A 72089-nucleotide genomic window follows, 5' to 3' on the forward strand; every position below is an offset into this window, starting at 1 on the left:
AACAGTCCATAGTAGACATGCACAGCCAGATTTTGGCTTTGTGATTGGACCAATGAGCTTGTCTTCTTGCTTATTGAAGTACAAAGAGGCTACAAATTGCAGCTCAACAATCTGTTTGAATTATTCTTCGTATAGAACTTCGTGTATATACCTCTTTGGCAATGATGTGCATAGCTGTGGTGCAGGCATCATACATACCCCATTAGAGATTTAAGAAATCCATTTGAATCGTGAGAATCTTTCTTATCCCAGCACAAAATTGAGTTTGACAAAATTTCTTTGGGAAAAAACAGATGGGCACATTTCAAATCCATCTACTCCATTGGTTTGCCTCAATTGGACCCCTGTTACTCTATTATTTTTCAATTCAGCTCAATTACAGAGATCGACATGGTTTCTTTGGGAAGCTGACATTCCCCACCTTGATCACCAAAGATCAATCTCTGATGTTCATCATCGTAGACCGCTGGCAATTGCTTGCAATCAAGGGAGAAAAATGAGTTTGGAGAGACCCACTAACGCTGCTAGGGGGAAAGGATGTTCTCCAGTGCTCGAGTTAAGAGTTAGGGCGGATATTAATAATTAGAAATTGTAATTAAATTTCCTTAAGGGTCCCCTTTGGAGTATGGGGTGACTTTTTACATACTTCGCAATGCATTTTTATTTTTTTTATTCATTCGAAATTCACTCTAGGTTTAAACTACGTAATAAGAGACATCATATCTCTTGCCTCGTACAATTTTTAATCTTGATAATTCAAAGCCTCCCCCCAGTGCTGTGTTTATTTTCAATGTCATGGTTCTTTTGCTGTTTTTTATTAAAAAAATATAGTTGCCCAACTATTATTGAGATTAAGAAAACTTTAAATCAAAATATTTGGAAATATGTCGAGGCACAAAATGATTATATTCAATAATGGTGTTCAGGCTTAGAGGAAAGAAGATAAAAATAAAAATACCCTTCTTAAAGTACCATCAAGTACACATGATTATGTCCCGAACAAAAGCTCAAGTGAAAAGGAGCATCATCAGACGGCATTGGACAAAGGTAAAATCTAGGATTCAAACCCTGCCGGCTGCAGAGCACATCCACGATTTACCTCTTATGTACTGGCTGAGGATGTAAGCGTGGGATTAGTCTAGCGCACAAGTCCAGAAAACCCAGCATATCCAAAAATAAGTACACATGATTATGTTTAAAAAAAACAAAAAACAGTTCACTTGATTTTTTTTTTATATAATTAATAATTTAAATATCTTCCTCACAATTACTAAAATTTTATTACCATGCTCTGCTGTATTACGCAATTTTTGTATTATAATATATATATTTGTTACAATGCTCTTCAAAATATGAGCATAACCAGAGTTTTACCACAAATGGGATAGGTAAATTTATCAATCGAGAAATTAATAGGTGAGGCTGCACAATTACATCACATTTTAAACTAACCACATTCTTATTTTTTCAAATGGTTCTCAACTAATAATTCAGTTCGAGCTAAATTTTCCTCCACGCATGCCTAATAATTATAATATGTTTTCTTTAAAAAAAAAAAATGGATGTGCAGATGGATCACAGTGATGAAACCTTTTCATCAAGAGATTCTCGAACTGCCTTCAAAAGTGGCGGCATCAACTTCTGATTAGTGACAACAATTCCCGTGTCTACATCAAGGTACCTTCCCTTGGAAAAATCCAAGGAGTTCCCTGCAGCATCCCTCACCACCCCTCCTGCCTCTGCACAAATCCAATAATGAAATTTGTCATAAAAAGGGCTAATGGAAATAAAAATAAACTGTGGTTTGCTGAATGCCAACAATCTGATCTCACCTCTCTTTCAGTCTTTTTTAACTTTTCTTTACGGGGGAGGATGAATCCCGACGTACTACTTTGAATAACAGTTTGCAAGCTTGAGTTCAAACTTCAAACCATAAATTTGGATTCGTGTAAATTAGGACATTGCACCACAAAAAATTGATTCAAAGCCCACACCTAACAGAGCTTAGGGCATTGCACCAACACCACAAAAAATGATTCTCTTAACATAAAAAGGTAAAATATATTTTATTTTGGGACGGAAAAGAAATTCTTGAATACTAATTATCTTGGAAAGCTTCCTTACCCACTTTACCTTTTGTACATCAGCCAAATGTACAAATAATTCTGAAGAAAATCATTGAAGAGTGTAATATTTCTGAAGAGGAATGCTTGCAGCAGTTTCTCTTGCACTCATACACTCTTCCTATGATTAAATCACTTGAAATTAAAAAAATAAATAAATAAACAAAAGGCTATATGTTTAACCATTATCGACGGTAAAAAATACAGGTAGCATTGAGAATCTAAAACCATCCAAGGCAACTAGCTTACAAGTTACAACTCATTATATTTCAAGAAAATGGCCGTTGCAATCAAGGAACAGAACCTGGCTAATGAACAACAAAAAAGACAAATCAAGATTTTCTTTTCCTTTCTTACCTGTCACTACAATACAGCCAGCTGCATGATCCCATATTTTCTCACGGTAACCTTCACGAGGCAAGCGCAGATAAATGGCACCATCTCCTCTGGACAAAGCTCCATATTTTGCTTGACTATCGATTCTAACAGGAGGAACTTTGACGCCAAGTTTCTGCACGGAAACTGAAATTAGGAGCTTGCAACTATAGAAATTTAGAGAGAGAGAGAGATGAAATACCTTTGCTATGGAGCTAGACAAGTCATGCATTGAGTGTGCTGCCTCAAACGATTCAAAGAATGACGCCTCTTCAGGATTTTCAATAGTGCTCACATGCACCTGAAAAAGCAATTAAAATCATTGTATTCACTGCCAAGTTAAATGAATTATCTATTAAAATAACTGCATATTAGAATCCACCTTTATGGGTGAAGAACCATCTATTGACTGCAGAAAAGTCCCTGCACCAACTTCCGCATAGAAAAGACAACCAACTTGGTTGTCCAAAGAATGTGAATCATGGCTTCCAATGGATGCTAAAGGAAGATTTGGACAAGCCAAGACACCCAACACTACTTTTCCTTCATCTAGTAGTCCTAAAGCAACCGCATATTGATCGCCTCTTAGAAAGCTACAGTGCAATCTCCCAAGCATAAGTTATTTCATCAAGGTGGGCTCTTAAGCATGTAATACCAATATAAAGCACACTTAGTAATAATAAATAAAAATATGGAAAAAAAATTAAAAAACAAAGAAATAAGAATACAAGAAAATTCTAACATTTTTCATTTCAGCAAGCTATAATCAATCATAGAAGAAAAGGTCTAGCTTACCCCCATTCATGGTAAAATTAATTTCCCAAATCCAAAAGATTACACAATTCAAAAGGGAATAAGATACATGACTACAGAACTTACTAGATGAATACTGATTATGAACTCAGAACAAACTGCCATTTGACACTATGTAACAAAGAATTGGTTAATATCTTTTGCAGGAGACAGGATCAGTGTCAGGCAGTCCACTACTCTTTTAGAGAGTTTAGGTTCCAAGAATTGCAAGATAAGGTGGGATTGCAGCAGTAATAGGTTGCTTTCTTGCAAATTAACTAAATAACATATTAAAATGTCATAAAATTAGTATTTGCAGCTTATATTTTCATTGATTCATTCCAATCCTATTATGGTCAGGTGTTACACTAGAACCAAAGGGTCATAGGAGGCTCTCCAAGTGTGGAGGTTGGTCTGCATATGACACGGCAGGGGAACCTTTTGCATTGAGTGTTGCATTTTCCTTTGAAAATATAAAATTCCAATCCTACTGCCATGGCACAGCGTTGATTAAAAAAAACAGCAGCTCAAGCCTCAAAATCATGCAATTAAGCATCACAAAAAAATAATTTAAAGGCAATTCCCTTGACCCAGCCTCACAAAGTGGAGAATGCGGGCTTGCATCCCTCCATGCAAGAATGCTGAAAGTTGCTACATGCCAAAAGCCCCAGCCAATTCATCTCAACCTCTAACAGGCTAGAAGTAGCAAAATTACAATTCAAATTCTAGAAGGTTTCCAAAAATTTTATGTTTTCATTTAAATCAAATTTTTTAAATTTTAACAACTATCTATGGATAGTATTTTTTTTTTTTTTTTATTGCACACAAAGCCAAAGTATCCAAGAGAAATGATTCGATTTGGTTTAGATGTTAGTATTAAAGAAAAAGGACCATTCACCAAGACATCTTACTACAGATGGCCCGCAGATAATAATTATTTCAATGCAAGCCATAAAAGTACTATTAATTCTTGCTCTCTATACCATACCTCCTCCCTAGTTGGACTCCAATAGTCCAATCATGTCCAGTGTCGACAACATTTTTCTTCCAAAACATCATAATTTCATGGTTGATTTATCTCATGTAATCTTTCAAGCACAGAAAAAATTAATTCCAACTAGTGATGGCAAAATCTATTGCAACTGTCATTCTAGTAATTTATCAATTCAGTTATGGATGTTTAGTGCCAAAATCAAATATCCGAAACCTAATTTTTGTTGATTAACTCTAGGTACAAGATAATTTGTCTGAATATAGAAGCAAATTAAAAAAGTAGATTCATTCAATCGAATTTAACTGTAGCTATCTATTGGATATTTTAAAAACCAAAGACTAAAAATAATGAGAGAAGCTGATTTAGAGACTGCAGAAGACTGAATTTTATTGAGCAACAAACTATCTATTTATACAGCATAATGAAAACCGAATTGCAGAAAAATCTGCTACATGTTGAGCATAACAGCTAAGTGCCTAAAAATTAGCATGAAGAAATGGTTATAATCCTAAAGAATAGCAACAAATAAAACTTATTCAGCTCCTAAAGAATGGCAACAAATAAAACTTATTCAACTCCTAAAAAAAAGCAACAAATAAAACTGATTCAGCTTCATGAGTCATGCTAGTCAACACTCCTCCTTGACTCTGGAGCTGCATAGCTTCTGCCTCAAGAATTCATATCTAATCTTCGGAAGTGCCTTTGTTAGGATATAAGCACTTTGATTTTCTGTTTTGCAGTAGATCAGCTGCACTTCTCCTTCCATTTGTACCTCTCTTAGAAGATAAAATCTTATTTTGAAGTGTTTCGTTTTGCCATGGAACACTGGATTATTAGCAATTGAAATTGCAGCTTGGTTGTCCACAAATATTTGTGTGCTTTCTTGTTGTTCCATATGCAAATCTGTCATAAGTTTCCTGAGCCAAAGGGCTTGATTCACAGCAGCAGCAGCAGCAGCAGCAGCTACATATTCTGCTTCTGCTGTGGATTGAGTTATGGCTTCTTGCTTCTTAGAAGACCATGAAAAAATTCCAAAACCAATGCTAAAACAGTAACCTGAGGTGCTTCTCATATCATCATCACATCCAGCCCACTCACAATCATAATAACCATGGAGATTGAAATTTTTAACTTGACTGAATCTTATTCCATAATCAATTGTGCCCTTAACATATCTAAGAATTATTTTTTCTGCTTGAAAATGAATTTCACCAGCACAGTGCAGATACCTTGATAGCAAACTCATTGCATGCATGATATCTGGCCTGGTTGCAGTTAAATATAGGGGTGAGCATATGGTCAGTTCGGCCAAATTCGGTTAATTAACCGAAATTTTCGGTTAATGATTTTCGTTAACCGAACCAACCGAATGCAGGGGGATCACCGAACCACACCTGACCGAATTACCTTCTCGGTTAATTCGGCTAACCAAATTTAACCAAAATAATTTGAAATTAATTATTAAAAACAGAATATAATTGTAAATTGTTTACCAATTCCAGGGATGAGGGTGAGCAAATCGGGATGGGAATTGGGAAGAGGGGCTTAGGTGTAGCTGCAAAGAGGGAACTCAGGGAAGAGGGTGAGCAGATCGAGACAGGAATTGGGAAGAGGGGCTCTGCCGCTCAGCCGAAGCTGCGAAGATCAGGTGATTCACGAACGCAATTGCACGAACACGAATCACCTACTCACTGCTTAGCTGCTCTCTCTGATGAACACGATTCCACAAAACCCTCGGCCTTGCTCTCTGTAACGAACATGATTACTCGAACACAACTAGAACAAGAATCACATGCATCACTTCATGAATCACACCTGAGTAGTGAGTTTTGACGCCAGAATCTGAAGTTGAAACTTGAATTTTCTAAGTTTCTAACCCTAAGAAACTGAGAACCAGAAGAGAAATGGGATTTGACATTTGGGGATCGAATTGGGGAAGTTGGGATTTTGAATTTGGGACTTGGAAATGGCCGAACGTCGTCTTCATCGCCAGAGAGGTTTTTCGACATGCCCAGCCACCTAGGTACAAACTCCCCAAGGGGGTAGACCACAGATCCGCACGCCTTTCCCCAATTCTGCCAACTCCTTTAACATATAATATATATATATATATATATATATATTACTAATTTATATTTAAGTTTAAATTAATTATTAATTCAGGTAATTCGGTTAATCGAATTAAAATTCATCATAACCGAACTGATAACCAAATACCCAAAATTTGGTAAATCTGAAACCAAACCAAACCAAACCCAACCAAACATGTTTCTTAACCGAACCGAACTGAACCGACCGACCAAAATTGGTTGATTAATTCGGTTAATTCGGGTTTCCCCAAATTATGCTCCCCCCCTAGTTAAATACATTAGGTAGTCTATTAGGTTCCTATACAGCCTTTCATCCACCTTTTCAGCTCCATCTTTTCTGGAAAACTTCTCATTTTGATTCATTGGAGTTGCAATTGGCTTGCACTCTTTCATGTTGATTTTTTTGAGGACTTCCTTTGCATATTTATGCTGACATAGAAATATTTCATTTTGCTTTTGTCGTACCTGCATACCAAGGAAGAATATCATCCTCCCAAGGTCTGTCATTTCAAAGACATCTTTCATTTCTTCTTTAAACTTGTCAATCAACTCCTTGCTACTTCTCGTAACAAGTAGATCATCAACATACAAAAATACCACAAGTATTTCATCATCAGTCTTCTTGATATATAAAGTAGATTCACTCGACTTTTTTCAAAGCCTAAGTTTACTAAGTGTGCATCAATTATGCTATACTAGGACCTTGGTGCTTGTTTTAAACCATACAAGGCTTTTTTCAATCAATATACCTTCTCCTCATGTCCTTGAAAAACAAACCCTTCAGGTTGCTCCACAAAGATTTCTTCCTCCAAGTATCCATTCAAAAAGGCTGACTTAACATCCATTTGGTGTATAACCCAGCCTTTTTGTGCAGCACGAGCCAGCAACATCCTTATGGTATCCAACTTGGCAACTGTGGCAAAAGTTTCAAAAAAATGTACCCCAAACATCCAGGCATATCCCTAAACAACAAGTTCCTTGTACTTGTTTACAGAACCATCATGATTGAGCTTGGTCTTGTAAACCCACTTGACTCCTATAGTTTTTTTTTGTGTTTAGGTCTGTCTACCAACTCCCATGTCTAGTTCTTTTCAATCATCTTTAGCTCCTCCTTCATTGCAGCTATCCACTTCTGATCAATTGCAACTTCTTCATACTTTGCAGGCTCCATTACAACAACATTACACATGTGATAAATGTTAGGGAGTGATCTAGTTCCTTTAACAGGTTCATCATCCATAACATCATTCTCCTCCTAAACCTCAAGCTTTCTATCATTCTCCCAACTCCAGTTATCTAACCCAAGGAATTGAACATCCCTGCTGACAATTACTTTGTTGCTTTGTGGTATGTAGATCCTTTAGGCCTTTGAAATTGAGCTATAGCCAAAATCCCAAATTCTGCTTTTTTGTCCAATTTGTCTCTCTTAACTCAGGGAATGTAAGAGAAATATAGGCAACCAAATGTCTTCAAATTAAGCAACTTCAGTTTATAGCCATACCATGCTTCAAATGGAGTCTTTTTCAGCAAAGCTTTTGTTGGCAATCTGTTTAGCAGAAAAACTATTGTATTTATAGCCTTAGCTCAAAATTTCTTTGGCAGCCCTTTGTCATGAAGCAAGCACCTTGTCATCTCCATAATTCTCCGGTTTTTCCTCTCCACAACACCATTATGTTCAGTAGTGTAAGGTGATGTCAACTAATGTTTGATGCCCACATCTATGTGTATTAATCGCAGCCTTTGTGTAGCCCTCCAAGCCTTGTTTTATTGAAAAGGAAGTCTAGTTTGCTTCCTATACTGATAGGCAGCACATTTAGGAGGCTTCTCTAATTCAGGCAAGTCTTTCACCAGATTGTTCTTCTTCATGAAAAGTAGAGCAGCATGATGAAAATGCCCCAATCTCTTGTGCCAAAGCACTGTATTGCTATCTACTTTGTGTACAACAACTTGATCCTCTTTCATCATATCCAAGGCAAAGTTTTTGTCTTTCATTTGAACTTTGAACACCTCTATGCCTTTTGTACCTTTAATCACACAATTTTTGCCTTCAAACAGCACCTTATAACCTTTCTCCAACAACTGAGTAACACTCAAAAGGTTTTGATCAATTTCAGGAGCATATAAAACATCATAAATTAATTTTAGACCTGTGTGGCCTTCAATCGCTAGTGTTCCTTTGCCTTTTATTGCAATATGTGCTCCATTTCCAATTCTGACTTTAGAAATAGCAGTCTTGTCAAGCTCTCTGAAGAGCTCTCGATTATAAGTCATGTGGTTTGTACAACCGCTATCTATAAGCCAGCTTTCTGTGGAGTTGTTGGTGGCAAAGCATGATACCACAAACAACTGCTCCTCTTGAGGTTGGTCTTCAGTAGCCTTGGCTTCTCCTTGTTGCTGTTGAGTCTTGCATATCCTTTCCATGTGCCTTAACTAACCACACTTGTGACATCTTGCATCTGGCCTCCACCAACACTTATTCTGTGGATGATTGCAGTAGGAACAAGGTGGAAAGACTTGGGTGTTGCTGCTTTGGCTATTTTTGTTGTTGCTTGCATAGCCTCCAAGCTACTTGTTTTTGTTCTGTGTTTTTTCTTTTTTTTTTTGGCCACCATTGTTGTTCTGTGATTTGGCTTGAAAAACACCCTCCACAAATCCTTCTTGCCTCATAAGTCTCATTTGTTCTTGTGCCTGCAGTGCGTTCAACAATTCTGCTAAGGTAATGCTTGACAGATCTTTTGAGTTTTCCAAAGATGAAATTACAGCCTTAAACTTTTCAAGAATTGTGACTAGGACCTTTTGAACAATTCTAGAATCAAAAAATCAGTACCAAGGAGTCTTACTTTGTTGACAATGCCAAGTAGTCTGTCAGAATATTCCTTGATTGTTTTTTATTCCTTCATCTTTTGCATCTCAAATTCTCGGATCAAATTCAGCACTTGCATCCCTTCGACCCTTTCATTTCCTTCATATTCTTGCTTCAAAAAATCCCAAATTTCCTTGGCTGTTTTTAGTGTCATTATTCTGGTAAAAATGGTGGATGAGACTACTGCAAACAAAGTTGCTATTGCTTCTGATTTTCTTTGCTTCATCTCCTTTTGATTTTTGATATGTGCAAGAGTTGGATTGTTTGGTAGGGGTGGAACTTCATATACTTGTTCAGCAGCTTCCCATAGATCATTAGCATCAAGATAGGCTTCCATTCTAACAGCCTACATCTGATAATTTGTTCCATCAAACACTGGAGGTGCAATTGCAGTCACTCAAGATTATGGTTCTGATACCAATCTGTTGGATATTTTAAAAACCAAAGACTAAAGATAATTAGAGAAGCTGAATTAGAGACTGCAGAAGACTGAATTTTATTGAGCAACAAACTATCTATTTATACAGCATAATGAAAACCGAATTACAGAAAAATCTGCTATATGTTAAGCATAACAGCTAAGTTCCTAAAAATTAGCATGAAGAAATGGTTATAATCCTAAAAATAGCAACAAATAAAACTGATTCAGCTCCGATTCAGCTCCTAAAGAATAGCAATAAATAAAACTGATTCAGCTTCATGTGTCATGCCAGTCAACACTATCAAAGAAAGGTCCATTCAACCTTCATGCAGTTTGCAGGTTTTAACTTTTCCAGCACGAGCTACAAAGATATCCTCATATTGTGTTCTCCATAACCCTTTTAACAGTTAGACCCCAGTCAAGTCCACAATTTTCTCCCCCAGGCATGACAATATCATGGTTAGAATTGTCTGAAAAAAAGTCAAATCTTTCAAATGTTGTCATTAATCAAGTCTACTTTGTTATTGCAAAGCCAATCAAAACTGAATTTGATGGTCATGGCTTCAGATCATGAATTAATAAAAAAAATTAATATATCCTAAAATCAAATATTCAACAGCTAATTTAAATTTCTGCAACTGGCACAAAAACACAGGTGATTTCACTCCAGTTGATCCAGTTGATCCAGTTGATGATGCTAAAGGATGGAGGGCTCAATTGAAAAAGAATCTGGGCTACAGAAAGGGCATACTCTCTTTTAGCAAAAAAAGCAAATAAAAAAAGAAAAGGACCTAGGGACTCTAGTTGTGGGGATTAAGGCTTTACTAAGTTCAATTTTAAATGTACAACCAATATCTGGCTACCATAGTTCATGGACCAATATAATAATAGCACCACAATAACAGCAGCATACATTTGATCAACAAAAAACCATTTATTCTATGTACAGTACTGTAAATCATATTTCAAGTTTTTATTTTTAATTATTTCAATCTTCCACGTGGAATTATATTTATCATTTCATGTCTTGGTGCATCTAAAATCCAATGACAAATTTTCTGTGTCCAATAAAATAGATCAAACAGAACACAGAAACACATGCTTACGAAGACGGAATCATCAAATTTATAAGCACCCTATCCATCAAGTTCATTTTAGAAACTGAAATATAAACAAAATTTTCCATGATCTTAATAATAAAATTTTAATGTTCATGTCTCTAAACCACTATTAATATAACAAAAATAAGCACCCCAGCCTCTCTACTCATCTAGTGAGGATGTTTTCATGACCGAAACCTGACCTTAATGATTAACTAAAAATTGAAAATATTATGTATATAGCTGAATGTATATGAGATGACACAGCAAGTAAAACAGATTCATGCAATCAAGACATTTTAAGCACCAACTTCTTAGAGAGCAACACTCAAGGTAAGCAACAGTATAAAATTTAAATACAAGTACTCATGCAACTATACCACGCTTACCCTTTAGTACCATCTATAGGATCCAAAACCCAGTGTTGGCCATGAGAACCACCTTCAGATTTACCACGGTCGATAGCAGCAAGCACGCCTTCAGCAGATAAAGGAGAAACACCATATGTTCCATCACTGGCCAGAGTATCATTCACAATTTTTGTAATGCGCCCCAACATTTCATTGGCACCATCTTTACGAAGATCTCCAGAATCCTATAGATATTCAAAACAATGAAAGCTTCAACAATTTAACAAAGAAAAATATTTTCTATATATATGGAAGCCAGTACAACTAATTACCAACTGATATGCAGGAAAAAAAAAAATTCAGAAAGTTAACATGGTTACCTCCTCAGCCACTAATGAGAGTGGTGCAGAAGTAAGTTCCTTCTCCAGCACAAAACTGACAACTGCCTGGGAACCTAAGAATGATATAAGCAATAGGAAAATGTCAACTATCAATTTGCAGTTCAATTATTATTGTCCCTGTGGGATTAAAGGAGTTCAACAACAGCTAAGACCACACATTATGAATGGAACAGAATCATTAACTTCCTAAAACTCAAGCACACTCGCCAAAATAAAAATAAAAATAAAAAGAGAGCATTTTAAGACTACCACAAGTTTTATGTCTCAGAAAATGAGTAGACAAAACTAGTTTGCAAAATCCAGGTTTTGCTTACTTATACTATATAAGTATGTACAGAGGAAATCATTTTGCAGGAAAAAAAAAATGCCCTTATCTATTAGAAGTAAGCCAAAGCATTCATAAAAATGATTAATTTCAGCCAAATTTGGATAAAATTATACTGACTTTCATATAAATTATAAACTTGACTTTTGAAAGATAAATCTTAAGAATAAAATCATAGTTTTAGAAGTACTTATTCGATAACAAAAGTCAATTTGATTTAGAATTAGAATAAACTCACTGATTAACCATTAACCAAAAAAATAGTAGCCAGCTATAAATATGTTATATAATCAATACTGATTACATAAATGTTTAGCTACTAATACATAATTGTCTATCAAAATTATTAAAGTCTACTCAAAGGTCCCATTATACCATGTTAAACCATGTCAGTATACAAATTAAACAATATATCAATATTCTATAAATCAAATGCATAACTTACACATATGCAATACAAATAGTTAATATTGTTTCTATATAAAAAAAATAAAATAGTTAATATTGTTTCTATATAAAAATATAAATATTATATGTAAAATTGGAGGGCAGGTTTGGATTAGCAGTAAGGTTGCTGCTTTGTAACTAGTTGGTCACTCCAAGGAAACAGCCTCTCTGCATAAAAGCAGGGGCAAGGCTGTCTACACTGTGATGACCCTCCCCCCTACCCTCGCAAAGCAGGGAGCCTTGTGGCCAGGGGATGCCCTTTATTCAAAATTGAATTTTATCTTACTCATACAAAATATCAACCGTTAATTGTCCACAGTTTATAAAAATTCAATAAATTAAAATTATTTATTAAAGTACAAACATGAAATGTTTTGTTAAATAAACATTCTTTAAGAATACTTTTAAGATTTTTAAAACACTCTACATATGCCTATTATGGCTACACATATCTTTCAAAATATTTTATTTACATATTTTTAAGGAAAAAAAATTCCAATATATAGCATAGATATTTACACATATTCTTATTTCTTACATAACAAGTAGTACTAAATTTACTCAGCCATTTCCACATCTATAAGAATTCTCTTCTATGATATATTTATCAATACTAAACTCTTCCCTCTCAAAATTTTAATTTGTAGAACAATATAATCTATTAGTAAATATATTATGACTATCATACCAAAATAAATACAATTATGACAAAGTATTATCAATTTGTTTAAAATATAAACACACTCGCAATATATAACTATATTGCAAGCTTATAAAAAATAAGAACATAAAATTTTCTAAAAGGTATTATGGCTATGCCCTTTCCCATATCCATAGTACTGAGACTCTTTGGATACTATCGTAACATGAATGTTTGTCATTTCTTGACATTTCTTCAAAACTTCTCAGAGCATTCACTGGAAACCCCTCCAAAGCTTAGTTTTTAATATTTTTAGAAATATAATGATGTATTTATAATATGATTATTGTATTTTATTCATGAAATGTGATAATTACAAAAGTAAGCACAACCCACTTTGAGACTTTCATTTAGAAAAATGAAAAATTATCGATATTATAAATGAAAAAGTCATATATTGAGAATTTTTACTAAATTAAAAAGAATAAAGAAGATAGATTTGTAATTATTAGATTTCTTACATGGGGACATATAAACATTAGAATTTAATATTAATCATTTGTAATGTATTTAAATATAATATAACACAATTTTAATTAGCATATCCTTATCATGTCATGCCCAGTATTTGAATATACATTATATTCTTGTATGTGTTGCTTTGTAGCAGTGTCTCACATCCATGCCCATGCATGTGTTTTACAGTTGCAAAGAAAATTTAAATTCTTATAAATAACTGAGTATACAAAATTTAATTTATAAACTCAATTATAATAGCATATTATCAATTTATCTTAAAGAACATCTAAACCATATAAATTATTTAAATATGCAGCAACAACAACAAAATTAAGTACTAAGTCCCACTAGGTAGGGTCAGCTACATAAATCATTTTCCGCCAATTTATGAAATCATGAACCATTTCTTTTGAAAAATTCAAGGCTATTAAATTCTTACTTACTATCTCATTCCAAGTTATTTTAAGTCCACCCCTACCCCTTATACTACCCCCGACAGTAACTAACTCACTCTTCCTCACTAGCGCACTATATGGCTTACGTTGCAAGTGTCCAAACCATCTGAATCACTCTTCCCTTATCTTATATTCTATAAGAGCTACACCTAACTTACCGTGAATATGTTCATTCCTTAATTTATCTTTCAGTGTTATACCACTCATCCATCTAAGCATTCTCATCTGGGCAACTTTTACTTTTTGGATATTTTGTTTCTTCGTCGCCCAACATTTTGATCCTATAACATAGCGGGTCTTATAATCATCCTATAAAACTTCCTTTTTAATTTTACGGGTATTCTACAATTACAGAGCATACTTGAAACACTTCTCCATTTTAGCCAACCTGCTTTAACTCTATGCATTACATCATCTTCAAATTCTCCTTCAATTTGCATAATAAATCCAAGGTATCAAAATATACAAGTGCTATTTATTTTTTCATCATAAAGTTTAATTTTGTCTCCAATATTCCTCCTATCATTACTGAAATTACATTTCATATATTTTGTCTTATTTCTACTCATCCTAAAGCTTCTAGGTTCCAAAACTTCTCTCCATAATTCCAACTCAGCCTCTACCCTGCCCTTAGTTTCATTAATCAATAAAATATCATGGAACCTCATTTTGAATGCTCTTAGTCAGTTGGTCCATCACTAAAGCAAAAAGATATGGGCTCAAAGCAAATCCTTGATGTACACATGGTGATTGGAAATTCTCTAGTTTCTCCATCTATAGTCCTTACACTAGTCATTACTCCATCGTACATATCCTCAATGACATCAGTATACCTACTACTTACATCCTTTTTTTCTAAAACCCACCATAGAACTTCCATAGGTACCTTATCATATGCAAGTCCCTCTTCTTTTCCCTAAACTTTTCCATTAATCTTCCTAAAATATATATAGCTTCTATGGTAGATCTCCTACGCATAAAAACAAATTAATTTTTAGATACCTTTGTTTCTAACCTAAATCTTTGTTCAACTACCTTTTCCCACAGTTTCATCATATGACTCATAAGTTTAATTCCACAATAGTTATTACGATTTTGAATCTCTCTTTTATTTTTGTATATAGGCATTAAAGTGTTTTCCTCCATTCATCTGGCATTTTCTTAATTTTTATAATTGTATTAAATAAATTAGTTAACCATATAACTCCGTTATCACCTAAGCATTTCCAAACTTCAATTGGGATGTTATCTAGTCCTATAACTTTTCCATTTTTCATTTTTTTTAGTGCAAATTTAACATCGTTGACTCTAATTTTGCGAATAAATCTCATACTTTTAGTCTTTTCCTCGTTTGTCAATTCTAATTTTAAGCCTTCTATTTGGTTTTCATTAAACTTACCAAAGTAAATTCACCATCTTTCTTTTATGTCTTCATCCTTAATGAGGCAATATCATCCTCACTTTTTATACATTTTACATTTCCCAAGTCCTTACTCTTCCTTTCTCTAACTTCGGTAATTTTAAATATATCTTTTTTCTCTTCTTTTGTATCTAATCTATCATACAAACTATTAAATGATCTGTGTTTAGCTCCACTAATGGCCTTTTTTGCATCTTTTCTCGCCTTTTTATACATTTCAAAGTTATCCATACTTCTACATTTTTACCACATTTTATACCAAATTCTCTGTCTTCTTTTTGGATATCTTTATCCTCCCACAAACTTTCTTTGCTATTCGAGAATCTTCCTTTTGATTCACCTAAAATTTCTTTTTCTATCTTTTTAATAGAGCTAGCTAATATAATCCAAAGAGTATTTGCATCTGTCACATCCTCTATAGTCCAATCCCCATCTTTGATTATTTTATCTTTAAATTTTATTATATTTTTTCCCTTTAGGTTCCACCACTTAGTTCTCTTACACTAGTTTATTTTATCATTTTTCTTTCATTTTTTAATACATATATCTAACACTAAGACTCTATGTTGTGTGGTTAGGCTTTCACCTTGAATAACTTTACAATCCTTGCATGATAAACAATCTAGCCACCTAATTTAAAAAGAAAAAGAAAAAAAAAATTCTATTTGACTTCTATTTTGTCTACTTTTAAAGGTTCTTAAGTGTTCCTCTCTTCTTAAAGCAAGTATTCATTATAAAAAAATCCTGTGACATAGCGAAATCTAAGATCATCTCCCCAGGCTCATTTTTGTCTCTATATCCATATCCTTTAGTATCCTCTCACAACCTTTATTATCCCTTCCCATGTGTCCATTTAGATCTCCTATGAATATTTTCTCAATCCTTGGTATGCCTTGTATAATACTATCCATATCTTCCCAAAATTGTCTCTCAAGATTTTTTGCTAATCCTACTTAAGGAGCATAAGCACTAATGATATTTATTATCCCTTGACCTAATACCATCTTGATATTTAGAATTCTATCCCCTACTATGTTTACATCAACAAAGCTATCTTTTAAGTTTTTGTCTACAATAATTCCTACTCCATTCTTATGTTTTTTTTTCCCAGTGTACCAAAGTTTAAATCTTGATTTATCAATTTCTCTAGCTTTCTCCCCCACACACTTAGTTTTTTGAAGGCAAATTATATTATTTTTTTCTTATAATCATTGTCCACAATTTCATGTTTTTACCTGTAAGTGTCCCTATATTCCAAGTTGCTAATCTAATCCTAGTCCTGAACTAACTTCTTTACATGCCCACGTCCAGAATAATGCAGGAACCCTCATATATTTGACACCATATCCGGGCGCCGACACAGCACGTCGCTTCGAGGCGACGACCTAGCCCACCGTCGTCCACTTTTCGCTACACCCAGGTGGTACAAGTGCGACGCGTCACTTGTAGAGGACGCCCCAGCAAATATTCGATAAGGATTCATACGGCACATCCAAAAAATTCATTAAATGTATGGATTTAGGATCCAGCATAAAAAAAAATTGGAAATGTGGGGTAAATGATTGATTTGGAAGAGCATAAAAAATATCAACAAAACAAAGGAAATGAACAAGAAACATTCTTTTGAGGGTAAATAATATGCCAAAAAATACTCCAAAACTAGAAATAGAAGAATTAATGGAGAGGTAATGCAGAGAGTTTGGAACTGCCAACATCTTTTCTAGCTAGATTGCATACCCAAAGTACCCAAAAAAAAAAAAAAAATGCTACTCTCAAACATAATACTTAGCATATGCAACAAAGCATATTACTTCAATAGTGTGTCAGAAGTATTAAAGTATAAAATAAAATAAAATAAATTTCAAAAAAACCTCCTAGGTATGCGGGGTCCAAGGAAGGGGTGAACCACGATGGGTCCAAAGAAGTATTAAAGTATAGCTAACAAAATAAAGCTCATGTTTAGGACATCACGAGCGCATTGCACAAGAGTACAAAGCCACACTAGGTTGAGACTAGCAAGTATTAAAAATTGGCTAGCAAGACAACTTAAGAGGAAACGTCAACAAACATGCTCTAGTCTTGTTTCTACATTGGGCTGCTCTAACTTACGTATGCACAAGCCTTTCTATTTATGCATACACATATATATGTTGCTTTATTGTTAATAACTATATAATTCAATTGCAAATCATCTAGTGCCTATCTATGAACCAATATGTGCAATTTTTTGGATATTGCTAAATGCTTCAACATGGAACACATGTTTACAGAAATGCTTTTGCAAGAAGACTAGTTTGCAGGTCAAATTTTCTTGAATCAGTTAGGGTGCAACCTGGCGCGACTAGCACTCAGCTGGTGCGACCTAGTTGAAGCTGTTGAAAGTCATGCTTAAAACCCTCTTCCCGCAAAGCTCGAAACCACTTTCTCTTGATTCCTTCGCACCTCCTTTGTCGCACCCTTCTCCGACCTAGTCACCCAAGCTCCCCTCACTCTTCTCCAACGCCCTACGGCAACTTTCCCTAGCTACGGTGAGCCCCACCGTGCACAACCCTACATCCCAGAGCATTAGAGTTTCAACCATTTCTCTTCATTTTCTCCCTATCCATCTCCATTTCATCTTTCCTCGCCAATGCCTCCATGAACGGAGCTTCAAGCTACCTCAGAGCACAGTCACTCACCACGAAGCGCCACTAAGTAGCAGAGGATTTTGAACTCGCCAAGAGGAGAGTCTTCTTCCAGGGGTCGGGCGACCCAGAGCGAGCACGACCGGATTTCGAAAGAGACAAGGGAACCAAGGGTGACCCTTGAGGATGTGCAGTTGACCCCAGCGTGTTCTGCTACGCCACCCACTACTGAGCAGCCCCCAAATGTTACCCCAGGGCTTCTGGAGGCCATTTTCCCTAGTCGGTGCCACTCTGAATCCTTAGGCCGCGCAGACCACCCTCCCCTCTTTCTCCTAACCCACGCTGCATATTAGAGGCAATGGCACGGGCCCACAACGCCACTAGAGCAGCAGAACTCTCATCTTACTCTGTCTTGGATTCTTATTTCGATTCTAACTCTGCTTAGGGCAGGACACTTAGGATCCTTTTGCGCTATCTACATATGTACTATGCTCGTGCACAATTTCGTTTAATTTTATTTTATTTTCTTTTCTTGTATCTCACCATGCTTTTGTTGGTTGTACCTGTTCTTATGATGTTTACATCTTCCATTGTACTACCTATGATATTAATGAAAATACATGGTGCTTTTGCTTCTATTTGGCTTTTGTGCTTCAGTGTATCATTGTGTTTTTCTCGCTAATTATGGATTTTATGTGGGTGTTACTTACGAAGGTACGCTAGTTGATATTATAGCACCGTGCAGTGTGTCCATCTCTTTCTTGCCAGGTTCTTTCTTTCCACACTTCAATAGGGACACAGAAGTTTTAAGTTGGGGGTAGGGGATTAGGGAAGCACTACATGGCACATGTTTGAGCACAAAAATGACCTGATTTTCAAAATTTTTCAGTGACATTATCTGTTTTATGCCACGATAACACTGTTATGCCCTTTACTATCACATACATGTTACATTCATAGGCTTATCATTTACATGACCTTGTTATGTTCACTAACGAAGTAGTGAGTTAATTGTACATAGTTTCACATAATATAGTCAATGTATTGTTTTGTCACTCTATGAGGGTTGACTAATGATTCATTTGTTTTAATATTGTTGTTCAAAGTCTTGTATTTAAATGGTAGTTCACAAGGCTAGAATGCACTTTCACATGATTCATAGCACTTAGGGTCTCTTGAGAGCACTAAGAGAACAAACATGGCGACTATGACACCTTGTGAGGTCTTGTTAAGCCTTTCGTTTTTTTTTTTTTAGAGTTTTTGACGTCAAACTCTGAGTTCACGGAAATCAACTTTCCTTCCCTGGACATTCTTTGCATGCTAGTCTCTATTTTTGCATTTGCTAGCCTAGAGGTGATGTCGAGTGGGGAGATATAAACCTAGGCCGTTTAGCCTACTCAAGATATGAAAATTAAGTCACCCCAAGAGAAAGGCATATTTCATGGAACTCCTTTTTGCATGAAGACGACAAAAGGTTGTAATGATTGTCCTAGCTAACCATGAAGAAAAATGTAAAAAGAATGAGCAAAAGAAAAAGAAATGAAATATACATAGTTTACCTACTCCAAATACGAAAGGGTCAAGCTAGGGACACAACACACATGTTCCTGCACATATGAAGCTTCTTCAACTATCAAATGCATATGTTGTATTCACGCCTAGTCTATGGATAAGTCAATCTAAGGTAGTCTTGGTTGGATGTAGCGACTAGGTGAGAAGGCGCTAGAATGAAGGACCCGACACTTCATTAATAGGCTAGATCCCATTCTTATGAGACTAGTTCACTCCATTTTTAGCGTTAGTTCTTCGAAATATGTGAGATGATTGATCATGACATTTTTCCTCACATATGACAATGAGCCTACCTTTTTGAGTGTTTTTGAGAGTATACCAATGAGGCTGAGTCAAGACAACCATCTGTAGGTGTCCAAAGGTGACCTGAGTGTCCAATGAGGCTGAGTCAAGACGACCATCTGTAGGTGTCCAAAGGTGACCTGAGTTTGATGAATCATTCACCTTACACATGCGTTGTGATTTTGCCTGTTCATACTTGAATTTATATGATGATATCAACTCTAAATTGCAATTGCTGGTTGATTCTCTATGAGATGTGCTTTTCTTGATGGCTATACAATGTTGGCACTTGCATGAGTGATTTGCTTTAGAGTTGTTGTATAACAGAGTTATGCATGAAAAATCTGCTTGTAATTAGGTTATATTCCTATATGTAAAATGACATGATTGTGTTGCATGTGATCTTATTGATGTTCACTGAGATTGGTGTTTGTGGGTATCACCCTAGAAACCCTCACGAGACTACAACTCGTCCACTAGGATCACCTAAGGGTTTAAAGCCTTGTTGCATACAGTAAATGCAATTGTGTTTCCCACGAAACAGGAGCCATATAAGATTTTCTAGTTTTCTTAGTTTCTGCTTTGCTCGATGATTAGCAAAGTATAAGTTGGGGGTTGTGATGTGTTTCTAAAATGCACTATTTTAGGCCCTCTTATACCTTTGTTTTGTCTTCATTTATCTTGTAATTAACCGTTATTATCATAGTTCGGAGTTACGCAAGGTTTTGTTCATTTTTCAAGAAAAAACAGGTTAAAACCAAGGAGTTAAGGTATACGAGAAGCCAAGGGAGTAATTGGAGTGCACAAAGCTCAAATCAGATGCTTAACCAAACCCTATAGCCTCAATTAATCAAAGGAAAGAAGACTCTGTTCGACCATGTGGGCGACCAACTAACACAGGGGCGACCAGGTCACAAGCAACAGACTCCGAGGTTTAGACTGAGAAATAAATGCTGCAAGGTTCGACCAACTGATCGACCAAGTGACCCTTAGGGGCGACTAGGTCGAGATATTGAAGCTAACTGAGCCAGAGATACTGAGAGTCTTGACCAACAACTCGACTAGGGAGACCAAGTCGAGATCCTGAACTTTCCTAAAGACTGAGATCTTGCAAGTCTCGACCATCAGCTTGACCAGCAAAACCCAAGGGTGCGACTAGGTCAAGAGGACCTGAATTTGAATTCCTGATTTCCCGCAAGCCTCGACCAGGGCGCGACCAAGGGAGAAGAAGGGTGCAACCTGGTCGACAGATGCAAACTGCTTCGTGAAATTTTTGCAGAACTTTCCTATTTTGAATTTTAAACCTTGTAAACCCTATTGGGTATAAAAGATAGCTTCGTCTATGTTCTTAGGGTTCCTATTTGGCCACTCTTAAGTTAGTGGCGGGCATAGAAAGCCATTGAGGGCCAATTAGATTAGGATTTACGGTTTTTCCTTTCAATTCCTGTACTAGTTCGTGCATGGAATTGCCAAAGGCCTATGACAACCTTCATGTTCCTTGGGCTTCCGTTTAGAATACATGGTTCTTGATTGTATTCTTGATCGTTAGTGACAGCCCTTTGAGTTGCAATTGAAGCCGATTTTACATGCTTTCCTTTACATGCTTTCTTTACTGCTCTCATTTAAATACATGCAATTTTCAATACCGGCACTTTACTTTCAATGCAAGTTTACATCTTTGATTGTGTTGAAACCCTAGGGTAAAGGATAGCCTAGCTAGCGATTTATTCACTTATACGGACTAGGCTACAATTCATGTATGGGGTGATCTCATGATCATTGTGATAGAGTATACCCTGGTTCCCGATCGTGCTCCGAACGATTGGTGCACCTTTGCTACTCTATGTAATCGAATGGTTCACTTAGCCGTTAGCCTAGGACGAATAGCTGATTGGACATAGTTAGTACGCACGACAGTCTAGGCTTGATTCATGATCTAAGATATGCTTTGTAGAAGTAGTGATAACATAAAATTTACCTGCTTTCAGTAGATGTTAGAAAAACACTTGAAATATCTCTCCTTTTTCCTTTTACACAAAGTGCAGTAAACTAGGCTAAAAGTGGTTAACAATTGCACACTAGTCTCCGAGGATCAATACCTAACTTACTCACTGTTCTATTGAACTTGGGAGTAGTTAGGTTTATAAATTTTACCTTTGGTAGTTAAGGACCCAAGCCTTGGCAAGCCTACCACCTCTCCTTATGCAAATAACTATGTTGTTACGAAAGGTCCCCTTATTGAGAGGAAAAGAAAGGCCCGATCAAAATTGGGGTGTCTATAGATTTCACAGCATTATTCTCAAGGAAAAAGATAGTATCATCAGCAAATTAAAGTTGAGACACCTCCACTCCCTCCACTCCAATAGACAAACCGCCAATAACTTCAAGGTCCTGAGCTCAAGAAATCATCCAACTAAGAGCATCAACCTAGAGTATACAAAAAAGGGGATAACAGGTCTCCTTGCTTTAACCTGCACAAAACACTAAAACAATCCCTAAGCTGCCCATTAACAATGATCAACATATTAGTGGAGTTGAGACACCCACTTATCCACTAGCATCAATGATTTCCAAAAGCCTTTTTTATAGAACTTTCTCTAGAAAACCCCAATTGACCATGTCATAGGCTTTTTCAAAATCCAATTTAAATACCACACCCTTCTTGCCTCTCCTTCTTGCATCCTCCACCACCTCATTTGCTACCAAAACCACATCTAAGATTTGATTGTATTTCACAAAAGCAAATTGGCCAACAACACCATTTCTCCCAACACCTCTCTCAACCTCCTCAAAATAAACTTAGAAAGCACCTCATAAACACCAGTAACAAAACTAATGGGCCTAAAATCCTTCACTCTCCTAGACCTATCCTTTTTTAGGACAAAAGCAATGAAAGTAGAGTTGATACTCTTACACACTAAACCCCCCCCCCCCCCCCACCCCAAATGAAACTCCTTAAAAAAAATTATTATAATGTCCTCTTTCATCACATCCCGGCTATCTAGAACGAAAGCCATTGTGAAGCCATCAGAACCTGGTGCTTTATCTTATTCAAATCAAACACCGCCCTCCTAACGTCCTCCATGCCAAAAGGCCTCTCTAACCACTTAGCTCCTGCTTTCCCTATTGGTGTCCAATCTAACCCATCCACCATTAACATATTCGTGCATTTGTCAAAATACAATGCTTTAAAAAAATCAGTAATCTCATCTGCCGTTTGTTTATTATCGCTTACCAACCTCTCTGACTCTACCTCTAACTCCTCAATAAGACTTTTCCTTCGCCTCGCATTGGCCATCCAATGGAAAAGCCTAGAATTGCAGTCCCCCTTTCTAACCCACCCAACCCTCAACTTCTGCAGCCAACTCCTCTCTTTCCTCAACAAAATCATTTCACGATCATTATTAATGTAAACCCTTTTCTATCTATCTTTCTCCCCCACAAGACCACACTCCTCCAATCCACCCAAATAATTATGTCCTTTAAAATATTATTTTTCCTCTCCTTAATATCCCCAAACACTTCTTTACTCCAAATCTTAAGCTTACATTTGACAAATGTCAATTTTCTCATCAGCTTAAAACCCTCCCAACCCTAAACAAAGCACTCCTTCCACCAAGCTCCAATGTTATCATGAAATGAAGAATGCGAAAGCCACATATTCTCAAACCTAAAAGCTATCCATTCCACAAAAAGATTAGAGTCTAAATAGATTGAGCAATAATCAGAGGTAGGCCTAACCAGCACCTTTTAAACAATATTTGGGAACAAATCTTCGATAGTAAACAGGAATCTATCAATATGGGTCAATGCTTGTCTATTCCCACTAGCCATCCAAATAAAGCTACCATTATTCAAAAGGGACATCCTTCATACCACTGTCCCCGATGAAAGATTCAAAAGATCTCATACTAGCAATCACCCTCGATCCCCCAAACTTCTCCCTGGAGTTTCTAATAACTTTGAAATTACCCCCTTCCACCCAACAAGGATCGCAAAATCCAAACAAGATAGCCAACTCTTCAAAAACGACTCCTCAAGGAGCATATTGTAGGGCTATAAACAGATGTAAACCACCTCCTTGACCACCTTAATCTCAAGGAACACATACAAGGAGTAGCAGTCAAATACATAATCCTTACAAGATGCAACTCTAGTATCTCAAGTCACAATTTGACCCCCTGAAGCCCCTAAGGAGGGTAAAGACACTGAATCCTTAAATCTATGATTTCAAATAGTCTTAAAAACCTTATAAGGGTCAATCTCACCTAATTTAGACTCTTGTAAAAACATAATATCTAGGTCAAATTAGTTCACCAAGTTTTTAACAACCCTTCTCTAATCTAGCCCCCCAAGACCGCTACAATCCAAGATAATGTCTTCATTTGGTAACACTATCAACCCCCGAGCACCTACCCCCTTTCTCATAGTTTGCTAAGGTCACTAATCTAACTAATTCTCTACTTAACATTTAGCTTTTTTCCTCTCCCCTATTCCCTCCTTAAGCCTAACCAAACCCCCAAAGTGAGCTGTCAAGGTATAACCCAAATCATCAAGAAGTTCTTGGGCCTCCTAATTTTCTCTCTCATCCCCCAATAGGCCAACAACATTTTGGTTCCCTCAATCTCTAACTCCTTATGGCACTTCAATAAATCAGAGTTAATAAGGGAAGACACAAAATTAGACTGATTACCTTCAGAAGTTGCAATGTTCCCCAAATTTGCTCCTAAAGTGTTGTTTCCCAGGTCCTTATTTGACAAATTGGTGTTTAGAAAAGAACTAAATGGTTAAGATGTTTTAAAAGAGTGAGTCTTTAGTTGCTGTGGAGAAACTGGTACCTTTTGAGTTCCTGGCAGCATCCGTACCCTGACTTCTAAAACCCAGACCAAGGCAATATCTACTGATGAAGGAGACTCTGAACTTAAGCTAGTGTCAATTTCTCCTCCTCCAAAAATATCATGCCTTTAGCCTTGCCTCATCCTTCATCTTAGATCCTCAATTGTTCCATTAACAATTCATCAGCTTCAAGATTGAATGAGGACATTGACTCTTCCCTATCTTCTATAACATTTAGACTGATATTCCTTCTAGTTCCATGAATCCACAAACTTTTTTCGTGTCACAAAATTCATGTCACAAAATCTCTCCTCTCTGTCTTCATTTGCTTGTACACTTCTGAAAGTCTATGCAAGAGTTAAAACTGTTTTCCTATTCTCTTAGATGCAGCCAATGCCTCTTCCATCTCACTTTAGCCTTGCCTCATCCTTTCTCTTATCTCCTCAATTGTTTCATTTGCAATCCATCAGCTTCAAGATTGAAAGAGGACATTGAATCTTCCCCATCTTCTATAAAATTAGACAGATCTTCCTTCTGGTTATTGGAATCCACAACCTCCTTGCCCTTTTCCTTGTTACGAAACCACTCCTCTCCATCTTCACTTGTTCGTATACTTCTGAAAGTCTATGCAAGAATTGAGACTGTTTTCCTATTCTCATAGACACTGCCAATGCCACTTCTTCAACCTGTGTTTCCTCCAACTCCATTGATCTCCTCCCCTCCTCATTCTTTCGGGCCTAAAAGAAAAATCACATGAACAAGAGGGCTCCTGCCCACTAAAATGTACAAAAGCCCGTATATCTCCCAGCCCAACAAATACATGGTCTGTTTGAAATTCAGATTGGGCCTTCATAGAGCTCATTTCCTCTAGCCCTGTTTTCAACACTTGGCAGTAAGTGGCTCTCCTGTTGTTGGGCCTAGAAATTCCTGATTTAGGCCCAACAAAATAATTCTCTGGTCCAATTAAATGTAGGCCCAATAAAATTACTCCTTCTGGTGCAATTAAAACCAGTATCTTCATCTCTCCTTAAATTCCACATTCTAACATGAAATTGCTGAACAAAAAAATTATTTTATATTTTTTTTACCAATGCCATTTAGCTATGCTCAACATCCATCTCTTGAGATGGACTTCCTGTTTTTAATTTCAAAGCCTGGGCTTCTGATGGATTCCCTGTGTTTATTTACAAGCAATTTGAGCAGAAGTTGCTGAACTACCACTATACAGATTCTTGTCTCATCTTTGGATCTTTCACAACAAATTAGCTACACAATTCTCTAGAATCCTGAGTTAGTGAGTCGTATTAGCTAAACTGCTTATATATGCTACCATGTCCAATCCTTTTTGGAACTATCCTCTACGGAGGTTGAAATAAAAGTTAGATCATCAGTTGTCATAACTCAGACAAATCTTCTGGGTATGTCTTTACTAAGTCTGATTGAGAGAAATCCCAAATCAGTTTCCAAGAATTTTCAATTAAATAGCAGAACAAATGTTCATAATCCCATAAGCAAGACTTATTCTTTGGAGTGCTTCCACACCATTGCTGCCCAATTCAGAAAAAGCCCCAGATACTTGGGCACGTCCCTGAGCACTCCAGCTAAGAACAAGGATTTGTGGAAATTCAATGGAATTGTCAACCATTTTAATCTCAAGATTCACCTTCATCCCAAGGGAATTGTTGCTTAGAAACACTTCCAAATTGACCTACAAAAAGTATATCAATGTTTGAAGGGGTTACATTGTTGCAGCGCATCCCAACTAGATGGACATTATAACATTACAAAAGTCTGCACACAGTATGCAAATGAACTAGACAATTCACAAATTGACTCCTAATCCTTCAACATCAAATTGGGCCTCTCTGAAACTATATTGCATAAATATTTTTAAAATAGGACAAAATACACATCCCTGGAATGGGAAAGTACAAGGACAAACAGCTTGTTCTATGATCTGAAAGTGTACCTCAAAAATTTTTATAAAGACAGCATTTGTCTTATTTATCTAACTGGGTAGACAAACTATATATAGAGAAAAGAAGTTACAGCAAATTAAAAGTGCACCAAATCTATACATTCCTAGCAACAAATTCAGTTGCTACAATTTGCATACAAGAGTATGTACTGCACTACTGCAGAGCAGCTGCACGCTTTAAAGTATATAAAGCAATGTGATTTTACAATCAACTGAATTAAAGCATCAAGTTGCAAGTGTACACAATTAATAAAATATTAAATAAAACAAATTTGAATGTGCAAGAGAGTTCAATGAAAACCATAATCTGCCACTGTGACAGGACTTTTATCCAATTTTGATTGGACATCTGCTTGCAGCATTGTCTTCTGCACCTTCTGTAGGACAAATTACACACCAAAAGAAGAAAAACAGAAAAAAAGAGTCAACAATGCAAAATATGGAAAAACAAAATTAGTTTTATGTAACAAGAATAGTTTTTCTACGTAGATAAACTACATAATTAAATTAGTGATTTGTTGGTAATCACTGTCATATACAGGAGATGAGACTGAAGAGTATAGCATGAAAAACTAGTCAGAAATAGTGTAAACATGATTCAAATATTTGTAGAAAAAAGTGTTCTGTTCATAATTCAAAAAGCCCCAACCAAAGCCACCAAGAACCACCACCAACAACAACAACAAGCCTTAAGTCCCACTAGGTGGGGTCAGCCACATGAATCCTTTTCCAACAATTCACCCGATCCATAGCATTTTCCTCTATCAGATCAAGGGCTGTTAAATCCTTCCTCACAACCTCATTCCAAGTTATTTTGGGCCTACCCCTACTGCTTTACATGCCAAAAACCATAACTCCCTCCTCCTCATAGGTGCTCTACAAGGCCTGCGTTTCAAATGCCCAAACCATCTATGTTGCTCCTTCCTTATCTTATTTTCAACCAATGCTATGCCTAAATTATGGTATATATGTTCATTTCTTGTTTTATCTTTTAATGTTAAACCACTCATCCACCTTAACACACGCATTTCAACAACTTTCATTTTTTGTACATGTTGTTTCTTAGTTGCCCAACATTCTAAACCATAAAGCATAGCTAGCCTTATAGCCATCTTATAAAATTTCCCTTTTAATTTTAAGGGTATTCTATGATCACACAACACATGTGACGCACTCCACCATTTTACCCAACCTGTCTTAATTCTATGTACTACATCTTCTTCAATTTCCCCTTCACCTTGCATGATAGGTCCAAGATATCTAAATCTATCACTACTATTAATCTCTTGATTATCCAGTTCAATCTTCTCTCTATTGCTACTCCTTACATTACTAAAATTACAAATCATATATTCAATCTTATTCCTACTTATCCTTAGCCCTTTAGACTCTAATATAACTCTCCAAAGTTCTAACTTAGATTCCACTCCACTCCTACTATCATCAATCAACACAATATCATCTGCAAACAATATACACCAAGGGATCTCATTTTGGATATTTCTAGTAATTTCATCTACTACTAAAGCAAAAAGATAAGGACTCAAAGTAGAACCTTGATATATACTTATTGTGATTGGAAACTCTCTAGAATCTCCTCCTACAGTCCTAACACTAGTCACTACACTATCATACATATCCTTAATGACCTCTGTATATCTACTGTAAACTCCCTTCTTTTCTAATACCCACCAAAGCACTTTCCTAGATACTCTATCATACACTTTCTCTAGGTCAATAAAAACCATAGGCAAGTCCTTCTTTTCCCTAAACTTTTCCATTAAACTCATTTAAAGATAAATAGCTTTTATTATTGATCTTCCAAGCATAAGCTCTATGTTTAGCTTCATTGATAGCCGTTTTTACTTTTTTTTTTTCTCGCTTCTTTATATTTTTTAATATTTTCTATATTTCTAGAATTTTGCCATATTTTATACTAATTTCTTTTTGTCTTAACGGTTTTTTGGACTTCTTGATCCCACCACCAACTTTCTTTACTACCCAAGTATCTTCCTTTGGACTCACCTAAAATCTCTTTTGCTATCCTTACGATAGAATTTGCCATTTTATTCCTAACAGTATTTGCATGAACCTTATCCTCTACTATCCAATCACAATCTTTGTTCATTTTATCTTTGCATTTTACTATATTATCTCCCTTCAAGTTCCACCATGTATTCCTCTTGAGTTGATTTATGCTACTCCTTCTCTTCCATATTTTAATATGTATATCTAATCCTAAGACTCTATGTTTTGTAGCCAAACTTTCACCTGGAATAACTTTACAATCCTTTTAAGATAGAGTGATAGATAGGGCCCGTTCTCGGTCAAGAAGAAAAAATATATTTGGTTTTTACTGTACCCACTCTTGAAAGTTATTAAGTGTTCTTCTATTTTTATAAAACAAGTATTCAATATTACCAAATCGTAAGATATAGCAAAATCTAATATTGTATCATCAGCCTCATTTTTATCTCCATATCCATGACCTCCGCGTATCCTCTCATATCCTATATTATCTTTGCCAATGTGACCATCCAAATAAGCTCCTATGAATGCCTTTTCAGACATTGATATCTCTTGTAAAATACTATCCATATCTTCCTAGAATTCTCTTTTTAGATTTTTTGCTAAGCTCATTTGGGAAGCATATGCACGAATGACGTTCACTATATCCAAGCCAAAAAATATCCTAATTTTAATGATCCTATCCCATATTCTTTTAACACCTACTACATTATCTTTTAGGTCTATATCTACAATAATACCCACCCCATTTTCATGTTTTTCTTTACCAGTGTACCAAAGTTTAAATCCAAAATTTTCAATTTCTATAGCTTTCTCTCCCACCCATTTTGTCTCTTGAAGGCAGATTAAATTAATTTTCTTTCCAAACACTATTTCCACTATTTCCATACATTTTTCCCGAATTCCCTATATTCCAAGTTGCCAATCAAATCTTAGTTTCTTGTTCTAACTTATTAACCCTCACCCTTTTATAATGATTCGGTCTATTCCCTGGATCTAGGTGAATTCAGTAAGAATTCATGATAATAAGATCAGACAAAGATACCACCAATAGACAAAATTCCCATTGTAAAAGATACCATATTTGGCCCAGGAAAATATATGCAAGCAGCCAAAACAAAGAATCAATGTATAAAATAATATAACTAAATTTGACATTGGTGTGCTTGAGACACCAGAGGTTCGCACTAAGATTGGAGCTTTACGCACAAAAAGGCGTCTGTTATTGACATTTTTCCCATTTTGCTTCAAATAAAAAAAAAAATAAAAAGGCATCCTTGGCCTCTAAGGATCCCCACTTTACGAGGGTAAGGGGAGCATCATCACCGCATAGCCTTACCCTTGCTTTTTATGTTTTCTCTTTTTTCTTTTCTAGGCAAAGTCTTTCTCTCTTTTTCATTTTGGGGAATTCAAAACACAAGAAGAAAGATAATGTAAAAAAAGTCTAAAAGGAAAAAGCCACAAAACACTAATACGTTGCATTATTGATTTTTCCTCCTTTACTCCAAATGTGGTTTTTATTTCATGGACAATGTCTTCCTTTTGTTTTGGGCATTCAAAAATTACTATAAGCTGTTTTTCTAATATTCTCCAATTTTATATTAAGTCCCTTCAACAATAACTTTTATACATCTTATTTCTAAGCTGTGCAGCTTGCTCTCCTCACACCTATGCTTTTCACCTTGCACCTAGGCCCTAGGAACCCTTGGAATTAAGCACTCATAGTGCTTTTTAAAAGAGCAAGGTGAAACAAATGCTCTTTAACACTATTTTCAAGTCCAAGTGAACAGTTTCATGGCGAGGAAAACTAGCATTGGTTAATGACCAAACCTGCCTCTAACACAATTAGCTCATCCATCCTTCAGCATCGTAATAACTAATAAGACATGTGATAGGTTTTTAACAAAACAATGCAATGTTTTTTAAGGAGAAGGCTTAAGGCGAGGCGTTTTAACCGTTTAGAGGCGAGGCATAAGCCTCAAGGTGTTGGGGCGCAAGCCTTTTGGGAATTTGTTTTTGAGATAAAAGTATGTAAATAAATAATATGTATTACAAAAATTAAGAAAAAATTAAGAAAATCACAAATAAAATGTAAAAAAGAAAAAGTATATATACTTTGCAAACTGCTTGTGGCCATTCAAAAATTGCTAATTTGAGTACATGACTTAAAGATGAGATAGCTATACTACTATAAAGTTCAAACTATTTTTTTGATCTAAGATACAACTCTCAGTTATTTTGGAGAGGTTTGAGGTTCTCAAGAGTTTTAGAAATCAACTCATATTATGACATTTCCTTTTATATAAACATGTAGTTAAAATTTTCTAACCAATTCTAACTTGAGAATCAAAAATTCAAAATGCGTAAGCCTTAACTAAAACGGCGCAAAAGGCGAGCCTTTTGTAAAAATGCTTAAGCCTCAGCAAATAATGCGTTAGCCTTTTTGGAATTTGCTGTTTTATATTGAGCCTTAAGGCGTTTTAGGCATGCCTTGCCTTGAGGCTCACCTCAAAGAAAGCCTCAATTGAGTCTTTTAAAACTTAATACAATTTCAAACAGTGTTTTGCAAGCATAAGAACTTAAGAAGATTAATGAACTTGTTAATTTTTTAATTTTACAAAAAAAAAATGGAAAGGAAAGAGGAATAAAAGCTCAAAAATGTATTTGGGTTCAGGATTGTACCTCATAAAAATATTGTCACACATAAAATCCTCCAAGAAATTGACCTCCTGTAGCAGAATGTTCAAACTAGGAAACATTGAGGTCCAGCTATTTATGAAAAAAATAAACTTTAAATGTTGCACAGTAAAATCAGATGAATAATCTGAATATATATTACCATGCAAACATCGCCACAATTAAATGATAGTCAAGATCTTTATTTAAGTTCATTTGTAAGGAATATAAAAGAGCTTGTAAGGATCTAGATCAAATATGAGATTTAGCCAACAACAAATCAAGTATGAATCAAACCCGATCATATCAACTTTCACACTTATGAAAGTCACAAATGAATTAAGTCCTCTTATAACAAATGTATCTTGCCCCAAAGAAGATATTTGATACGACCCTAGTATTTTATCATATGGAAATTGGGGAAATTGAAAGGATGGAAAATAGTAGGGAAAATAGGGTTGATCACTTCAAGGGGATCTGCCTCCAAATTAGCCAAAGGCTATGAATTATGTTATTGCTTGAATGAAAAAGCCCCATAGGATTACTCCTATTAGAAATGTAAAATATCCCATCCAAGTCCTTAACGTGCTCAATCCTTTATGATTTGGGAATCCTAACACATTAAATAAAAATCCCAGCATTAAATAGAATCCCAATTGATTTGGGAATTATAACACATTAATTAGAAATCCCAATTCATCTAGGAATCATTACATTAAATAGAGATCCCACTTGATTTGGGAATCCTAATCAGCCTTGTCCTCAAGGTTGAGTAGCAATAAACACCGGAATTCTCTCCTCCAAGGATTTTGCCACCATTCCTTCCTAATTTTACTGTTCTCCAATTTTACATTAAGTCCCTTCAACAATAACTTTTATACATTTTATTTCAAAGTAGTGCAGCTTGCTCTGCCCACACCAGAGCTTTTCACCCTACACCTAGGCCCCAAGAGCCCTAGGAATTATGCACTCGTAGAGCTTTGTCAAAGAGCGAGGTGAAACAAAGACTCTTTAACACAATATTTTCAAATCCAAGTGAACAGGTTTGTGGCGAGGAAAACTAGCATTGGTTAATGAATGAACCTACCTAACACTGCAATTAGCTCATCCATCCTTCAGCATCGTAATAAGACATGTGATAGGTTTTAACAATACAATGTCAAACAGTGTTTGCAAGCATAAGAACTCAGAAGATTAATGAACTTGTTAATTTTTTAACTTCAAAAAAAATGGAAAGGAAAGGGGAATAAAAGCTCAACAATGTATTTGGGTTCAAGATTTATACCTCATAAAAATATAGACACACATAAAATCCTCCAAGAAATTGACCTCCTTTAGCAGAATGTTCAAACTAGAAAATATGAGGTCCAGCAATTTACGAAAAAATAAATAAATAAATAAACTTCAAATGTTGCACAATAAAATCAGATGAATCAACTGAATATATATTACCATGTGAACATCACCACAATTAAATGAGAGTCAAGATCTTTATTTTGAAGTCCATTTGTAAGGAATATACAAGATCTTGTAAGGATCTAGATCAAATATGAGATTTAGCCGACAACAAATCAAGCATGATTGTTGAAACTATCAAACCAAATCATATCAATTTTCTTATTTTTGAAAGTCACAAATGAATTAAGTCTTCTTATAATAGATTTGTCTTGCCCCAAAGAAGATATGTGATAAGACCCTAGGATTTTATCGTATAGAAATTGGGGAAATTGAAAGGATGGAAAATGGTAAGGGAAAATATGGTTGATCACTTCAAGGGAATCTGCCTCCAAATTAGCCAAAGGCTATGAATTATGTTATTGCTTGAATGAAAAAGCCCCATAAAGTTACATATATATAGGGCAGGGGTGCTATTAGAAATATAAAATATCCCATCCTAGTCCTTAATGTACTCAATTCTTATTGATTTGGGAATCCTAACACACTAAATAAAAATCCCAACATTAAACAGAATCCCAATTGATTTGGGAATTATAACACATTAATTAGAAATCTTGATTCATCTGGGAATCATTAAAGTAAATAGAGATCCCACTTGATTTGGGAATCCTAATCAGCCTTATCCTCAAGGCTGAGCAACAATAAACTCCGGGAATCTCTCCTCCAAGGATTTTGCCACCATTCTTTCCTGATTTGTTCAAGAGTAATACATGCAAGTATAGAATGAGCTACAAATTCAACTTGTTCAAGAAGTCGTGAGAATGCACCTACCACCATATTGTCGCCTCTTTCTTGTAAATAATCTCATAGTCATAGCCTAATAACTTAGTAACACACTTTTGTTATTCCATGGAAGAAATTAGTAACCCACTTTTGTTAATCCATGGAAGAAATTCGTTGCTCCAAAAAATACTTTAAGCTCTTGCGATCAGTTCATATTTGCAAATGCTGGCCAATTAAATACATTCTCCACTCTGCAACTACATGCACAATGGCTAGCATCTCTTTATCATAAAAAAACATGTTGATGTAGGACGGAGGCCTTAGTGGTGAAAGCAATGGAGCATCCATCTTGCATTAAAACTGCACCAATGCCAACTCTTGATACATCAAACTCAATGATGACCACCTTGTTGAAATCTAGCAAAGCAAGTGAGGTGGACATTGCGTGCTTAAGCTTGATAAAGGCTTGTTCAACTTCTTCGCTCCATTTGAATGCATCATTTTTTAGTAGAGTGGTTAGTGGAGTGCTAATTTTTCATATTCCTCGACAAATTTTCAGTAGTAACCGATCAACCCCTAAAATCCTCACAACATTTTGATTGTTTGTGGAATAGGCAGCCCATCATCGCTTGTATTTTAGAAGGTTCAACTAAAACACCTTCTTGGAAAACAATATGCCCAAGGTATTCCACATGAGGTTGAGCAGAGTTACATTTAAATTTCTTGACAAACAGATGATGCTCACGAAAAGTGGTGAGTACAATTCACAAATGACATAAATGATCTACAAGAGATTAGCTATATATCAAGATTTCATCAAAAAATATGAGAAGAAACGTATGTAGTTAAGGTCGAAAAATGTCATTCATGACTTTGGAAGGTAGAAAGCACATTGGTTAACCCAATAGGCATAACCAAGAACTTGTAATGGTCATCACGAGTTTTAAACGCAATCTTCTGAATGCCATCCCAATGTACCTAAATCTGGTGATAGCCTTATATCAACTCAAGTTTGGTGAACTGTGGGGCACCTCCCAACTCATCTAACAATTCATCCACGACAGGGGTAGGATATTTATCCTTCACAATTTTCTTGTTCAGTGATTGATAATCAACACACATTTGCCAAGAGCTACCCTTCTTCACCAATAAGGGAGGAGAAGAATATAGGCGGACACATCTAGCATTTCTTTCATTACCTTTTCAATAAGAATAGCGATAAGGACGAGCATTAGTAAGGACGCTACTTGGCAATAGAGGAATGCGGTGATCATGTGTTCATCGATGTGCCAATCCTTATGGCTCCACAAAGAGGTCATAAAATTATGAAATAAGATATTCTAGCCCTTCATCCTAGCCAAATTGATCTAGTAACTCCTCTGGTGCTCAAAGTTATACTAGGCAGCCATGTTGCTCAGTTTATAGGAGCTTCTCCATACGATGGTTTGAAATTGTCATGACATTACCACAACATTTGCCTTTAAAAGTCACTCTTTTGCCATTCATGGCAAACATTATAACCAATTTAGAAAAATTCCAAGCTATATCTCCTAGAGTCCTTAGCCATTCAATACCCCAAACCACTTCATAGTCTTCTAGTGGCAGCAAAAAGAAATCAACATACAACCCATAATTCGGCACAATAAGTTTAAGCTTTGGACACATGCTCTAGCATGTCAAAGTCCTTCCATCTACAACCTTCACTTAAAACTTTTCACATTGCTCCACAAAGTAGGCTAGTCATTTAGCAATTTTAGTATCCATGAAATTAATAGTGATATTCGTATCAACTAAGATAGTAACAAGTTAACATCTTAGGACGCCATTAATTTTCATGGTTTGGTGAATAGCATATCTAGTTAAAGCATGAATTGAAAAAGTTATAGATTCATCATTATCATCAGATTGCATTCCTTATATGAATCAACATAGTCATTCTCAACCTCCTTTGGCTTCTCCACTGGTTCAATCATCAAGAGTCGTCCCTTTTTGCACTGATGCCCTCTATGCCACTTCTCATCACAATGCCAGCACAAACCCTTTGTTGTTCATTCTTTAAGTTCCTCTTTTGTCCATCATTTGGCAGGAGGATTGCGACGAGTAGGTGGTGTGATAGTGCTTCTAACATTCTGCTTTCTAATGGTCTTGCTGGAGTGACATCATTCTTCTCCCAATTTCTCTTCTTCAAACCATACAAAGGAAATTTCCGCAATCATGGTATACAGTCAATGCACTTTGATCTCACAACAAATGTCAGGTAGGAGACCTTCAATTAAAGCACCAACGAGTTGGCTTTCATTCCAATCTTTAGTCCTATTTCATAGTCGCTCCAATTGTATCTAATACTCCAAGACAATGCTAGTTTGGCGTATTTTGGCAAGCTCCATCAATATTCTCATTTCCAACGGGCCCAAATCGGATGAGTAACCTAGAAACAAATTCTAGGCATGAAAGCATTCCATAATGAAGTTCAAACCACCATTGAATAGCAACATCATCCAAACTAATAGTAGCAATCTCAACTTTAGATGTTTCTAGAGTGCGGAGAAATCAAATTATTTTTTAGCCCTAGAAACTCAACCAATAAGGTCATCACTGTCCCACCAAGGAAATTCCACCTTCATGCAAGGAGGACCATGATCATGCTATCCTTGGCATCCTCCTTCCTGCACATATGGCTGCTCCCTAGGATTAGATGATGTAGAGGCGTCATCTTCTATATCTTTATGGGAAGATTTAATGAGTAGTTAAGAGAGCAGTGTCTGGATCTCTTCATTTGAGCCTTAAATATATTGCTACGTTCAGCTTTAGCCTAGATTCCAGCTGGGGCTTTACTGAATTTTTTTAGGCTATTGCATATGAGCGAAGATCAAGAATTCCAAGATCTTGCTTTTGTCAACGGGTTAATGACATGCACAAGAACGCTGGCTTTGATACCAAAGGGATGGGAAGGATGGAAAATAGAAAGGGGAAATATGGTTGATTATTTCAAAGGGATCTACCTCCAAATTAGCCAAAAGTTATGAATTATGTTATCGCTTGAATGAAAAAAGCTCCATAGGGTTACATATACTACTACTAGGAATGTAAAATTTCCCAATCCAATTCCTTTATGGACTCAATCCTAATTGATTTGGGAAACTAACACATTAAATAAAAATCCCAACATTAAATAGAATCTCAATTGATTTGGGAATCAAAACACATTAATTAGAAATCCCAATTGATTTAAGGATCCTAACAAAAATTTTCCCCTTCATAGAAAATTTCCTACAATCATAATTGTACTAAAAGAGTTCATTAAATAAGCATTATAAACCTTCTCGCACAATAACCATGCAAAAACAATTTGCAGGTGGCCTTTTAACTCTATAAAGGATTATCCCCGCCTTATTTCCTCCTATCATTGTGTTTGTGTGTGTGCACGCTTGCCTCTTTGTGCATCTATGCATGACTAATGCACATACAAATAACCAAATTAAGACAACAACAACAACAAGCTTTAAGTTCCACTAGGTGGGATCGGCTACATGAATCCTTTCCCATCAATTCATCCAATCAAGAGTGTTTTCCATTATTAGATTAAGGACTATTAAATTCTTCCTCACTACCTTATTCCAAATTATTTTAGGTCTAATCCTATTCATTTTAATGTCTAGCATAATAACTAACTCACTTCTCCTTACAAGTGCTCTAGTAGGCATGTATTTCAAATGCCCAAACCATCTAAGCCGCCCCTCCCTTATCTTGTTTTCAACCGGTGCTATACCTAAATTATTACGTATATGTTCATTTCTTACTTTATCTTTTAATGTTACACCACTCATTCACCTTAACATTCGCATCTCAGCAACACTTATTTTTTGTACATATTGTTTCTTAGTTGCTCAACATTCTGAAACATAAAGCATAGCTAGCCTAATAACCGTCTTATAAAACTTCCCTTTTAATTTTAAGGGTATGCTATGATCACACAACACACCTAACGCACTCCTCCATTTCACCCAACTTGTTTTAATTCTATGTACTACATTTTTTTCAATTTATCCTTCACCTTGCATAATAGATCCAAGATATCTAAATCTATCGGTGCTATTAATCTCTTGATTATCAAGTTTAATCTTTACTCCTTACATTACTAAAATTACATTCATATATTCTATCTAATTCCTACTTATCTTGAACCCTTTAGACTCTAATTTGGCTCTTCAAAGTTCTAACTTAAATTCCACTCTGCTCCTACTATCATCAATCAACACGATATCATCTGCAAACAACATATACCAAGGGATCTCATATTGGATATTCTTAGTTAGTTCATCAATTACTAAAGTAAAAAAGATAAGGAATCAAAGTTGAACCTTGATGTGCATCAACTGTGATTGGGAAATCTCTAGATTCACCTCCTATAGTCCTAAAGCTAGTCACTACTCTATCATAGATATCCTTAATGACCACCGAATATCAACTACAAATTCCCTTCTTTTCTAAGACCCACCAAAGAACTTCCCTAGGTACTCTATCATAAGCTTTCTTTAGGTCAATAAAAATCATATGCAGGTCCCTCTTCTTTTTCCTAAAATTTTCCATTAAACTTTTTAAAAGATAAATAGCTTCTATTGTAGATCTCCCGAGCATAAAACTAAATTGATCTTCTGAAATTTTCATTTCTAATATTATTCTATGTTCAATTACCCTTCCTATAATTTCATCGTATGACTCATAATCTTAATTCCACGATAGTTATTATAGTTTTGAATATCGCCTTAGTTTTTGTACGAAGGTAGTAATGTATTTTTCCTCCATCCTTCTAGCATTTTCTTGGTTTTTATAATAGTGTTGAAAAGATTAGTTAACCAATAAATTCTTTATCCCCTAAACATTTCCAAACTTCAATTGGTATTTTATCTACTCCTATAAATTTCCTACTTTTCATCTTTTTTAATGTCATCTTAACTTCAAGGACTCTAATTTTGAGAATAAATCTTATATTTTTAGTCTTCTCCTCATTTGTCACTTCCAAGTTCAATATTTCATTTTGATTTTCATTAAACAACTTATCAAATATCTCCACCACCTCACTTTTATGTCTTCTTTACTAATTAAGACATTTTCATTCTCATCCTTTATACATTTTACGTCACTTAGATCTTGGCATTTTCTTCCTCTAGCTCTAGCAAGTTTGTAAATGTCTTTTCCTCCTTTTGCATCTACGTTAGTGTATAAAGTATCATAAGCTCTATGTTTAACTTCAATAATAGTATTTTTTGCACTTTTTCTTGCGTCTTTATATTTTTCAAGATTTTCTATATTCCTACAATTTTGTTATATTTTATACCAACTTCTTTTTGTCTTAATGGTTTTTTGGACTTCTTGATCCCACCACCAACTTTCTTTACTACCCAATTATCTTCCTTTGAACTCACCTAAAACCTCTTTTGCTATCCTCACGATAAAATTTGTCATTTTATTCCAAACAGTATTTGCATCAACCTTATTCCCTACTATCCAATCACATTCTTTGATCATTTTATCTTTAAATTTTATTATATTATCTCCCTTCAAGTTCCACCATCTAGTTCTCTTGCGTTGATTTACGCTACTCCTTTTCTTATGTTTATATATATATATATATATATATATATATCTAATATTAAGACTCTATGTTGTGTAGTCAAACTTTCACCTAGAATAACTTTACAATCGTAATAAGATAGATGATCCCCATTCTTAGTTAAGAAATCTATTTGGTTTTTATTATACCCACTCTTGAAGGTTATTAATTGTTCTTCTCTTTTTATAAAGAAAGTATTCAATATAACCAAATCGTACATGGCAAAATATAAGATTGTATCACCAGCCTCATCTTTATCTTCATATTCATAGCCTCCTTGTATTCTCTCATATCCTATATCATCCTTCCCGATGTAACCATTCAAATCAGCTCCTATGAATGTCTTTTCTGACATTGGTATCCCTTGTAAAATACTATCTATATCTTCTCAAAATTGTCTTTTAAGATTTTCTACAAATCCTATTCGAGGAGCATATGCACTACTGATGCTCAGTATATCCAAGTCTAAAGTTGTCCTAATTTAATAATCTTATCCCCTATTCTTCTAACATCTACTATATTATCTTTTAGGTCCTTGTATACAATAATACTCACTCCATTTTTTTATATTTCTCTTTACTAGTCTACCAAAGTTTAAATCATGATTTTTCAAATTTTCTAACTTCATCTCCTATCCATTTCGTCTCTTGAAGGCAAATTGAGTTAATTTTCCTCCTAAACATTATTTCCACTATTTCCATACCCGTAAGAATCCCTATATTACAAGTTACTAATCTAATCTTAGTTTCTTATGCTAACTTATTTATCCTCTCCCTTTTATACTAACCCGGTCTATTTTCTTGACCTAGGTGAATTTGGCAAGAATTCATGATAATAAGATCTGACAAAGTTTTCCATTGGCTGTCAGCTACCTAACATAACCAAATTGATACTTAAATTATTTTAACCTTTTTATCTATAACCTTGAATTCCCACTTTTCTGATACTTGTACTCCAACTATGAATGTTGAATTATGGTATCAATGCCCACAAATATAGCATTCATGACCTCCAAAGTTTCTTGCCCCATAAATATTATAAAATTAATAAGAATTTCAAACTCCAAAAAAATGGTAGTGCCAATCAGGCTGAATCAGCTAGCCCAATCACCCAGTTTGACTTCAAATCAAACAGAGTTTTCCCATAGTCAAGTAATCTGTTTCAGAACAAGAGAAATTACTCACATGTCAACCGACCATGTCAACCCTGAAACAGCCTTACATTCGAGACTGCTAAGCATTTGGTTTGCTCAAATAATAGTTACATGCTCGGTGTTTTGCTCAAATTACGATCTAGATTCATAAAATTAAAAAGGCACAGGGGAGAGAAGGGTATATTGCCTGGCAAAGGCGGGCAGCAAGAAGGGCGGCTTTTTTTGCGACTGCGAGCTCTTTTTCGTAAGACATTGAAGCAGCAAGAACTGGCGCTGAAGATGAACTGAAGGAGAGAGAGAGAAAGGGTTTGGAGGTTCCGGGTTTTAGATGAGAAGAAGAAGCGAATCTAGGGTAAAGCACAAAGCTTGACGATAATTTATAGAATGAGGCGGCCATAAAGCCCCCCCAGGCGGCAAGGCTTCGCTAAGCTCTGCCTCTTCTATTTTGCTCATCTCTTTTATTTTGTTCCTTCAATCAAACGACCAGAGCGACGAGGCTAATTTTAGTAATACAATTTTAATTTACCCTAAGCGTGTACACGGTTCAGTTTGGTTCGATTTTGACCAAAATTGAAAATCAAAAATTAAATCGAAATTTTTGATTTTGGGATTTCTGAACTGAAACCAAAACCAAAAAATCGAAAACCGAACCGAAATTATGCTTTAATTGAAAATCAAAAATTTGGCGGCTCAGTTGCGATTTTTTGGCTTTAAACCAATATATTTTTACAAAAAAAAAAAAAAAAACCTTTAGTTTTCATAAAGTTGTTGAAAATTTATTAAGCATTTTAATTTTTTATAGGGACTTATAATTTTAACAAAATAAAATATGTTGAACACTTTTAATAAAAATAACCTTATTTTTTATAAAATTCTTAAAAATTTATTGAGAATTTTTTTTTTCTATAGTGGCTATATGGTTATATTACATGCTATATTTTTACTAGTCATATTATATATATATATATATATATCTTATATAAATCGGTTTTTCGATTTTTTTCGATTCGGTTTCAACATAAAACTGAAACTGAAACCGAACCTTTTTATTTTTGAAAACCGCAACTGAAACCGAAAACCAAAAAATCAAACCTTTTATGGTTTCGGTTTGGTTTCGGTGCGATTTTCGGTTTTTTGGTAATTTTTGTACACCCTTGGCCTGAGCTCATTTAAATTTTAAATTTATTTAATTATATTAAAAGCAAAAGACACTAACGATCTTTAGATTTGACAAAAAAGATAAAAACTCCCACTGAGATTTTAAAAATATCATAAACCTCCCCTAAAATTTCTAAAATATTATATACCTCCTTTGAGATTATGCCAAAAATATACAAACTTCTCCTGGAAAAACTTTATTTTTTTTGCAAAATATAAAAAAATATTTGTGTCTTTTTGACAAACCTTAAGGGAGGTCTCTAAAATTCTTAAAATCTCAGAGAAAGTCTTTAAAAATTTTCAAAATCTCAAGAAAGATCAATGTCTTTGCCCTATATATATATATATATATATATATATATATATATACACACACACACATATATACACTAATGCACATAAATACAGAGTTTTTTCTGATTTTATCCTTTTTTTTCAATATATTAAATAATACCTTTTCTGGGAAAATATTTCCCAAAATAACCCTGACGTAATCTCACTACTTTGAGTAGCGAGATTTGCCACGTGTCATTTTCATTAAAAAAATATTATTTAATATATTTTTAAAAAAATGATAAATCAAAAAATAAATTCTTCTGCGTAATAAATTGGAAAATAATTTATTACACAGTAGCGAGATGACATTAAATACACGCAGCATATCCAAAATTCGACGCTCCTATTTGGTTACGAGTTTAGGGTAGCGACACTACCAAACGCGGATTTGACTTATTAATTAACTATTTAATTTTAATTTATAGCTTTTTAAAATTGTGAATGGTCAATTTAATTTATATATATATATATATCATAGTAAAACCGACACAAATCTAGTCATCCTTATCCCTCCAATAAACATATACATTTGGATCCTTTCTATTTTGTTTTCTTTTGGTAATGCATTTAAACTATGTGATTGTTCAACTTCTCTTATCAAAAAAAATATATATAGATGAGAAAATATTCAATGCTTCCGATTTTCTGAGTCCATTAATAATGGGACGCGTGTCGGCCGCTGCAGTTTACGCGTGGGGATGGATGGGGCAGGAAGGAGTGAGATTGTTTGGATGTATGTGCAAGCGCAGGCGCGAATTTAGCTAAACCTAACAAGGAACAGCCCAATGCTAAAACACAATCCCTTGTCAGTTTTTGTGCCCAACTCTCCACTTAGGTCATCCTCATTTAATATAATTTTAAAAAAGAAAAGAAAAAAACAAAATGCACTGACAGTTTGCTAAAGGACAGAAAACATAATGTTCAAAAATATTATTCATTTTTAAAAAATATTTAAAAATAATAATATATATTTAGAGTTTGAAATTTAAATTGTGAATATGATTTTTATGTATTTGTACAAAAAATAAATACTTTTTTCATAATTTTACCCAAATTTAAATTTGACTCTCGAATTCAAATTCCCAAATATAATTTTTTATTTTAATTATTAATTGATTTTTTATGATCAATGAATAGAAAAAATCAAAGTAAAAGTTGATTCTTTTTAAGAGACAAAAAAATAAAAAAAAGTGTGTTAGTTTTTTTGAGGTTAAATATTCTTAAGTCAAAGATATGTGTAATTAATGTATTTATTTGTGGATTCTAATTATGTGGGATACTCTTTCTAAGACTACTTCTTAGGTGTTTTCACTTATTATTTTGTTTAATTAATAAAAAACTGAGAGAAAATTAAGATATGATAATTATGTATACCTTTATTATTCAAAGTAAAGATGGATTATCTTTATTATAAAAGATGAGAAAAAAAAATGTTAAAGACTCGCTTAGTTGTAGAAGATATTTTTTATTTTCTAATATTTAAAATTTTGAAAAGTTATAAAAATTTAGCTTTTTTAAAAAAATATTTAGAATATACATATAAAAAAGGTATAAAATTGGGTGTAAATACCCAGAAAATATAATAAATTCAAATTTAAAATAAAATTCAAATTTTCAATTTATTATACAATAAATTCTTTTAATATATATTTTTTAAAAATGATAAATCGGGAAATAAATTATTCTGCATAATAAATTATTTCCCGATTTATTACGCAGAATAATTTATTTCCCGATTTATCATTTTCTTTAAAAATATATTAAATAACATTTTTTTATGGAAATGACACGTGGCAAATCTCACTACTCCAAGTAGTGAGATTACGTCAGGGTTATTCCGGAAAATATTTTCCAAAAAAATGTATTATTTAATATATTTAAAAAAAAAAGGGATAAAATGGGAAAAAACTTCATAAATACATGTATAGATACATACATATGTATATACATATAAATACACATATACATGCACACACATGTATACATAAAAATAAAAATTCACACACACACACACACACAGATATATATAATATACGAACCCATGTATTAAACTTACATACACTACTTATATACATACACATATACACATATATAGTTATATGTACGTGTGTGTGTGTATATATACTAATATACATATACCTAATCATATATATATATATATATATATATATATATATATACATACATTAAATATGGCTATAATCATAAATACACATATATATACACACACATATAAGCATACATATAACTCCACACACCATCACACATGCATTCATGCATCCACATACATAACCATGTACATAGACATACCTCCATGCATCTACCCATCCATGCCATGCATATATATATATATATATATATATATATATATATATATGTATGCATGTTCATGTATCATCTACTTACATCCTTACATAACCACATGCATTCATTGCCGATGCATACACATACATACATCACCATGCATACTAGCCCATGCATACATACACATGCATCCACCACATCCATGCATGTCAATCCGTACATGCCACATGCCCCCATGCACATGCATCCATGCATCATGTCATCATGCATATGCATATGCATATGCACACATGCATCCTATGGATTATCCATCATCCATACATCTACGTGCATGTACAAGCATCACACATCCACAAACACTTACACATGCATACATATATCTATCCACATCCAACATCATGTATAGATATATGCATCTTGCCTACACCCACATACATTATCACACATACCTAGCTAATATAAATACACGTACATTATAGCACACAATCACACACACATTGCCTCACAGACAGAGAGAGAGAGAGAGAGAGAGAGAGAGAGAGAGAGAGAGAGAGAGGAAGGGAGAGGAATGAGAGAGAGAGAGAGAGAGAGAGAGAGAGAGAGAGAGAGAGAGGCCTCGAGTCCCTGTATTGGACTGAAATGCAAAAGTAGAAGAGGGGAGAGGAAGATGGGGGAGAAGGAAAGAGGAAGAGGAAAGGAAAAAAGAGAGATGGATGCGAAGAGAGAGAGAGAGAGAGAGAGAGAGAGAGAGAGAGAGAGAGAGAGAGAGAGAGAGAGGGGATTTTTCCTATTCCCTACGTTGTTAAGTCACTTGGAAAGGAAAGTTGCCCATTGGGACACAACCCATATCGGACTCGTTCGAGGAAAAATTGCTAAATAATGGGATTTGTCAAGACCTCTAGGTTGTCGAGCCACTTGGAAAGGAAAGTTGTCCATGGGGACACCACTACCTATCTGGAGCTAGTTTGAGAAGTAAAAGAGCTTGATGAGGAGATTTCTCAAGGCCCTTAGGTGGTTAAGTCACTTGCAAGGAAAAACTGTCCATGGAATTACTACCCATCTCAAACCAATTTGAGGAAAAAGTGTTCAATGAGGGGATTTGTCAAGACCCCTAGGTTATCAAGTCACTTGGAAAGGAAAGTTGTCCATAGGGACACTACCCATTGAGACCCAACTTGAGGAGGAAGTGCTCGACGAGGGGATTTGTCAAGACCCCTAGGCTATTGAGTCATTTGAGTTTTGTTGCGAGGATTGGCACTTGAAGAAACTTGTTTTTACAAATGAACAAGATTTACATGCATCTTGCATACCTTGGATTGATTAAAAGAGATGACTCATCTTGCGCACAACCTAGATTGATTCGAGGAAGACAAGACTTACATGCACTTCGCATAACCTAAATTGATTAAAAAGAAACAGGAATCACATACGCTGCACTGCCTAGAATAATTGAAGGAGATAGTAATTACGTGCATCTTGCACAATCTATATTAATTGGAGGAAATAGGACTTATGTGCACTTTGCATACCCATGATTAATTGGAGGAAATAGAACTTATGTGCACCTTGCACAACCTAGAATAATTAGAAGAAATAGGACTTACATGCACCTTGCACAGCTTGGACTAATTGGATGTGATACAACAAACTTTAGAAGTAGGAAAGTCAGTATGTCCCTTTCTAGATCTTCATTTTTCGTGGCGAGTCATCTTCACGCCTTTAACCAAACTAGACATTTTTCCTTGATCACCTTAAACACTTTGATCTCTTGAGTTGGCTTGTTTATTTCTAAATTTTTGGTGTGGGTACCTCCTTGCTTTAAAGATCTCTTCAAACATCTTACCCCCTTGTGCTGAGGGATGTGGCTAAGAATACTTCTTTTTTTCTTCACCAACTTCTACTTCATTTGGGGAGTAGTGTGATTGGCTCAACTTGAATCACTTCTTTTTTTCTTTCAAGGTAAATTAAGGTTGGCACTAATTTGTGCAAATTCAAATATTGAAATGAAAATAAGCTCAAAATTATGTATTCATTTTGAAATTTTTTTTTTTGAAAAATGTGAGAAGGTAAGCTTCAAAACACAATTGAGATTGGTCTAGGCATTGGGAATTATTTGTAAGAAACAGGTGAAAAGAGGGGTTATTTATGAGGATAAGGTGGTAACAGGCTTTGGATTGTTTCACAAGCTATTATATTGGCATGGTTGTAATTTTAAGATTCTAACTAAAGGATTTGGGGGTTATCTTAGATTTGTTCTCATCCGTGCTCTAATGGAATATCCCTTTTGGACAAAACTTGCTTTAGTGTCAAGGGTTAGGGAATGGAATGTACTACTTTAATTTGGCAACATCTTCACATGTGAATCCTGAAAGAAAGCAACCTCGGTATCGGAGTTGGGGCAAAGTTTTGTCTTGACTTTCATGGTCGATCTCTTCATTAAAACTACCCCAGTTTAGAATGGGATGTGATTATTTGTGTGTTACGAGACATTGCACTCTTTTTTTTTTTATTCTTTTTATCATCTTTTGTCTTTTTTATTTTTCCTTTTTTTCATCCTTTACTGTTTTTTTCTTTATTTTCCTTTCATGCCTATATTCCCTACTTGGCATCACTTCTAATTTTCACCAAGGGTTAGCTTTGCACGTATACCAACTTTTTAGGTTTTCGTCATACATATAGACACCTAACTATTTGGACTGCCTAAGGATATTTATCTTCCATGACTGTGTATGAAGAGAATTGATGAAGCTGTAGAAATTTCACCTTGATTGTTCTTGGTTTGGTCTTAAGTTGTGGTTTCTAAGCAAGCCTTATAGAGTATCATGCTAAGCCTTGATATTAGGGTGGACTTAATGACACAAGATGAAATATAGGCTAGGTTAGGGATTCAAGAAATGATGGCAAACTAGGCTAAAAAAACCTATAGTTAAACCCAAGTCCCCTAGTACTCATGATTAATTGGGAAAAAGTTGGCAATAGGTTAGGCTAAAATTGGCAAGAAGTTGGCAAAAATTGGGACTGAACTCGACAAAAGTTGGACTAAATTTGACAAAAGTTGGACTAAACTTGCCTTTTGTAGCAAGCTACCTACATATCTATTGTGGGATCAAGTCCTTACATAGTTCAAATTTACTAATGTCACTTTGCTAAAGATCAAATGGATGTCTCAATCTCAGAGGACTTTCTTTTTTGTTGTAATGAGGCTAGGGTGTTGGGTTTAAGAAAGAAAGGATATTTAGGCTCAAATTGCTGTTTTTAAGTCAATAGTTGTCAAGGATCAACTTTTGCTTCTTCACTTTTACTTTCCTTTTTCTAATCTCTTTTTCAATTTTCTCTCTTTCCATTCTTTTTCTTTCTAGTCTACTTTTTTTCCTCCACTTTTTTATTTTACTTTCTACCTGATGTTCATTTCCAAATACCTCTAATTTTTTTTATCCTTTTCATCCTTATTTCTCTCTCTCTCTCTCTCTCTCTCTCTCTCTCTCTCTCTCTCTCTCTCTCTCTCTCTCTCTCTCTCTCTCTTACCAAAATAAGAAAACTACCCTAGTTTAAGGGTAGATTATTGATGGCTTGCCCCAATATGGGGGGGTGACCCTTTGACTTGGCTCGAAAATAAACTTGAGGCTCAAAATGAGAGTAGCAACAGATAAGATTCACCTCAAAAGGATAGTTGGATGATGACCTCTCTTCATTTCAATTTCAATCTTTTTCTTAGCAAAGTGAGGGTTGAATGAAACAAAAGCTCATAAAAGGCTTAATGGGTTAGCAAGTGGTATTATGGCAAATAGGGTTATTGTTTGAACAAATAATGGCACCACTAATCACTTATGCACAATCTTAACATGGAACTCTTGCGCTTGCTCAATCATTGAAATGTAAAGACCTTAAGGTTCTCGAATAAATTTTGACTTGCAATCTAGTTGGCTTGTGCCACACTTGTTTACCCTGAAAATCCTTGCATTTGTGTAGTCCTCTTAGGATCTTCCTCAATTGATCCACTTATTCTTTCCGCTAACCCTGGTTAGGACTTAAATTTTCAACTAAAACGTTTATTAGATATTCTGTGAAATAAGAATTCTTTTGTGGTGGGTTTTTTTTTTCTAAAGAAGGAAAATGGAATGTTTGAGGCAAGATAATGATGCAAATGATATAAAAATGGAAGATTTATGCATAAAAGTGAGCTTATTATTATTATTCAAGAAAAGACTCATGTTAAAAAAAAATATCCCCTTGCCGCCACAGGTAGAGCATGCAAGGGGTTGTAGTGCTAACCAATGCTTATAGCAATAGAAAAATCATGGTCCAAATAAATACTCAACACAAATCCCATTTGACAATTTGATTCAAAATGCGACTTAACCTAACTAATGCATGCTTGGCTCCTCATGGTCATTAGGAGATATGCACTGACATTTGATCTCCCATCATTGCTCAACTTTAAAAACAAGGAGGCTGATATCAATTAGGTTTTGAACACTATGCTTAAATTGGATGCATTTTTCTATGTCATTCCCTTGGGCTCCCATATGGTATTCACAAAAGGCTTTTGGATTGAAATACTACACTACGGCTTGAGACCTTAAGGAAATAGTTACCATTTTTACTTAAGTTACCAATTCTCTAAAAACTTATGTTAAGGATATGGGTATTGATGTGAACTCTTGGTGAGACTTTTGAACTTTGGGAGAGTTATTTGATTTGGTGGGAACATTATAAGCTCTCTTGCAATATTTTTCTGTAAGTATGGAAGTCTTCACAAAGGAGGCTAAGGGAACCTAGCATGTTTGACCCATAATAGTGTGAGAACAAGGAAGATTGGACTGGTTTACTTCTGAGGGCTCCTGGTCTAGTAAAGGTGGGTGGAGTGGGAAGGTGTGAATGATTGAAAGGCTAATATTATTTCCAATAGGATTCTTCCTTTTAAGGGCTCACAAATTTTTCCAAAGTTTTCTTAATTGCATTAACCCTCTTGCCAAGCTCAGCTGCATTTGGTGGGTGATCACTTGTTGGGTTGGGATGCTACAATGACCTTACAAAAGGATCCTTGTAGGCATTACCTGTAATTTTTTGTATAAACCCATGAGGGGGGTGAATTGGATATTTTAAATTACTAGGTTAGGTGTTCTATTTTTATATCCACAATCAAAATAGCACAACGTAGGGTCTGTCCAATCCAATATTAATCCAGCAGATACATGAACAATTTATACAATTATCATAGTTCCAGTATTTCCCAATCAAACACAAATTAATATTTAAAATGCACAAGCAGTTATATCAATGGATAAATATAAGCATGCAAATGCAGGAATGTAAAGAGTATAGAGAGAGAATGACACAGGTTTTTATCGAGGTCCGGCCAATACTGCCTACGTCCCCGCCTCAAGCCAACCCACTTGAGGATTCACTAAATGCTCACTTAACCGAGTGGAGTGATGTCGTTTGCAACCTCTCCTTACAAGACAGAGACTCCCTGGTTCACTTACCCGGTGGAACCAAACCTTGACACCTTACAGGACAGTGCCTACCTAGCTCAATTACCCAGGATGAGCCAAACTGGTACACCTTATAGAATGGCAACCTCCTCTTCCGACGATACTGCATGGTGGGAATACAAAAAAATGAAAGTTTTGTGTACAAATGTAGAGCTTCTACAATAAGCAAATGATGTACAAATTTAAGTTTATATGAACTCTTGTGTGATGGGAGTTTAAGCTTAATAGAGATTATAGGATATCTCTCAAAAATATATTTATGAAATGTTGTGAGAGATTGTTGTTGACTTTTTGAGTCCGATCCCTATTTTGATGTTGATAAAGCATAAGTACCTTACATGTGCACTGAACTTATGAACAGGGTTAATTCTTTGCACTCACGAATGATAAGGACACAAGGAAGCCATAAGGACCACAAAGATCATACTTCATGAGGGCTTTGTCGACACCCCAATTTTAACCAGGCCTCCCCAAAGAGAATCGGTCAAGTAAAATTTGATTTTGAATCTAGATCAAAACCCTTTGTTTTAAAATTGAGACCCCGAGTACCCCGTAATTGAGTCCTTTTGTTTTAGTTAAGTACCTTGAATTTCAAAATAGTGGGAATTTGAATTTTTAATAAAATCTCTCAAGTTTTTAAATAGGTTGATAGATCAAGTCGTTTTGATTTTAATAACTTTCCCTTAGACTAAGTCCTTTTAAATTAGGGTTCTTCAGCTTTTCAAAGTTAGTTTTCTTTTATTAGGGTGACCAATTGAATCCACGTAGTAGTCAATCCTGGCTGTGATAGGTCCAAAATTCCAATTTGTTCCTTTTATCAGGCTTTTAAATATTTCAAGTCCTATTACCAAGTTGGAGTTGGATACTTTAATTTTTCAAGATTTTGTGGAGTTTTGTTAAGTCACTTAAAACCTTTGAATTATATATTGCATTGGGTTTTCTGGTGTCAGGTTTTAATTTTGAAATCAGGGGTTCCCACATGATTTAAAATCAATTTTAGCAAAATCATGGAACTGTTCATGCCACTGGGTCAATCCGGGAGTCATAATAAAAAAAATTGCATACATCATTTATTCAGGAAAGAAAACACGTGTGTACACATGCACACGTAGGTGTTTAAACATACAATGGAGAAAGTGTTTACAAAAGGAAAAGTTGTACAAGTTACCGAAAAGCTGCATGGGGGTACATACAAAGTATACAAAAAAAATAAAGTGAAATACTAAGTACAGGGAAATGAAAATAAAAGTTTACAAATAGTGGTTGCAGGAAAGAAAACCTAGGGGTACATCACACCAAAGCAAAAATAAAAAATTACAAAAAACAAAAATAAAAATGGCAAATGCCCTGCTCTCCATTCCTAGCTCGCCACCTAGTCAAAGGTTCCAAAGCCCTCCATCCCCGAAATGCCACCTGGACTACCTCACTCACCTATGCACAAAAAGAAAATTGCACATCATAATAGCCAATGGAAATTCATGACAAAATCACGTGTGCACAAGTTTATTAGAAAAGAATTATTCCTTGACAAGATCAGGAGGGGCGAGGGAAATTCCATTGAGCCTCGCTGGAAAGGAATTTGGCGCCAAAAAGCACCCTCAAACTCCCTGTAAATAGGGAGTCTCACTGTAGCTAAGGCACACAGAGAAATTGAGAGCATAGAAGTACTCTACGAAAATTGAGAGAGCAATTAAGAGTATAGAGGTTCTCCCAAAATAGAGAGTGAATCAAAAGAAAAGGGGAGAAGGTTCTGCTGAGTTAGTAACAGATAAGGGCTCGGCACTATACAATGCCAGGGAGGAACTCTGAATCATTGCAATTCATAGACACATGAGTTCCAGGACTGGGTTACAGAGAGCCAAACACTCAAATCAGACACATCCAGAGTTTGGAAAAGAAGAAATGAGGAGTAAAGAGAGCAAGGTAAAATGCAAGGCCCTCACTCTCGTGTTATTCAATTCATATAATTGTGTGTAGGTGTGGCCTCTGTTAAGATTCAAGTTTGCATTCGAACCTGAACTTTAAGCGAGTAGGAAATGAACCCGAACCCAAGCTTGGGTTTAGATTATTGCATCTGAACCAAACTCGAAGCTTGGTTGAGTTTCTAAAATAGAAGACCATTCACAAACCAACCCATCTTTAAACTTTTAAAATGGAGCCCATTTTTAAATACCACTTGGCCCATTCTTGTTTTAACCTAGCTCAACCTTATTTTTAAACTCAGCATGTTACTTTTTTAAACAATTTAACCCCCAGCCCTATTCTTAAAATACAAATGGGTTGGCCCTATTTTTAAACTTAACTTGGGTTTTGTTTTAAAAACTTTATTGGACCTACCTGTTTTCAAAAATGACTCAGGCTTCTTTAAAATTTAAGTGGGCCAGCCCATTTTCAAAAACTAAACATAGCCCACACGGACTCGTTCCCACACGTGCCTGCAGGCACATGACTCACCCACGTCTATCCGAGTTCCCTCAATTCACTGGGGTTACTTGCACAAGTCCGCCTGTTGCTCACCCCCTATATTCGAGACAAATTGGCTTGTCCTCATCTTTGAACCCAACTCGAAACCCTAATCCTGATTTGAAGCTCTCCAACATCGATCATAGCAAGATAATATTCTGGTCAACATCAGAAATAACACCTAAAAACACACATAAACAGGCCATAATGATTGAGTTTCAAAAAAAAATAAAAATGAAAATACAAAAAATAGAAAAGGGACTTAGCTATTGGAACCGGCATCAATAACTCGATCAACTGAACTCATCCCTTGGGTCTTGTACTCGACCTTACCACTGAAAGCACTTTATGGCATTCGGGTTCATGAGCTCCAAATTCATAGAGAGCTAAAAGTTTGAAATTTAGGGTTTTAGAGGTGTCTCTTAGAGTCACAGAAAGGAGAAATCAGGAGAGGGCATCATAAAGTTTGAGAGAGAATACATCGAGTGAGGGTTAGACAACAAGGAGCTGGATAGGGTTAGGGCTCTGGGGTTTTCATCTTGTGGGTAATTAGAAATAGAAGGGAGCTTGAGAACTTAGGGTTTTGAATGATTATAAAAGAGAGCTCGAGAGAAGAGAGGAAGAGAGGAAGAGAGGAAGAGAGCTCGAGAGAAGAGAGGAATTAGGATTTTGTTCAAAAGTTGAGAGAAAAGAGAATAGGTGAGGGGGTTAAGAGAGTTGCACGTCTGGGCAAATTACAAAGAGAGAGTGCTCGAGAAGAGAATGAAGTGGAAAATAAGAAAACAAAAAATTTTGGGTTTAAATATGTTGTAACTTAGAGCCATAGGATCATGATACATGGCACTTCATCATCCATTCGATGAGGGAAAGGCGTGGTCAAATCGTGGCCGTCGGATTGTTGCTTTCCCTAAGTGCTCACGATCTTGACATGTCAAAGATCCGAGGCAACCTACTCTCCTCTGTTAGATATCTCTCTCCTTCAATGGTCAGGATTGACTGTGTCAGGAGCCATCATGGTGTCTGACTCTCCTTGCAGAAGATGACACATGACACTTCATCATCCGCTCGATAAGGGAAAGATGTGGTCAAATCGTGGCCATTAGATCGTTGCTTTCCTTAAGCGCTCACGATCTCGACACGTCAGCGATCCAAGGCAACCTACTTTCCTCCGTTAGATATCCCTCTCCTGCAACGGCCAGGATTGGCTGTGTCAGGAGCCATTATGGCACTTGACTCTTTGTGCATACGGCGACACATGGCATTCCTTTTCCCCTCACACGCTTAGCCTGTTGTGTGTCTCCGAGAGCCCTTCGATCTGAGTTTCCTATTGTCGACCATGACCGAGCCACGTCATGGATCCTCTCCAAAAGTTTTTGACCACTTGAACGCTGACACGCGGCCCGGTTTCAAGCTGGTTGGCCCTCATTGGCCTTAAACTAGTCTCCCTCCAGACCGGTCAACGTTTGACCGGTCTTACCCCCCTAGACCTGTTTTTACCAATTTTCTTCTTTATTATTTTTAAATATTCAAAAAATTTGTTTTGAATTCAAAAAAATTCATAAGAAATTTCATAAAAATCACAAAAATACAGAAAATTCAGGAAAAATTCTTAAAATGTTCTTGACTTATTTTATTTTATTTTATTTTATTATGGTTTTTGCTTAATTACCTTTTCGTTATTTCAAAATTTTGGGGAAAAATATAAGAGAAATTATTATAAAAATTTAGAAAAATCTCATAAAGATACAAAAAAATATTTTTGAGTTGGGAAACTCATTTTTCATCCCCAAGCAAATTCCAAACCTCCCGGAACATTATTCATACTTAGAAAAAAAGTCTTACAAAATTTCCAAATGTTGGGAGTGTATTTTGTAATCTATTTTCTTGATTTTCCGTTCCCGATGATTGCAAAGGGAGGCATTGAGCTCTCCAGAGCACGATATGCCCCGGTTATGAGGGAATACCTATATGGTATTTTTCTTTTTGCATTTTTTTTTTTTATAATTTGATGAAGGAGTAATTTTAAAAGGCTTACTAGATTTGTTTTGGGATAATTTTCGGTTAATTAGGTACCGTTCGTAAGAACAAGTGTGTAGGGGATGCTAATACCTTCCCCTCGCGTAACCAAACTCTCAAGGCCGACTCTGGAAATGCGGAGTGATTCTACCCCTAACGGTGTAGTAATCAAGTGTTTTAACCACATTTTAAAAGGTTAGTGGCGACTCTAGCACACTTTGTTTTACACGAAAATATCATTTTTAAAATCCACACACTTCACTTCGTCTACATCATCATCATTTTAGAATCGTCCCAAGTTCACATCCAGGAATGTCGCGACAGCTTGGTGACTCCACTGGGAAGTGAGAGTCAAGCCGATGATTAATTAAGGATTATCCTAAAATTAAAATCTAATAAGCCTTCTTGATTACTACTTCCCCATTTTGTATATATTGTTCATATGTATATTCTTTGCAGGTACTTCGCGAATAACTACAGTAAGTATAAGTGGATAAGTAAATGCTTGGCTTTGATTGTGATGGCTTTATTAACTGAATAAGCATGCGATTAATTGTGAATACCTTGATTAAGCATGTGATTACTCATGGATATCTTGTTGCCATGGTTGATAAATAAGTGTGTGACTACTTGTTTCCCTGATTTATTTGAATAAAGCATGTGTTTAATTGTGAATAATGAATGGATGGATGTAGGGTAGGGGGGGTCAGGCTTAAGATTCACACACATTCACAGTTCTATACCCAGACTTTTCTTGTTAGGATTAGAAATGAGTGTAATAGTGTTAGTCCCCATATGGCAGAGCTTATGGGGACCTACAAACTACTATACTCAGTGCGAGCTTTGTCCGGACCTCTGTGAGGGAGGATGAAGTCTCAATTTGAGAACCTTTTGTCAGTAAAGGTTAGAGCCGAAATCACACGGGTTTGTCCAAAATCCCCTGCCTAGGATAGAGCCTCGGAGAACCCCGCATGTATAATAGTTTTAGAAATGTGTGACATCATGACTAACATACTGCATACATGTAGGCATCACATATACTCTGCAAAGGTTTCAAAAAAGATTCTGAGTCATTCATTGAAAGCTCGGCAGTCCACCATGAGATCGAATATGCGGTACAGTAGTATTCAGAAAGTTAGCAGGCCAAGTGGGGTGATAGTCTCAATCAGGGGTCCATCGTTGAATTACTGGACTGGATTAGCATCAACATGAGATCCAACCCACTAGACGAGTTGAAGGTCATATGGAAAGAATGGTCTCCTGCACGACGGTTGAAATTCTCTCAAGAATATGGGTGCATTGGGTTCTTGCTGCATGTCTCAATGAACATTCAGGCTATAAAAGCACTAGTCGAGTTCTGGAATCCACCGTATTGTTGATTTATGATGGGCGGGGTTGACCTAAAATCCACCCTCGAAGAATATGCTTCACTCTTGCATCTAGTTAAGTTGCAGTTGCCATATCGAACCTATGTGCATGATGCCAGTACTTCCTTTAAAAAAGAGCTATTCAACGCCATCGGAGTCAAGATTTAGAAAACGTTCTTAGGGGAAGGCACTGAAGTCAAAAAGATCTCCTGGAAACAAATGAAAGAAGTAATGGAAAGGGCAAAAAGGGAAGAAGTTCAGACATGCATAATGGCACTGGCCATTTACAGTTTAGTCATTTTTCCAAAGGAGCTAGGCACTATTGATCAAGCAACTATTTCGTTTATCGCACAAGTACAGAAGGGAGCCAATCTGGTACAGGGAATCCTAGTAGAAACTTTTCATTCTCTCAATAAATGTAGAATGAAGCGACAGGAGCGCTTAAGATGCTGCAAACCCCTGCTTTATGTTTGGATCGTAAGCCATTTATCACCTAATTAAGGAGGTTTTCGCAACATTTTTTTGACTACAAGGATTCCTTTGGTCGAATTCAAGGATACCCAATGGAAAGAGCAATTTAGCAAGCCTAAATGGAATGCAAAACTACACAAGTTAGTTGATTCAGGGATAGTTTGGTAGACACCATGGATGGATGGCTCGAATGTGATGTACAAGTGCAGGAATTTTCCTTGGGTAATGCTGCTAGGTCCTTGGGGAGGGATCGCATATGCACCCCTCATGTTCAAAAGATAGGTGGGAGCGAGTCAGTTTATATCGATGACGCACAGACTGGTAGACACACAATTCACATACGGAGAAGGTGACAATCATAAGCAAGTCTTAGAATTTGCAGTGTCTTGGAAACATGTATGTTTGATAGAGTCTAGCAGTCAGTGCTCTAGTGTCCATGGGAACTACGAGTTATGGTTGGCCAATAGAATTTGCAGTGTCTTGGAAACATGTATGCTTAATAGAGTCTAGCAGTCAGTGCTCTAGTGTCCATAGGAACTACGAGTTATGGTTGGCCAATAGAGTGAAGCCATGAATCAGGCAGATGCCAAAAGTCTCTGCCACTCAGGCTAAGGTACTAGTGGCAAATACACAGTCAAAAGAGGGTATGCATATGGCCGAGGAAGGTGCCACAGAAACCGTAGTAGAAGGGCAGCAGACCGAGCAAAAGGAGGAAGAGTTAGTCGTCTTCTACCGTAAGGAAGTCAAATGGCAAAAGACTTTGCTCATGCAGTCAGAAAAGTAAGTAATCGCTCTGAGGAAGGAGAGACGAATGCTTCAAGCCATGCTCAACCGAAAATGCAAGATGTTGGAAGGTGCCAAGGCTGAGATCGAAGAGAAAACCCTCTACATATGAGAATTATACAACCAAGTGGACGAACAGAGGAGAACATTTAACCAGGCATTGCATAAGGCGGAATCGTTCGTAGAATAGGCCAGATACTGGGAGGCCCAATATCGAGCACTGAAGCGGAGGGTGGACGATTTGGCACCTAGAAGGTTAGAGCTAGCTCAAGAACATTTGAGCCGCATCAACAGGAGCATGTAGGGGAATCAGAATCTCGCATCCGTTTAGTCCATTAAGAAATTCCTTATATTTTTTCCAAAATGTTGTATGAAAATATTGTAATGGAATGACGATGATTTTTCCTAAAATTTTTGTCAAAGTATATAGCCCGCATGCATAATTATCCTATTTGTATATATTCCATGCACTAACTACATCCTTGCATTAACATCCATTGCATATCATCCCCATTCTGAAGAAGAATTTTCTGTACAAGAAAGGATCATAACAATTGAGGTGTCCAGTCATCCTTACAATACCTGGAGAAAAGCAAGGATCATGGCAAAGCAGGTAGAAAATAGAATCGTGGGCCGGGAACAAGGGCAAGGTCATGAATGGCAAAATAAATAAAATACTAGAGCTATTAATGGGCAAAGGGAAGAAGGTGCTCGATTTGAATGATGAAACCGATGAAGATCCCGACCATGCCTTGGGCTTTACCCCAGTTCATGGGCAAACATCTGGGCCACCACCGGTTGTTGTAGAAGGTCCGCTGCCAAACATGGCCCCATTTATCCTAGTGGCACTAGCATGAGGTTTTCCCATGGATAGAGCACCTCCAATGGCAACAACAAAGGCAAGAACTAGTAAGTCTGCCGCCGAGCACCACTGTGACACCCCTAAAGAACGCTTGAAGGCCATCGAGGGGGTAAACATATTTGGTTCCTTCAACCCTACGAACCTTTGTCTGGTACCTAAAGTAGTTTTGCCACTAAAACTCAAAATACTAGACTTTAAAAAGTTTGATGGGACCAAATGCCCACAAACCCATCTCCGATTATACTATCAAGCGATGACAGCCTACTCTAATGATGAAATATTAATGATGCATTACTTTTAGAGTAGTTTAACCGGAGCTGCAGCTCAATTGTACATCCAACAGGACAGGACACAGGTACGTACTTGGAGAGATCTGACCAACGTCTTTGTCATCCAATACAACCACGTAGTGGAAATGGAGTCGAATCGGATGACCTTATAAGAGATGGAAAAGAAGCCCTCGGAGACATTCAGAGAATATGCTTATCGATGGAGAGACGTAGCTATTCAAATGGACCCTCCATTAAATGATCATGAGGCCATCTCTTTGTTTGTGCGCACATTGAAAGACCCCTACCGTGGTCATCTTCAAGGAGCAACTCCCCACGATTTCATAGACATTGTGGTCGCATGAGGGAGGATTGAGGAAGACATGAAGACAGACCTACTCAAGAATGGTGGAACCGAGACTGGTTTGAGCAAGAAGTGGACCAACAAGAAGAGAGAAGAGGAGGCCCAAATGATTCAGGGGCCATCTAACCGAAGAAATTAAAGAGGATGGAACCAGTGGCCCAACAAAAATTTCATAATGGAACCAATGGTGAACCAGGCAGTGCACGCGGATGCCCGACCCCTTCAGAATGTTTAGGCCCACGAGAGGAATGTTCCTCGAAACCGAAGGATTGAGCCCATTCCGATGACGTACACTGAATTGTTCCCCCAATTGAAAGAAAGATGAATGGTGACCGCAATCATGAAAATACCCATAACGAACCCTCCCCTGCACTGGTACGATTCTAGGGCCCACTTCGAGTATCATGCAAACTCTCTTGATGATATTATCGACTGGTGTTGGGCATTTAAGTATAAAGTACAAGCATTGAGAGACACGGGTTCATTGGCATTTGATGACAAGCATCCAGGTATCCAAGGGAACCCCTTGCTAGACCATGGAGGTAATAACGTGGGGATGATAGAAGAAGAAACGATGGAGATCCCTGAGGAGGATTTTAATCAAATGACGTTGGATTGGGTATACAAAGTGCTTATGGCTATTGACCGAATTGAATAGAGGATGACTTGTTCCGATGGCACACACTATGCATGCCAGGGTACAGAGAAAAGATCAGTTCAAGATTGTGCAACTTTCAGAGCTTGCCTGCGGAGGATGGTGAACAACAAATAGGTGGAAATTGGTCATATCCAGAAAATCAATAAGGTTTCAACTATTAGGGAAGGTCAGTCTGACCATCCCCAATTCACAAACAGGCCATTAATTCCCACCATAAAAAGAACTTCGCAGGTCCCGGAGGCACCAATTTGTGTAGTAATCTCGGTTCCTTGGAAATTTTCATACCAGAGCAACCAAGCGGTGCCATGGAAGTACAACTGTGAGGTATGTACTGAAGGGGAAACTAGTAGTGTGGTGGAAGTGAGAGGAATTACCTGGAGCAGAAGGGTGTACACGCCAGAGTCCATGGGAAAAATGAATTCAGGAAAGGTAGAAGAGTAAAATAGAAATACAAATAAAATCAGTTCCACCTCAAGATGCGGAAGAATTCTTAAAAATAATCAAACATAGCAAGTACTGCGTCATTGACCAGCTCAAGAAGATGCTCGCACACATCTTCGTCCTATCACTATTGTTGAACTCAGAAACTCACTGAGAGGCTTTATTGAAAGTTCTCAACCAAGCCTATATCCCCAGTACATTAGCATCGATAACTTCAATCATGTGATTGGCGGTCTCACAACCACCAATTACATCACATTTGCTAACGAGGAGATCCCAGCGGAAGGACAAGGGCACAATCAAGCGCTGCATATTTCTGTTAAATGTTGAGACCACATGATCATGCAGGTACTGATAGATAATGGGTCATCCCTAAAAATTATGTCGATGACAACCCTACAGAAGTTACCCATTGACCTTTCCTACATGAGACAGAATAAATTGATCGTGCGAGCTTTCAACAGCACCCGTAGGGAATCGGTGGGATCCATAGAAATCCCTGTACAAATCAGACCTGTCATCTTCAATATCACTTTCCAAGTCATGGCCATCATGCCATCCTACATTTTTTTGTTAGGGAGGCCATGGATACACAACACTGGGACAGTCCTGTCATCCTTGCATCAGTGGGTGAAATTCGAGGTGGATGGAAAAAATGGTATGCATATACGAGGAGATGGATTTGATGGGGACTAACCCCTCTTCCACCCCCTACGTGGAAGCTGCTGAAGAAGCTCTCGAGGACTCATTTTGGGCCTTTGAAGTTGTCAATGCCATTGTGATGATGGAGGGCCTTCTTGTTCCTAGGCCCTAGATCTCTTCTACAGTGTACAAGATGGCTTCAGAGATGATCAGATCAGGATTCTACTCGAGTTGGGGATTGGAAAAACATCTTCAAGGTATGCCAACTCCTTTACTACTAGAAGGGATGAAAGATCGGTATGGTCTCAGATACACTCCTACCCATGCAGACCAAAAAAAGAAAGAGGTAAAAAAGAAAGAGCAAAGAATGGAAAAGCTTATAGGGAAGGTGAATACCAACTAGGGGACTAGAATCCTGGCAATCAGCCACACTTTTAGAACAACATGTAATGACATGAAGAATAATGGTATTTAAATAATAATTAACAGAGTGGAAAAATGGAAACAGGGAAAAGGGGGCACAGAAGCGTTCGTCGATGACGTTGCATTATGAGCTCATCGATGAAGGAGAATTTCGTCGACGAGAAGATACCAAGAGGATTTTTAGGGCGACTTTGAATTCATTGACGAAGGGGAGAGTTTGTCGACAAATTGCCTTTTGACCTCGTCGACGAGGTGACGTGGCTCGTCGACGAAGCTCTTAGTATAACTAGTGTGAAACTCGATTTTAAACGCAGAAAAATCAGGAAATTCACTCTCTCTCTCTCTTTCTCTCTCTCTCTCTCTCTCTCTCTCTCTCTCTCTCCTCTCTTCGGTTTCTCCTCCTTCTCTCTAAGTTTCTGGGTTGGATTTACCCCGGTTCAACTATCAGAAGCCACCACGACACTCTTGGGGAAGTTTTCTGCATATCTGCCGGAGTGGATTGTCAGTGGAGTTAGTTCAAAATTCATCCCTGATTTGAGGTAAAACTAAATATTCAGAATTTGGTCTTTTCATAGTTATAGGAAATAATATTCATGTGAAAATACTGAAATTTAGTTCTAAGAGTTGTTGAATTCAGGGTGTTGAACGGGGAACCCTACGAGTGCAAGACGAGTGAAATTAGGGGCTTTCTTTTTAGTACCAGGTAAGGGAATAAACTAAAGCAGTTATTTTTCCATGCAAACTAGTATTATTTATCAGCAAATTAATTTTCAGGAAAGCATGTTTTATATTTGAATATTATTGAGAAAATGCATATTTGGGAAAATACTGCTGTTATACAAGAAATGTAATTTTAGAATGAAAAATATGATTTTACACAGCATTGTGTGACATGAATATTATTTTTACATGATACGTATTATATTATGACAATTTTACGAATAAGCATGTTTTCAAGAATTATGAAATAATGCAGTATATGATGATTTTGAAGTACATGATAAAAGACTTATTTACTCAGAATGACATGTATGAGATTTTCGGCGCAATGCCGTGATTGATAGTTGGCGCAAGGCCGTGTATGTTATATGTTTCTGGCGCAAGGCCGTATTTATGTAAGTATAGAAATGCTATCAATCCATTTATGTTAAATGCTATATTATCACATACTATATGTTATTAGAACCTGGATGTTAGTTTAGTTCAGTTCAGGAGCACGGTACCGTAGCTATATAGATAAGATATCTATGTTCAGATTTGTGCTAACTGCCCCACGAGGGGGTGGGAGATGGATAGTCGATGTGACTTTCAGTGTAGAATTGTAGACGTCCACTTGGCAGCCTAGACTAGGGTGTGGTGGGCCCATTGTACTTACAGATATTTTGACTCGGCAGTGGTCGGCCAGCCATTGTCGGGTCTCGCCTTCAGGCTCACAACCCGTTATGGGGGGGGGGGGGTAATACATGACACCAGCTAGCTATTCATCCTAGGTTGTTTTCAATATTATCAGCTATACCAGAAATTTTATGAACTATATGATTTAATAGAAAATATGAAAGTATGTGATTATTTAGTATGTTATGATGAATGTTGCAAGTATATGAAATGTATTGTATATGTATAATTGCATTAAATGTTTATATTGCCACACAGCTGTATTTAGTTTATTTTCCCTTACTGAGAAGTGTCTCACTCCCGAACATTAAATGAATTTCAGGAACCCAGAAGGACTGGCAGAAATAGGCCGCCGTTGAGTTAGTGTGTTACTACCCTATCAGGAGGGTAAATTTTGTCTAGGAACAGTAGATTTGAGTTATGGGTTCCTAGATATGCATATATGTTTTGTATTTTGGGAGATATATATAAACATCATATTTATGGCTTATAATTAACTCTGGTATTATATCTTTTGTGGTTATGATGATGATGTTTTACATTTACTGTTGCCTAGGTTCCGCTGTGAATAAGAGGTGTCCCTGTTACCCACGGGTTTGGGTTGAATTATTTATTAAATTCGTATTATTATATAATAAATTAAGCAGGACGTTACAGAGCATCTAAGAAAATCTTGAGGCAAAAATGAGGAATCTGGATATATTAGTCGTGGACCTGAAGGAATCTGAAGATGGCCAAAACGGATGGGTTCACCCTTTACTTGCGGGAACTAAACTACTGAACTGGAGCACTTTTGACTTTCCCAGTTTTCTCATGTAATGATTTTTATTTTTCCTTTTTAAATTTTTCTTGTTTGTAACCCAAGGGCGATATAGCCCTAGGCAGTTTTTCCCTTTTAATGAAAATGAATTATGCATTTCTTGATATTTCCCTTGCGTTCTGAGCTTAAGTGTCAAAATTTGTTTGCTATGACTTCATGTAGGAATAGGGAAGATAATAACACTAGTACCCATGATCAATAAATTGACATTAATTTTGAAAACATAATTCATGAAATTGAAATTGAAGAAGATGAGAAGAACTTATCCCCTAAAATGGAAAGGATGTTGAAATTCAATGAAAAGCCAACATTAACTAGTAGTGACCCCACTGTTGTAATCAATCTAGGAAATGAGGAAGAGCCCAAACAGGTGAAAATCGGGGCATTGTTGGAAGGTGAAGAAAAGAGCAAATAGTTGAATAGTTAAAAGAATATTGGGATGTGTTTGTTTGGTTATACCAGGATGTGCCAAGTCTAGACACAAACTTGGTAACTCACAAAATAACCATCTACCTTGATTCTAGGCCGGTGAAGCAAAAGTTGAGGAGAATGTGGCCGGAAATGTTGCTCAAAATAAAGGATGAGGTGCAAAAGCAATTCGAGGCTAGATTTCTAGAAGTGGCGCAATATCCCGAATAGATGGCTAAGTTGTAACACTCGGAACCCTTAAACCCGGTCCGGTGCATTATACCCGATTAAATCTTGATAATCCATAAATAAATACCATGTATGCAGCGAAAAACATAACTATGATCCTAAATTATAAAAATATACCAGAGTTTACTATTTCTATCCATAATCCATGATAACCATTCATCACCTGTATTCTCATATATACACATATTTCAAAAAACATTCAGTATTCACAAACACCAATATATTCCACAGCCTTCCATATCTCAGAAAACATAAAACATAATCATAAAAGATAAAATATACACATCCCAAAAATATCATCAAAATGTTAATACCCTTTCTCTTCCTATAACCCCAAAAATGCTATATCCAACTCGAGCTCTCTAAGCTCGATCTCGTGGTGGTCCTGAAAAAAATAAATTTGTATTCGGGTGAAACACATCTCAATAAGGGAAGAAACAATATATTAAAACAACGTGTGGTCAACATGAGATTTTTAAAAAACATAATAAAAATCATTTGCAAACCATTAACATAATTTTGAAATCATTTTATGAACCTGATCATACACATGCAAAGTATTTACCCATGAGACTACCCAAGGATAGGGGTGATTACTCACCCATACAAGTAGCACCCCCCTGCTATGATACATTAGGCAACCCAAAGGTCACAACTGAAGCATACTAGGGCACTCACCTAACTCAGTAAGCTCTCAAGTGATAAATTAATCTCTTACTCACACAGTTCATACAAAAGTTTACCAGTGAAGGCTCCTAAGAATAGGGAAATCTACCCGTCCATACAAGCAGTTTCCCTCTGCCCTCGCATGTTATGCACCCTACTGCTACAACTGATACAGCCAGGGCACTCACCTTTCTCAGCAAGCCCTCAGGTGAAGAGTTTGCCCCGCCCTAACGTAACATGTTCTACTAGGATAAATACTGATAATACCCTAATACATTATTATGTTTGTCGTTATTCAACCATCCATATCTGTTCATGTTCATAACTTTAGCATTTCACTTTACGTAACCTTTCACCTTTTACACTGTTCATAGTTTACATTTCATATCCATTTCATTCACATTTCCATTTCATTTCATTTTCATTTCATACATTCGTACTACAATTCCTTTTAGCTGTAAAATAGTTTGTCCACATAGATATGCACTAGCCTGTTAACACAACTCCTTCTAGCTATCATCAATTAGTCTACGACACCTTTTAGCTGTCATTGTAATCATGGTTACATTATCAAATACAAGCAACATAATCCTTATAACATTTAATTATCAATGCATTTCTTACATAGCCTGCAACTCATACATATAACATATGTTTACACTGCATTACCATCTACTCACCACACAATTTTGTAGTAAAATTCATACATTGCCTATAAAATAAGCCAACCAACATTTAACGTTCATATATTAAAAATATACCTTTCATTTCTTACATAATTATCCTAAAAATATTATTCACCTACATTAGTCCATTTTCACATATACATAGCTAAATAAGTAGCCCTAAGTTCAGAAAACATAATTTACATGGTTGGCATTTTATACCCACACGAAAACACATATACATATACATAACATAGTCCATTTTCATTTAATTCATGAAAACCTGATTTAATATATAAATTTCCCCTTACCTGAATCCTTGAACTACACCCACAGGTATCTCAAACTGATGTTTGTGATGCTCACCCGGACCCTCGTTCAAAATCCCTAATTTAGTGAGATAAACCCCAAATAACCTACTATTTCAGCAATTTCTCAATTTATAAACTTCAAATAAACCTTTAAAAATCCAAAAATTAGGAATCCTAACCCTTACCTCAACTTAGGAGCGTTTCCTGGAAAGCCCAATTTAGAAAATTGATTCGCTAGATATGTGGAGAATCTTTCCTAGAACACCGTAGCGGCCTCCGATCGTTGATTCAGGCTGAATCCAGGCTAAAAAGATAGAGAGAAGGCAGAGGAAATTTTAGAGAGAGAAAGAAATGAAGGAAAATAAGTTTTCTTTGCGTGAAAGCTTCCCCAAACCTTCTTATACTCGACTTTGCCATGTGGGCTCGTCGACGAGAAGACAAGACTCGTCGATGAACCACTGAAGAACACTCATCGACAAGGCCGTGAGCTCGTCAACAAGTTTTAGAACATCCCAAACCCTCTCAGTTAATCCTCGTCGATGAGACATGCATACTCGGTGACGAGGCTCAGAAGATCTCTCGTCGACAAGAAAATCCTGCTCATCAACGAGCACCTACCATTTACCCTTTTTAAAATTTCTTTTCCCTTTCTTCTATTTCCCTTTTTCTTTTTATTATATTTCTTATTATTTTACATAGTTAAAATTCTACAGGTCGTTACATTCTCCCCTTCTTAAAGAATTTCGTCCTCGAAATTTTAGTTACTATTCATCCTTTCACATCATTAGAATTCATAAACTCATACAGTTCAATATATATATATATATATATATATATATTACCATATACTTTTGCATCAACAATAATATAATCATCATATAAACTTCCAATTCATCCATAACTGAATTAATTTATAATTTCCTTAATCATAAACCCATACCTTCTCCCCTGGCATTATCTAGCTTAGGTTGAATCAGTGAGTAAACCCGTGCTGGAGTACCTTTTCCAAGTGGTACCTGTTGTTTTCCCCGATCCTGGTTCTGAACAGACACCATAGACAGCAGTTCCCAACAATTTTTCTTGATATGCCCCAGCTTACTGCACCTAAAACAATTTGGAGTGCCAAACCAACATTCGCCCTTATGCCTTTTATTACATTTCTGGCATACAGAGTTCACTGCATCCTTTCCTTTCTTCCTTGATCCCTGACTAACCTCAGACTGAAAACTAGATGGTGCAGGTCTCTTCCTCTGCTCTGAAGGCTCCATGCTGCTCTAGATACTCTTTTCCAGCACCAAAGCCTTATTAACTAAACCTAAGAAAGTCTGAACTTGAAACCCCACCACCAGCTCATATATTCTGTGCCTCAGTCCTTTTTCAAATTTCTCAACCTTCCTTGCCTTATTTAGAATCAAAAATGGTGCGAAGCGATAAAGCTCCACAAATTTTGCTGCATATTCTGCAACAGTCATCTCCTCCTGGGTTAGATTAGTAAATTCCTCAATCTTTTCCTCTCTAAAAGATAAAGGAAAATACCTATAAAAGAACAGCTCCTTGAATCTCTCCCAGGTAAGAGCTATCTTTTCCAGCCTCTGGTCCTTTAGAAGCTTCGCAAAAAGCCACCATCGTTTCGCCTCCCCGGTCATCTTGAATGCGGCATAATAGACCTTCTGCTTGTCCGTGTAGTAGAGTACAACCATGATCTCCTCCATTTCCTGTACCCAATTCTCTGTAGCCATAGGGTCAGGTCCTCCTACAAAGGGCAGAGGATTTATCCTCATAAACTCCTTAATTCTACAACCTTAACCAGTAGGTGGATAGTTCTTTTCTTTGGGATCCTTCTTCATCTTTGCCCTAACCTGGTGGGCTATACCCCGCAACACCTTGGAGGTATCAATGTCCTCTTCACTGAAAGTATTTGAACCTTCCCTTCCTTCAGCCTCTACATCCTCATCTCTAGGATCCATCCTGAAAATAGGATAGAAAAGAGATAAGAATTCCATATCATAACCCTAAAAACATAATTATTCAATTTAAATCCAACATACATCCAAGTTCTCCATATAAGGACTAGTCTTACAGCTCAGAAACAAAATCATCTAAGGTTTACCGTGGCTTTTAAGAGGCCGTTGAGTGCTTTAGAAAAATCACAGGAAATCGTCGACGTATTTCCACCTCTAAACTATAAAACAAAATCCTATACTTCCCTACACTAAACCTACTTATTAACACCTAACCTATTTATATAGTATTCTTATCCTAGTTGTTTCCTATACTCTGGTATAAATCATCCCTAAATCTACAGAATCCCAAAACTTATTGCTCTGATACCAAAATGTAACACCCCAAACCCTTAAACCTGGTCCAGTGCGTTACCTGATTAAATCCTGATAAGCCATAAATAAATACCATGTACGTAGCGAAAAACATAACTATGATCCTAAATCATAAAAATATACTAGATTTTACTATTTATATCAATAATCCATAATAACCATTCATCACCTGTATTCTCATATATACATATATTTCCAAAAACATTCAGTATTCACAAACACCAGTATATTCCACAACCTTCCATATCTCAGAAAACTTAAAACATAATCATAAAAGATAAAATATACACATCCCAAAAATATCATCAAAATTTTTATACCTTTTCTCTTCCTATAACCCCAAAAATTTATATCCAACTCGAGCTCTTTAAGCTCGATCTCGTGGTGGTCCTGAAAAGGATAAATTTGTATTCGGGTGAGACACATCTCAATAAGAGAAGAAACAATATATTAAAACAGCGTGCGGTTAACATGAGATTTTTAAATAACATATTAATGTCATTTGCAAACCATTAACATAATTCTGAAATCATTTTCTGAACCTGATCATACATATGCAAAGTATTTACCCACAAGACTACCCAAGGATAGGGGTGATTACCCGCCCATACAAGTAGCACCCCTCTGCTTTGATACATTAGGCAACCCAAAAGTCACAACTGAAGCTTATCAGGCACTCACCTTACTCAGTAAGCCCTCAAGTGATAAATTAATCTAAATTAATCTTGTACTCACATAGTTCATACAAAAGTTTACCAACGAAGGCTCCCAAGAATAGGGAAGTCTACCCGACCATACAAGTAGTTTGCTTTTGCCTTTGCACATTATGCAACCTACTACTACACCTAATACAACCAGGGCACTCGCCTTTCTCAGTAAGCCTTTAGGAAAAAAGTTTGCCCCGCCCTAATGTAACATGTTCTACTAGCATAAATACTAATAATACCCTAATACATTATTCTGTCTGTCGTTATTCAACTATTTGTATCTGTTCATGTTCATAACTTTAGCATTTCATAGCATTTCACTTTACGCATCCTTTCACCTTTTACATTGTTCACATTTCACATTTCATATCCATTTCATTTACATTTCCATTTAATTTCATTTTCATTTCATACATTCGTACAACAACTCCTTTTAGCTGTACATCAGTTAGTCCATATAGATATGCGCTAGCCTACTAACACAGCTCCTTTTAGCAATCATCAATTAGTCTACAACTCATTTTAGCTGTCATTGTAATCATGGTTGCATTATCAAACACAAGCAACATAATCCTTATAACATTTCATTATCAATGCATTTCTTACATAGCCTGCATCTCACACATATAACATATGTTTACATTGCATTACCATCTACTCATGCCACATAATTTTGCAGTAAAATTCATACATTGCCTATAAAATAAGCCAACCAACATTTAATGTTCATATACTGAAAATATACCTTTCATTTCTTACATAATTATCTTGAAAATATTATTCACTTACATTAGTCCATTTTCACATATACATAGTTAAATAAGTAACCCTAAGTTCAGAAAACATAATTTACATGGTTGACATTTTATACCCACACGAAAACACATATACATATACATAACATAGTCCATTTTCATTTAATTCATGAAAACCTGATTTAGTATATAAATTTTCCCTTACTTGAGTCCTTGAACTACGCCCACAAGTATCCTAAACTGATGTTTGTGATGCTCACCCGGACCCTGGTTCAAAAACCCTATTTTAATGAGATAAACCCCAAATAACCTACTATTTCAGCAATTTCTCAATTTATAAACTTAAATTAAACCTTTAAAAACCTAAAAACTAGGGATCCTAACTCTTACCTCAACTTAAGAGCGTTTCCCGAAAAGCCCAGTTTAGAAAACTAATCCGCTAGATGTGTAAATAATTTTTGCTAGAACTCCGTAGCAGCCTTCGATCGTCGATTCGGGCTGAATCCAGGACGAAAGGCTAGAAAGAAGGCAAAGGAACTTTTAGAGAGAGAAAGAAACAAAGGAAAATAAGTTTCCTTCATGTGGAAGCTTCCCCAAACCTTCTTATACTCGACTTTGCCACATGGACTCGTCGACGAGAAGACAAGACTCATCGACGAACCATTGAAGAACACTCGTCGACGAGAAGACAAGACTCGTCGACGAACCACTGAAGAACACTCGTCGACAAAGCCATGAGCTTATCAACGAGTTTCAGAACATATCAAACCCTCTTTGTTAATCCTTATTGACGAGACATGCATACTCGACCACGAGGCTCACAAGATCTCTCGTCGACGAGAAAATCCTGCTCGTCGATGAGCACCTGCTTGTTACCCTTTTTATAATTTCTTTTCCCTTTCTTCTATTTCCCCTTTTCCTTTTATTGTCTTTCTTATTATTTTACATAGTCAAAATTCTCTGGGTTGTTACAAACGTTGTCCCGATAATTAAAAAGAACGGCAAGGTATGAGTTTGTGTCGATTATCGGGACTTAAATAAAGCTAACCCTAAAGATAATTTCCCACTCCCGCGCATTGATGTGTTGGTGGAGAATATGGTAGGGCACGCTTTATTTTCGTTCATGGATGGTTTTTCGGGATACAAACAAATCAAGATGGCCCTAGAAGACAAGGAAAAGACCACCTTCCTCATGTTATGGGGGGACCTTTTGTTAAAATATTATGCCATTTGGACTAAAGAATGTTGGCGCTACTTACCAAATAGCCATGGTAACCTTATTCCATGGCTTAATGCACAAGGAGATCGAGGTATATGTGGATGACATGATCTTTAAGTCGCGAAATTAAGATGTCCATACCACAAACCTAGAGAAGTTGTTCAAAAGACTCCAGAAATGCCAGTTAAAGTTGAACCCGAAAAGTGTGCTTTTAGTGCCACCTTAGGAAAATGATTGGGGTTTATAGTGAGTGAGAAAGGAATTAAGGTTGATCTTGACAAAATCAAAGCCTTTGAAGAGATGCCTAGTGTAATGCCCCGAACCTGCCAAGTGGGGCCCAAAGGTTACGTGTGTCATTCACCTGTTTCTAATACCATAAATGTAAAGACCCAAAAAATAATAATAATTAAATAAAAAGGAAAAAGGAAAAATTTAAGGAGGTAAAACCGGGTTCATTGATGAATGCACTGGCTTTGTCGACAAACTCCCATATATGGTTCGTTGGCGAGTTACAGAGCCTCATCGACGAAGAGACATCGAGAGGGGTAAGTTAAACCCTTTTTGGTTCACCTGGCTTCATCGTCGAACTCCCATATGCGGTTGGTCAATGAGTTAAAGAGCCTCATTGACAAAGAGATACCGAGAGGGGTAATTCAACCCCTTTTTGGTTCGTTGATGAGCTCATCACTTTCGTCATCGAACTCTCTTCTTATGTTCGTTGATGAGTTAATGTGTCTCGTCAACGAGGCCACGTGGCCAACCTTCTATATAAGCGCAAAATTTAAATTTTTGATGGAAAATTCAACTCATTCTCTCTCTCTCTCTCTCACTCTCACTAGGTTTCGGTTTCTCTCACTTCTCTCTGGATTTTTGACCTTGTTTCTCCCGATTCGACGATCAGAAGCAGTATGATGATCTTGGGGAGATTCTCTACAAACTAGCCAAAGCAAAATTTTGATTTGAGAAGTTTGGGAACCATCCCAAAATCAGGGTAGGTAGATTATTTAAGGGTTATTTGGTTTGTAGGTTTTTCTGAACCCAAATTTAGTAGTAGATGTTGTCATACTAGTGTTTGGGATGATTTATGTGGGTATTGTGAATTTAGGGTGTTGGGGTTTTTACTGCAGGTAAGTTAGGGAACCTAGAGGGTGTTCCTAAGAAACCATGTAAGATAATGAATGGTTTATAATTCAGGAAATATGGTATGAAAATTTATTCTGGGGAATTCAGTTATTTGACAGGAGAATATATATGCGTATAATTTCAGGATTTTGTAATTATGAATGTCGTGGGCATGAGTTTGAATCGGTAAACGGGTCCAGTTAGCCAGGTAAGGGAAGTATGCTATGCTAGGAATTTCAGAAATTTTATTAGTAATATATATATATATATATATATATGTGTGTGTGTGTGTGTGTGTGTGTGTGTGTGTGTGTGTGTGTGTGTGTGTCTCGGAGCAAATTATACAGAGTATAAATTATCTTCATAATAAAAAAAAAATAGATTTCGGTACAAGAGTTTTTATTTATTACTTGTGTGGCATGAGCTAATATCAATACAATTCAAAATTTATAACAGTTTTTCAGAATATCATGATTTACAATATTTTTGCACATGAATATGCGTTACCAGATTCTAAAAAATTATGAATTACAATATATATTTACAGAAATATATTTTACAAACAGATATTTTACAGTATTTGCTGATTACCATGATTTCCAGAATTTCAAAACCATAACACTTAGATATCTTAGTTTATTCTGTCAGATATTTCAGTTATTTTAGTTAAATAATCTAGTATATTTAGATCAGATTTACAGTGTTATGGTTATTTTGGAATCATAATGAAACAGTAAGATAATTATATATTAGTATTATATAGTATCAGACCCTGATGAAATATTTCAGTCAGATTAATTATTTCAGTAAGATTTAGTCAGTAGAGCACGGTACCATTGCTATTTCAGATCAGAATGCAACCATATATCTCAAATAGTGTGTGAATTTCGTCTACTGTGCCTATGAAGGGATTGCAGGCTCCCCAGTATTCTGGCTTGAGGAGGCCAGTTTGACGAGGTATATGCCAGTACCAAGCTTTTGGAGGGATTGCAGCAAGGCCAGACTAAGGATTGACAGAGTATTAGTTGACTTATCCTGGTAGACCAACAAGAGTTAAGTCCCACCTATAGGCTGCACAACCCTGGCGTGAGGGGTTAAATCATGACATGCAAATTTCCAGGGTAG

General features: G+C 36.2%; 2 protein-coding genes across 3 annotated transcripts; both read right to left on the reverse strand.

Moving 5' to 3' along the window:
* Positions 1–1299: 1299 nt before the first annotated feature.
* Positions 1300–40772, reverse strand: LOC131156233 (SAL1 phosphatase). 2 transcript variants are annotated; one of them, XM_058109765.1, is made up of 8 exons: positions 40447–40772; positions 26909–26984; positions 11489–11562; positions 11148–11353; positions 2881–3091; positions 2701–2799; positions 2481–2634; positions 1300–1739 (listed from the first exon to the last, which is right to left on the reverse strand). In XM_058109765.1, the coding sequence occupies exons 1-8, from the start codon at positions 40654–40656 to the stop codon at positions 1576–1578; spliced, it is 1194 nt and encodes a 397-aa protein (XP_057965748.1). In that variant the 5' UTR covers positions 40657–40772; the 3' UTR covers positions 1300–1575. The 2 variants fall into 2 exon arrangements, with proteins under 2 accessions (XP_057965748.1, XP_057965742.1); XM_058109759.1 differs by having other exon boundaries at positions 2481–2799; positions 40447–40727.
* Positions 40773–66099: 25327 nt separating this feature from the next.
* LOC131165473 (uncharacterized) lies at positions 66100–66564 on the reverse strand. The gene has a single exon (XM_058123366.1). The coding sequence runs from the start codon at positions 66562–66564 to the stop codon at positions 66100–66102; it is 465 nt and encodes a 154-aa protein (XP_057979349.1).
* Positions 66565–72089: the final 5525 nt, after the last annotated feature.

This window comes from Malania oleifera, chromosome 1 (genome assembly GCF_029873635.1).
Source record: "Malania oleifera isolate guangnan ecotype guangnan chromosome 1, ASM2987363v1, whole genome shotgun sequence".
Taxonomy (NCBI): Eukaryota; Viridiplantae; Streptophyta; class Magnoliopsida; order Santalales; family Ximeniaceae; genus Malania; species Malania oleifera.

Coding starts and splice junctions, on each gene's coding strand:
- LOC131156233 (XM_058109759.1), bottom strand. CDS start 40,656: ATGGCCGCCTCATTCTATAAATTATCGTCAAGCTTTGTGCTTTACCCT. Junction 3,092..11,147: donor CCTATAGATGGTACTAAAGG/GTAAGCGTGGTA, acceptor ATTGCACTGTAG/CTTTCTAAGAGGCGATCAAT. Junction 2,800..2,880: donor ATGGTTCTTCACCCATAAAG/GTGGATTCTAAT, acceptor TTGCTTTTTCAG/GTGCATGTGAGCACTATTGA.
- LOC131165473 (XM_058123366.1), bottom strand. CDS start 66,564: ATGGCTACAGAGAATTGGGTACAGGAAATGGAGGAGATCATGGTTGTA.